Below are 60948 nucleotides of genomic sequence, written 5' to 3'. Positions count from 1 at the left end.
CAGTGTGTGTTACATAGGAGAGTAATGATGGCAGTGTGTGTTACATAGGAGTTTGCTGGCAGTGTATGTTACATAGGAGTTTGATGGCAGTGTGTGTTACATAGGAGTATGATGGCAGTGTGTGTTACATAGGAGTATGATGGCAGTATATGTTACATAGGAGAGTAATGATGGCAGTGTGTGTTACATAGGAGTTTGCTGGCAGTGTGTGTTACATAGGAGTTTGATGGCAGTGTGTGTTACATAGGAGTATGATGGCAGTGTGTGTTACATAGGAGAGTAATGATGGCAGTGTGTGTTACATAGGAGTTTGCTGGCAGTGTGTGTTACATAGGAGTTTGATGGCAGTGTGTGTTACATAGGAGTTTGCTGGCAGTGTGTGTTACATAGGAGAGTAATGATGGCAGTGTGTGTTACATAGGAGTTTGCTGGCAGTGTGTGTTACATAGGAGTATGATGGCAGTGTGTGTTACATAGGAGTTTGCTGGCAGTGTGTGTTACATAGTAGTTTGATGGCAGTGTGTGTTACATAGGAGTTTGATGGCAGTGTGTGTTACATAGGAGTATGATGGCAGTGTGTGTTACATAGGAGAGTAATGATGGCAGTGTGTGTTACATAGGAGTTTGCTGGCAGTGTGTGTTACATAGTAGTTTGATGGCAGTGTGTGTTACATAGGAGTTTGCTGGCAGTGTGTGTTACATAGGAGTTTGCTGGCAGTGTGTGTATGTGTTACTTAAGTATATGGGAGTATGATGGCAGTGCATGTTACATAGGAGTTTGCTGGCTTTGGTTTGGTTTGTTTTTATTTAACGTCCTATTAACAGCCAGGGTTATTTAAGGACGTGCCAGGTTTAGGAGGTGGAGGAAAGCCGGAGTACCCGGAGAAAAACCACCGGCCTACGGTCAGTACCTGGCAACTGCCCCACGTAGGTTTTGAACTCGCGACCCAGAGGTGGAGGGCTAGTGTTAAAGTGTCGGGACACCTTAACCACTCGGCCACCGCGGCCCCACGATGATGGCAGTGTATGTTACATAGGAGTTTGATGGCAGTGTGTGTTACATAGGAGTTTGCCGGCAGTGTGTGTTATATAGGAGTTTGCTGGCAGTGTGTGTGTGTGTTACATAGGAGTTTGCTGGCAGTGTATGTTACATAGGAGTTTGCTGGCAGTGTGTGTTATATAGGAGTTTGATGGCAGTGTGTGTTACATAGGAGTATGATGGCAGTGTGTGTTACATAGGAGTTTGATGGCAGTGTGTGTTACATAGGAGTTTGATGGCAGTGTGTGTTACATAGGAGTATGATGGCAGTGTGTGTTACATAGGAGTTTGCTGGCAGTGTATGTTACATAGGAGTATGATGGCAGTGTGTGTTACATAGGAGTTTGCTGGCAGTGTGTGTGTGTGTTACTTAAGTATATGGGAGTATGATGGCAGTGTGTGTTACATAGGAGTATGATGGCAGTGTGTGTTACACAGGAGTTCGGTGGCAGTGTGTGTTACATAGGAGTTTGATGGCAGTGTATGTTACATAGGAGTTTGCTGGCAGTGTGTTACACAGGAGTTCGGTGGCAGTGTATGTTACACAGGAGTATGATGGCAGTGTGTGTTAAATAGGAGTTTGATGGCAGTGTATAATACATAGAAGTATGACGGCAGTGTGTTTTACATAGGAGTATGATGGCAGTTTCTGTGTTACATAGGAGTATAATGGCAGTGTGTATGTCACATAGGAGTATGATGGCAGTGTGTGTTACATAGGAGTAGATCTATAATGGCAGTTTCTGTGTTACATAGGAGTATAATGGCAGTGTGTATGTCACATAGGAGTATGATGGCAGTGTGTATGTTACATAGGAGTATGATGACAGTGACAAAGTTTACTTATAACTGTTGTGAGGTAATACTATATCTTTTAGCTGTATAAATATTGATTAATGATAAATTGTATGATTAAACACCACGTTATGTATCTATTACATTAGTTCTAAGTTGTCCTGCTGCTTAGTCTCCTGTTCAGAGTCACTGTGTTGTTCAGCTTCCTGTCCACAATTAGATATGACCACTCGCTTCCGTGTCTGTCCTGATTCATTCCCCATAGATTCCATCTTTTTCAGGGTTTTGTAACCATCTATAAGTTGTCCAAACACAACATGTTTATCATCTAGCCTGCAATCAGATAAAGTCTGTATGTTAGAATAACAATTCAATTAATGTTCTTAGCAAACACACGCATACTACGATATATCAATACCTCCTGGTCTGGCAATAAAGCTAAATGGAAGTAATTCCAACTGTTAAGATTAAAAACAATTCACAAGTGACGGTTTAAGAGTGCTTCCGTTTTTCCATTTTTGGACTTTTAGATTGATGCTAGAAGTAAAGAAGAATCGATTTAGGCTAGAGAATGTCTATAAGACATGAATTGCGGACAATACAGCAATGTAACCTATGCTATCTTTTGCCCTTAACCTTATTTAACTGATCAATGACCTCCGAAATGAGACCAGGTGTAGAAATTCATGTTATGATATCAAAAGAAGACACCTAAAGAGGAAAACAAATTACCTAAAGACAGAGCAGTGAGGAAAGAAAGAAAGAGTTCAGATCAAGAGTGATACAACCAGGGGGCAGTAGATCTATTTTGGTCTCTTCAGTGTACGACAGGATGTAAGCTACTCGTCAAATGGCGAGAAAAAATATATGAATGCCGATCGTGGTAATGTGATCCACTGTCAAATCAATGTTGACCGGAGTAAATATGGTCCACTCGTCGTATTAATGTTGACCGGGGTAAATGTGGTCCACTCGTCATATTAATGTTGACCGGGGTAAATGTGGTCCACTCGTCATATTAATGTTGACCGGGGTAAATGTGGTCCAGTCGTCATATTAATGTTGACCGGGGTAATGTGATCCAGTCGTCATATTAATGTTGACCGGGGTAAATGTGATCCAGTCGCCATATTAATGTTGACCGGGGTAAATGTGATCCAGTCGTCATATTAATGTTGACCGGGGTAATTCGATCCACTCGTCATATTAATGTTGACCGGGGTAATGTGATCCACTCGTCATATTAATGTTGACCGTGGTAATGTGATCCACTCCTCATATTAATGTTGACCGGGGTAATTCGATCCAGTCATCATATTAATGTTGACCGGGGTAAATGTGATCCAGTCGTCATATTAATGTTGACCGTGGTAATGTGATCCACTCCTCATATTAATGTTGACCGGGGTAATTCGATCCAGTCGTCATATTAATGTTGACCGGGGTAAATGTGATCCAGTCGTCATATTAATGTTGACCGGGGTAAATGTGATCCAGTCGTCATATTAATGTTGACCGTGGTAATGTGATAAACTCGTCAAATTAATGTTGACCGTGGTAATGTGATAAACTCGTCAAATTAATGTTGACCTTGGCAAATGTGATCCACTCGTCAAATTAATGTTGACCTTGGCAAATGTGATCCACTCGTCAAATTAATGTTGACCTTGGCAAATGTGATCCACTCGTCAAATTAATGTTGACCGGTGTAATGTGATCCACTTTTCAAATGTACTACTGTATGTGCGCTATGGATAACACTGCGAGTAACAATGTCATACACAGTGAATGTATAGTTAATGTAATATATATGTGATATTCAGCCAAACATGGCTTACAAGACACTATATGTATGTACCATTGGGTTTTGACTGTGCAGATGAAAAACTGGGAACTGTTGGAGTTCTCTCCCGAATTAGCCATGGATAAAACACCTGTTGGATAGATCAAGAAAGAAAAGCAAATCAGCATTGTTTAAGAACGTTTCCGATACGAAATTTAAAATTCATAAACGCACACAAAGATAAAACTCTATATATAACTATGGCATATATCAATTATTGGCGAGGATACATAGTGATTATGATATCAATGTTTTATTTCTCAATAAACACGACAACTCAATGATATGCTATACACTGTAAGTACGGAAGCCTAGTTGGAACATTTTTAGTTTCCACTTTTTAATAATTATTTATTGACGGCAACTTTTTCTTTAAAGATAATAACGACAAAACGCGGTAAGGTTGTCCGGCAAATTGGACGGCTTAACTCTAACGAACATGCAAAATGAGTTCATTTAAAATGTTACTATGACTACGATACGAACAATAATCGACATATCTTGATATCAATCATCAACAATAACATTAATAATATAGTAAGTAATTATTGAAATTTGATACATTGATATTGATAATAACTATTAACAAATAATAACATATACGTAGTAGCGAGTAAGTCGTGAGTAAAATCTCCCTCCAGAGCTTCCGTTACGAAGAGTACCTGGACCAGTGTGTCTTATGTCGAAGTTTTCATCGTCAAACTTTCTTCCATAAATACTCATCCCTCCCGTTCCATTTCCTAGTACGAAGTCTCCTCCTTGACACATAAACTTCGGTATGATTCTATGAAAATGACTGCCTTTATAGGATAGTGTCTCCTCTTTTGTCTTGCCCTCTACGCCCAGTTCACCCGTGCACAATGCCCGGAAGTTTTCTTAAAGAATCATTTGACATATATGAGATAAGACGCATGATTGACATAAAGCCACAATATACGATAATGCATACAATGAAATATTTATATTATATTAGGTTATCTGAGGAATATCCAGGCCATCCTCGTGCCGATAAAACAGAGAGAAGCAGAATCAAATTGTCATTAAATGTGAAGCAAAGCATTACTTTTCTGGAGTTCTGAACTGAAATCGAAAATATATATACTGTATGCGAGACAATTCAACGGCCCACATATACTCATCTTCGCTAGTCATTACGGTTTATAAATTCGTATTCACATGATATTTACTGTGAACACGGCGTTATACTTTAGAGACTGTCATCACAGGGACATGAGAATTTGTTACAGTCTTCCTTAGTGTGTGTTATTTTTACCGAATTTTAATGTAGCCCCCCAAAACGTCTCAAAATGAGCTATACACACTAGGGAAGGTCCAAATACACGTAGACTGTAACACATTCTCTAGTCCCTGTGGTTGTTAAATTGACTACTGGCTCCGATGAAACTATAGGAAATCTTGACAAATACCAGGATATGTTACTGTGTATAGACGTATTTGCAATATCACATTATATCATTATAATTTTCAGACATTTACACGTAACTTAAAGAAGGGATGATAGGCATCTCAAGCTAAACTTACCTCCTTGCTATTCAACATTGACCAATGTCTTGTCACACTGTCGCCCAGGAAAACACTACTAAATTTCATTACAAAAGAGTTGGAAGAACGAGGACCAGTGGCCTCAATTTTGACCCCCCAGGTTTCGTTCAAGAGATGATGTTTGTGAGAACATGCAAGTCTATGAAGTTTTAGAAAAGAATGGATCATTAATGAAGTCGGTAGAGCGAGGAAGTCGAGTATCTATTAATAGTAAAAATGACATCATTTTAACCCCATGTGATTTAAACGCGAACTCGTACAATATATGATTATTGTGAGTAAGCGTATGAAGATTCAGGAATATTGGATTCTAAATAAGGTCGATAGAGCGATTGGTAACGTACGTACGAGCCTATCCTTATATACCCTCGATGAGTCCTCGCGAGGGGAAAATAATGGTGATCTGACATTAAGCATAAAAAACGCCAGAACACAGCTGGGTATTTCGGCGGACGCTTGCCATCTCGTGTACCTCGTAGGATGCGACTGAAAGTGGCTTCCTCCGGAAGCGGATTTTATTCCAGCCTTCTACTTTGAAGACACAGAAGAGAATTAAATTGATCTGCTGCATCCATTTAAACCACAAATCTCTTCAGAATAATTTCTCTCCTGTCTTTTCCTTACAATGTTCTTTGTTTTTTTGTCCTCGTATGACCCTGGCCGTTGCTGCCTCTGACTCCGTTCTGATATATATGACCCTGACCGTTGGTATCTCTAAACCCCGTCCTTATATGACCCTGACCGCTGGTGTCTGTAACCCACCCACCCCCTCTTCGGTTGGTGTATCTAACCCCGTCCTCATACGACCCTGACTGTTGATGTCTTCAATCCCCGTCTTCATATGTCCATGACCTTGGTGTCTCTAACACCCGTCCTCATATGACGGTAGTTGGTGGTATCTCCCTGACATCCGTCTCCATACGACCCTGACTATTGGTGTCTCTAACACCCGTCCTCATATGACCCTGACTATTGGTGTCTCTAATACCCGTCCTCATACGACCCTGACTATTGGTGTCTCTAATACCCGTCCTCATATGACCCTGACTATTGGTGTCTCTAACACCCGTCCTCATATGACCCTGACTATTGGTGTCTCTAATACCCGTCCTCATATGACCCTGACTATTGGTGTCTATAACACCCGTCCTTATATGACCCTGACTATTGGTGTCTCTAACACCCGTCCTCATATGACCCTGACTATTGGTGTCTCTAACACCCGTCCTTATATGACCCTGACTATTGGTGTCTCTAACACCCGTCCTCATATGACCCTGACTATTGGTGTCTCTAATACCCGTCCTCATACGACCCTGGCTATTGGTGTATCTAACACCCGTCCTCATACGACCCTGACTATTGGTGTCTCTAACACCCGTCTTCATACGACCCTGACCGTTGGCGTCGCTAACAACCGTCCTCATATGACCCTGACTATTGGTGTCTCTAACACCCGTCCTCATACGACCCTGACTATTGGTGTCTCTAACACCCGTCCTCATATGACCCTGACTATTGGTGTCTCTAACACCCGTCCTCATACGACCCTGACTATTGGTGTCTCTAACACCCGTCATCATATGACCCTGACTATTGGTGTCTCTAACACCTGTCCTCATACGACCCTGACTATTGGTGTCTCTAACACCCGTCCTCATATGACCCTGACTATTGGTGTCTCTAACACCCGTCCTCATACGACCCTGACTATTGGTGTCTCTAACACCCAACCTCATACGACCATGACTATTGGTGTCTCTAACACCCGTCCTCATATGACCCTGACCGTTGGCGTCGCTAACACCCGTCCTCATACGACCATGACCATTGGTGTCTCTAATACCCGTCCTCATATGACCCTGACTATTGGTGTCTCTAACACCCGTCCTCATATGACCCTGACTATTGGTGTCTAACACTCGTCCTCATATGACCCTGACTATTGGTTTCTCTAACACCCGTCCCCATACGACCCTGACCATTGGTGTATCTAATACTCGTCCTCATATGGCGCTGGTGGGTTGTATCTCCTTGAGTTATTCCCACATATGATAGGACCACTCGAGTTCGTCCCACACATTATATGATCACTCGATTTGTCCCCACAGATGATGTATCCACTCGATTTGTCCCTACAGATGATGTATCCACTCGATTTGTCCCCACAGATGGTATAACCACTCGATCTGTCCCCACAGATGGTATAACCACTCGATTTGTCCCCACAGATGGTATAACCACTCGATTTGTCCCCACAAATGATAGGACCACTCGAGTTCTTCCCATGGAAGTTCTTTCCATAGGACATTCATTCACATGTTAATATTTTAGGTCATGTTCTTTGAGGAGCCTGATGTCCTTTCAATTTTCAGTGATGTATGTGGACGGGTGTCAATGTAACGCAGATCAAAGAAAACAAAGAACGTCGTAAGGACAATGTAGACAGGCATGATAATAAAACCCAGTGAGGAATAAGAAAAGGTGTTACCGTTAGGGAGAGCAGATCTATTTTGGCGTTTTCCATGTCCACATTATACAAGACACGGACGAAAATCCCTGATTCCACAGGGTCCGTTGCCAAGATGTGTTGGTGGTATAAATAGCGAAAAGGAAGTTACCAGGTACACTGACCCGAAGAATCAAACTACACCTTTCATCTCTCTTATTAGACGTTTACTGTCAGCTGTGGAAATATATTATTTGATTGGGCTGAAGTTCCCCTCAACAACCATCGTATATTTATCTCTATTGTTTGTATGTAATAAATAAGCCAAACTGTTATGGGGGCTATGAAAAAGCATTGGATTAACTATCAGATTTGAAAAACCTTGAATTACTATCGGATTTGAAAAGCATTGGAATAGCTATCAGATTTGAAAAGCCTTGGATTAACTTTCAGATTTGAAAAGCATTGAACTAACTATCGGATTTGATAAGCACTGGATTAACTATCGGATTTGAAAGGCCTTGGATTTATTATCGGATTTGAAAAAACCTTGAATTAACTATCGGATTGGAAAAGCCTTGGATTAACTATCGGATTTGAAAAACCTTGAATTAACTATCGGATTGGAAAAGCCTTGGATTAACTATCGGATTTGAAAATCCTTGGATTAACTATCGTATTTGAAAAACATTGAATTAACTATCGGATTTGAAAAGCCTTGGATTAACTATCGGATTTGAAAAACCTTGAATTAACTATCGGATTTGAAAAGCCTTGAATTAACTATCGGATTTGAAAAGCCTTGGATTAACTATCGGATTTGAAAAACCTTGAATTAACTATCGGATTTGAAAAGCCTTGGATTAACTTTCGGATTTGAAAATCCTTGGATTAACTATCGGATTTGAAAAGCCTTGGATTAACTATCGGATTTGAAAAGCCTTAGATTAACTATCGGATTTGAAAAGCCTTGGATTAACTAACCTTAAATCCTGGCCGGTTGTCTTGAGAAATCAATGAATATGCGATTATACATGAACATGAACATGTGTGTGTTTTCATGATGCTAACGACTCGCTTACACATAGAAGCTATAAGTAATTGGTTTGCTACTTACCTGCAGTTAACGGTACTTTGTCAGCGAAAAGCTAAAATAAAAATAATTGTAATGAAAGATTTTCTCGGTATTTATAATTCCTTTGTTTGTATACCAAAAACAGTGTGGCAGGATTTAAAGACTTAATACAGATAACTTACCGTATCATTAACAATAACCATTATTTAGTCACTATTAACCATGAAAGGGATAGGCGTGTGCAGTGGAATGTTGTTACAAACGCTGTATGAAAGGGGAGATAATCAATATGTAAGTAACGATGAAATCAATACAATTGAAAGAATAAACATAGATGATACATTTGTAATTATAAAAGAAAGAAAAATGATAAATTATGGTTTCTTCAGTAAAAAACAACATTTTATTCAGTTTGCAGCGTAATTGATTGTCTTCATCTTTCTTTATTTGCAAATTTAACTGAAAACGTTGTCACTCTCGTCCTGAAATGTTCATTGTTGGATTTCCAAGAACCCCTTATAATATTTTTTTGTTGAAATGTCCATATTGTATTTAGACGGTTACTACAGTACAGTACTAAGCCGAAATCCACTTCATATGGAAATCCTTGTGTCCATTAGGATTGATAATGCATTATTATTGAGCGAAGATTCCTTGATATTCAAAAATACTCATACAGGTACAGGTACATTTTAAAGAAAACAAAGAAGAGGGCTGTGTAAAGGTAATTGCATGGTTTTCGAGAAATACTCTGGTCTAATAAGGCATGAGTGACAAGAAATCATGCAATATCTGACTCACTGCATTTTTCGCAACTCGAACAAAACAGAAAAAAGTGAGTATACATCATTTTCCCTACCCTACACTTTAGATGCATTAATATGTACCTATGTAGTTGAATACTAATCGGAACTTTATAAGTTTATTCTCTACAGTGCAGCCTGTATGATTCAGAAAGGATAGCAGTGTTTTTTGTTTCCATATGATGATAATGATTTGGGCAATTTTCTATTGGAAACATCACACAAACATTCTGATATGATACACAAACTCTTTACTTCGGAGACAATATCGGTAAAAACAAACCCAAAAGACAGGTTTGCTGCTCCTGTGTTAGAAGAGGACATACATTTTTTTTTTTTTTTTTTTTCATTTCAACATATTTTATTGTATAACATTTATACAAATGGGTTAGACAGCAGGCTTGGCCTATATAAGTCTTCCCCAATACAAACAGAACAATAGTAGAATTAAACTAAAACAATTGAAAGTGAAAAAGTATAAGAAATATGTATATAAATTAAGTCAATGGAGATGAAATGTCTATGGAGATGAATTTTTTTTATGAATATTGATTTTTATGGTCAAAGGGAGGTAATTATAAAAAGAACTAACAATTAGTGGAAAAGGGAGGTGATAAGGTTCTAGTAGTTCTCAGTTAATAGCTATTGCTTAGATACAGGATTGGCACCCACCCTTAAATCCAGCAGCACTTTAGATGTTCATGCATAAAATGTCTTACTCCTACTTCTGTAGCCATCCATCTTATTGCGCTAGATTCAGACTGAATGCCCCTGCATCCAAGCAAAGCTTTCATATGTTAGATATAACAAACTGTGTAATTATACATTTGAATAAAAAAGATTCTAGTTGAATATACTAGTTTTGAATTAAGTAAATCAATCAGAGATATTCAGGGATCAGCTGACTTTTGAAGCAGGTCGCAGGTTCACCACATTCTTATATCAAGAATATGAACAATATAGAATATATGTAAATACAGGTAAAATAATAATCAAAAACTAATTGAGTGAGTCTGGTTTTAGAAAATAACATTTGAAAAAGTATGGTTAATTTTGAGTTTAATCAAATCTCTTACTATCTTTAATGTATTTTTGAACGGCATTCAGAATGTTGATATTAATTTCATCAGTCAACAAGTAATTTCCGTGTGTTAATATTATAGTGGTTAGATGATGCTGGTTATTGATATTTTGTTTCAATTCTTGCCTTTGCTGTTCATATAAGCAGCATTCAAAAAAGTAATGGCATGAAGTTTCATCCCCTTGATTACATCTGCACAATGGTGAATCTATGAGATGATCATTAAAACGGTCAAAATTTAAATTACTTGCATTGTTTCTAAGTTGACATAATATAATATTTTCTTTTCTATTACCTTTATTTTTAAAAATGTCCGTTGTACGGATTAGACCCTGGTCTAAATTGACGGGAGTGATAAGTTTCTCAAAAACACCCAGGGATGGTGAATTTAGAATTTTAGTGTCAATGGAATTAAATTCACGAAGCATAGTTGGGAAAAAGCTGTTATAATAATTTTCTGATCTACATAGTGGCTGATTGAATAATGATGATGTACTGTGTCTTCATTGTCATTTAAGTATGAGTGACTATATCAATTAGGTATTGGGGTGCATTATTATGTAAGATATGGTACATTAGTATAAGTTTATGTTTTTTTCGACGACTTTCTAAAGTTTCCAATCCAAGTTCTCTGTATAATATATTATGTGGAGTTCCTTTCCTAAGTCCAGTGATAATACGTGTAGCTTCTAGCTGTATTGATTCTATCAATTGTTTACATGTATTATTGCAATTATCCCAAAGGACATACATTCTGTTCAGCAGCAGTCTAAAAATATCAAAAATAGCAATACTTTTGCAATTAATGTGTTTAAGACATGGGATGAGGCGTCAAATGCCAATCCCTCTGTATTGCGATTTTTTTAATGTGTCGCTTTGTTTATGAAGCTAGACGAGCTGATGGTAGCGAGGACCCCTCAAACACATTATATAACATCGTTGCTGCGATACAGCGATATTTTCGTCAAGTGTGTTTCCTTTTTTGATATGTTAAACATTGTATTCACTCGCCTAAGGAAATGAAGGATTTAACCTCAAAAGGAATCTTACGCCATACCGAAAGCTTACACTGGAGGATTAGAAACGAAGAAGACAGATATGTACTACCTTATGTATAGTTGAATGAATGAATGGATGAATTTACAGGAAATCGACTGCCAAAGGCCTAACTAATGTCATCTTTCCCATACCGATTCAGCAGGGAGAAAGACGTTCATATATCTTGAAAGAACATCCAAGACTATCCAGGTTTATGACACTTTTTAGGTCACCTGAGACAAAGTCTCAAGTGACCTATTCTAATCGCCTTTTGTCCGTCGTCGTGTGTCGTGCGTCGTGCGTCGTGCATCGTCCGTCTGTAAACAATTTACATTTTCAACTTCTTCTCCAAAACCACTGAACCAAATTCAATGAAATTTGGCAGGGAGCTTCTATGGCTAAAAGTCAACAAAAATTGTGAATTATATGGTCCCCATCCTCCAGGGGCCTGAGGGGCGGGGCCAAAAAGGGTCAAATTGACTAAAACTTCAAAAATCTTCTTCTCTACTCTCAGATAAGGTGGAATCAAACACTCTTCATAGATGGAAGGGTATTAAGGTGCTTTACCAAAATTGTGAATTTCATCACCCTGGGGGCTCATGTTTGCCCCTGTGGAGGGAGTAAACTATAGTTTATATAGGGAAATAACATTTTTGACTATTATTTGTTGGATTTCTATTGGAATTCACTCTAACTTGGTTCAAATTATCAGCATAGGATGACAGTTTGATGGTATGTACATGTTGGCCCTGGTTGACTCCCAGGGGCTGATGGGCGGGGCCAAAAGGGTCAAATTGATTGAAATTTCAAAAATCTTCTTCTCTACTCTCAGATTTGGTAGAATAAAATGCTATTCATAGATGGAAGGGTCTTAAGATGCTTCACCATAATTGTGAATTTCCTGGCCCTGGGGTCTCACGTTTGCCCCATGGGAGGGGATAAACTTTACTATAGTTATAGGGAAATCACATTTTTGACTATCATTTGTTTTATTTGTTTTGAAATTCATTCTAAATTTGTTAACACTATCATTTTGGGATGACTGCTTAATGGTATGCACATGTTGGCCCTGACTGATCCCTTAGACTGATGGGTCAGGCCAAAAAGTGTCAATTAAATTTACTGAAATATTTCAAATCTCAGGTGACCGTTAAGGCCCATGGGCCTCTTGTTTTAAAATGTTACACATATAACCTACCTCTCAACTTACTCCATCCCCGTTTATAGTGAGGATCAAACTTATGAATGAATTATTTTCTCATCATTTCACTGTGGTCTAACTAGTCGTCGTGTGGAACCAAAATGTATCGTATACCATTCATACCGTACAAATCCCAGAGATATTGTTGAAGTATTTGAGGAATACCTAAAGATATACCTCCATCAAAACCCCAATATCGACGTATTATTAATTCTATATAGGACCTGCGAGTACATGCCAATTAAGTTTGCTGACGCAAAAATCGACACAACAGGTAGAGGAATATCGTCAACCATTTAGGAAGGGTGTACTGCTGTGCCTAATACAATAACGGATATAAAGACCAAGAAAAAAACGACAAGAAGTGAGTATCGGAGTGATACTGTATAAAAGACCTCTCAGAAAAGTAGTGAGGACAGATTTAACTCATTCAGCAGACATGAATGAGAATACTCCAACATTGAATGATGATGACGATTTTGTTGTGTAAAAAGTGTTTTACTGAAAAAAGAGACAACGAAATAAAAATTGCAATGTAAACGATTGATAAGTCATTAAAATATTTTCTCAAGTGTATAATTGACTTAATGTTTATTATCTCCCCTTTCTATTACAGGCTACTGCACGCCATCCCCTTTCATGCTCATGTGATCATGATTATCCGTGAAAGGTGATTATGTCACAGCAATACTGTTAATCCTTAAAAAAGTAAAGCTTTTAAGTTATACATTTCATTGTGTTAATTAATTGAACTGAATTAATGGAATCTGGAGTATATTATCTTGGCCGTTGGTCACATAGCGTTCCATCATAGAACATGGCTCTGTACATGTCACGCTAGCCTTCGTCTTCGGCCAACGCCAGCCGAAGGGTCAAGGTTGTTATTTCAACTACTACAAAAATATTACTCTGTTTCTAATTGTATTTTCTAGTACTGCTTATATATCAGGTGATTGTATTTGTATTCTCTTTGTCTTGATATAGGGGCAGATTGCCTTGAAAATTTGACATTTTTTTCATTGTCCATACTGTTAGAGTTACTTGTTTTTCACTTGTCTATATGTAATCGTTTGTAATGTACTTGTGTCTTGATAAAGGGACAGATTGCCTCGAAAATTCGACAAATTACTTGTCTGCACTGTCGTTATTACTTTCTGACGAATGATCTATTTCTAGTAATACACATCCAGCGAAAATCTGTTTGTTATGATCCAGTACCTATATTGGGCCATACCGTCGTTATTACTTACTAGACCCTATATATAGTACATGTAGTATGAATATTTGAAAATACAAGTACGTATCTACCTGTACAGTACATATGCACTTTCCCAGAACAGAATATAATTAGTCTGCCATTCTTCTCAACTGTTTATATAATCCTTTGATCCTCAAAACGTGGGATAATGGAGAACAAACCTGATTTACGGGGAAATATTTTATAACCTTTACATGTCTCACCTCTTCATTGTTTTCTTTAAAATGCACCTGAACCTATATGAGTATTTCGCAATATCAACGAATCTTGACTCGATACTAAATACCACAGCCTGCCATTATCCATCCTAATGGCACAAGGATATCAAATTCAATATGCGGACTTTTCATTTGGCCATAAGTCAATGTCAGAAATGTCTCATGATCTTCTCGTAGTCGACAAAAATGGAGAAGGGGTTATGTTTAATAATCATGCATCAAAATTATGAAAATTTTGGCCATTTTTGAAACTGTTGATAAAAAAAATTTGGTTGAAAAGTGACCTTTGATCAAAGGATTCTTTTTGCACAAAACTGGCCTTTATTTTACAAACCAAAGCAACACTTGTGTACTCAAAAAGTATTTAATTAGTACATAAACAGTTTGCTGTCCAGGATGACGACCTATTAAATAGATCAAATCTAAGTACAAAGCCAAGCAAAGGCTGAATGGTGGGGAGATTGTATGTTTTAAAGACAGGCATTTGTTCTGGCGTTACTTGTACACTCAGCGTAGTTGTGGTATATCTAATGGAAAAATATGTCATTCTGGATATTTAAATCATGTCTTTGGTTTTCAGATTTTAGTTACATAAATGCTTCAAGTGTACAGATGTGTAGTTTGTTTTCGTGATTCATACTATTAGGGCCGGGTTTGTGCCACCAGAATGTCACTTTCCACATTTAAACTTATCTTTCCAACAATGCCCCAGATCCAGATGATGACTATTTAGAAACATTTTAAATGTTTTGTTCAATACGAAATACTGACCGAAAAAAGTTATACGTACCTCAAACCTGAGTCGCCCTTCATATACTTCATCAATTTCTATATCGAGAAATACTACTGGGTTTGATTCCGACATGATGGCTGTGTCGCGTGGTGTGCTGATCGGAAGCTAACGACAGTATACAATAACCTTCTCATCCTGCGGAAATACGAATGATACTTGTATACATTCCTAGTGTCGAGTATACGTATTATATAAACAGTATAAATATTGTTATAGATCACACAGTTTGGAGAGTTGTTTTATTTACATTACACCTAATACAGAGCAATCTAACGAAAATCCTGCCCGAATTAGCTACAATAAAGGACTGAAAAATGTTGCCATTGTACTATGAAATAAGGTTCAAAAGTTCGGCAGGTTAAAAGTCTTCCTGAACTTTGTTCGATACAAGACCGAAAATGATGGGCTTCTCGGCCGCCATTTTTCATATTCTACTTAGAAGTGATACGCCCTCGGTGATTGGTCAGACTAAGTCTAAGAACTGTAGAATATGAAAATGGCGGCCAAACAGACCATCTCCTGTGAACCGTGACTTCAACCTCGGATGACTTGCAAGATAATAACGTTGAACGTCCCACTTTAAGGTAGGATAACAGGTCTGTAAAGCCGTTTTTACTACTTACCATGCGGTGACCATTATCTAGAGCGGTACGGACAAGTAAATGCCTACCTAGCATTTTTTCAGGCAAAACTTGACATTCTTAATTCCCAATTGTGGTACTTCAGTACCAAGTATTTTGTATTGACAGATTGATAAATGTTTTTCTTTGAAACGGGCCATTTATGATCAAAATGTGATGGTATTAAGTGGAGAAAATGAACTTTTACAAAAATAGGGCAAATTTCACTTTCCGGCGAGTTTATTCCCTTGTCTAGGATATGTAGTCGTGGGACGATTAATACCCGGGAAAGGCTACTTTTTCATTAGACAAATTAATTTTTGTGACGTAGAACCGTGCCTTCCCCTTACGCCCATATCTGTTCCAGGGAACTGTCTGGCCATGAGAAGGAACCGGATGGACACCTGTCTCACAAGAGGTGGATAAAGGCCATCCCCATGCATCTCCAGCACGCAGACTGCGATCTAAGCAAGTGAATCAACCAAAATAGCTAACACTGGAATGAAAGCACGATGCCGCTACATAGTTTTACTAACAACGAACCTACTAGTGATCTTTCTATATGAATACCGGAATAGTTAATACGCAGTAATGAAACATGAGGAAAGGCTGTATTGTGGAATAAAGAGCTGTGATAATATCACGGGGAATTTTTTGCCTCCGGGGAATTTTCATGGTCAGTGATTCAAATACTGTCAGCGAGAAATGAATGATTCTAGCAAAGATGAATAAACAACTGCTTACCTCTGTGATTGGAGTGTAAGGTATGAATTATCTTCAGTGTTTTATCCAGCGTACCATCACAAGTCACATCTGAAACATTCCGGAGCAGGTAGTGTTCCGAAAACAACAGTATAAAAACTGGAGTTCTTTTTACACGAAGCGCAACAGTACAAAAATTGTGAAAAAGAATGAGAAATCGCTATTGAGCCAGCGAACAAAATGGAAACTGTATAGATCAGTGTTTTTAGTGTTACTGCTTTTTTATTGTTGCTTTATCAATTCTTTTTCAAGGCAAACAGTTGTTGTTTTTGCAACAGTGTAAGGGCCTGCTCGATGTTTCCGTCTCGTTTTCCATCCCTACGCCAGTGTCTGTATAATTCATTTTCCACGATGCTTGAGTTAAACACTACATCCAAGGCTTCTCCTAAGGGACCTATGATTTGGCTACATCTCTGTATGGTGGTATCGGTATACCTGCCTTTGGCATTAATACGCGCGAAAGTCTCTAAAGATGGACGACGGCAAAGTTACGGACAGCTTTAATGAGATAAAGCATGCATACGACGTCGACTTTGATCTGAAGGAATAGCAAATAGCATTAACTCTATCAGTTTTGAAAAAAACGTAATGTTATTGGCCTCCTTCCAACAGGATACGGGAAGACGTTATGTATGGTTCTACCGACGACGTTGAACATGGAGAAAATTCCTATAACTCATGTTATATCTCCGTTGACATCACTTATCGATGATCAGATATCCACATTGAGAAAATGGTATTTGAAGTGTGCCAAAATCGCACAATTTACAGAAATGGACAAGGAGACCATTTCAGGTAAATCTATTACTATTTATAGAGTTTTTTCTAATCACTTTAGTAACTAGTAGTTCAGTAATGTTATTTCTTTCCATTTTTATGATATTAATATTTCTCTAATCGTTCCTCCCTGCAATTATATTGTATTAAGAGTAAGTTTCATTATTTCAACTACTTATTGCAGACATTTTCAGAGGAGAATTCCATATTGTTTTCTCATCACCGGAATCCATTCTAAAACATAAATGGAGAAAGATATTTTAAACTGATATGTGGCAGTGTCGCTTGCATTTGATTGTCATTGATGAGGCCCACTGTATTTCGGAATGGGGGGAATACTTCCGAATTGAGTATAAAGATTTATATGAGCTTCGGCGTTTTTTCAATGTTCCTGTTATTGCCCTAACAGCGACATCTACGCAGAAAGTGAAAAATGACATCACGCAGAGACTACAGCTGACAGACAGTGATACAGATGTAGTATTCAAGACACCAGGCAGACCAAACATATACCTTTATTTCAAAATTACTTATAAACTACATGTTATCATATAAGGCTACATGTCCCCGTGGTCTTATTTATACGAACAATTTGACCAAGACAAATTCAAAGTCTACCTTAGTAATAGTTCATAGTGGATGCTGTGTATTTCAGAAACAACCGTGAATCCTTTGCGAAGCTGGGGAAACTGTTTATCTCTGCATCGAGGCTTGATTCAGCGTGAGTGTTTTGCTCATATTGAATGATCAAAACGGTCTAATGTTTATCTTTATTGTCAGAAAGACTCCCTAATAACATCCATCTTTATGCAATACGACGCACAACCCTATTATGTTTTTTAAAACAAAGGGAATAATCTGTTTACGCTACCGATTGTTCTTCCGAAGTCCGTAGCAAGTTCAGCTGAAAATAATACGGATTGCAAGGACAAAGAAATGAAATCGCGAAAAAATCGGCATTGCAGACTAAATCCTTCTGCGTACACCTTTGAACATTATCAAAATCTTACTATTAAGGCTTCACTAATGTGTTTATATGACAACTTAATTGATTGAAATATTTTGCAATAATAAATGATTGTGTGATTACTTTAAACTTGTTGTGGAGGACTTTGTAAAAATTTTATGCGCAATATGTAATGCCTTTTGCCCATCACTTGCCTCAAATTTTCCAATGACCTTGTCATTGCTGAGCGAATGATTGCACTATATTTTTTAAATACCCTAAATTGACTGCAAGCTAAAGATGAAAACGAAGGCTTGGCGAGGGAGGAAACGAGACAAATGGGAAAAGCTTGATAAGGCAAGATTGCTTGATTTCCCTAAAATGACGGAAACTGAGAGAAGAGATCTTTCAATGGAAATCTATCAGTTAAAACAAGCCATGTCGTATATTACAGAGCATTTGTCTGAGGATGGCCAGTATGACCTGATGGCATTCAGGGGAAAGCCCGACTTAATAAAGGTTTAGTTTTGTTCTCGACGTGTTGCTTGGAAGCTCTAAACCTGGATAGAATATTCTTCAGGATTGACTCAAAAATCAGGTTGGTATTGCCAGTGTAAAGTTGATGCAAGGGTAGGGGGACTGCTGTGTCCACGTTGCATCTGTTCCCTGGTACCTTTCCTATAAGCGTCATCAGCCTGGTATAGCACAACCAACTGCCTCAACAAGTTATCACACTTGCTTGGATGATGCGATGGTGATTTGGAATTGATCTGAGAGTGACAGTGAATGAACGACACTACCAGTTTGTCCCAACACGAACATACTTCAGAATTGGCGGAACAAGACATAACGTTTGTTTGTATTCTTTGTTTGAAACCCTTTTATTATATCGGTAGATACATTTTAACAGATACAACCATGCATTAAATTTATGATCTATTTCACAGCTCTAGCAGTTCTGATGATGACCAAAGCAGTTGTTGAACTTTTCTATATTCGCAAATGGTGGTTCCATAAAAGTAATCACCCCCAACTTACTCAATGATAGACTTTTCTTATACAAAACCATTTATTATAACATAATTTTTTTTATTTATTATCTTTTTAACAAAGGAGATTTTCTCCTTTTTAATTCCTAGTTTAAAGGTTAGGGGCCATTGATATCACCTGAACATACACTTATGTCTGAAAGACATGTTTTGCCTCTGACAATTAAGCCATTGCCAAAATGACCTAAATACATTGCACTGCATAATGTTGAAGGGTGATATAGGTATACCACAAGTTTAGTTTCGCCACTTTATTTTAATACTTTCAAAGTTATAGCCCAGAGAAGAAGAATTGAAAAAAGCAGCACTCATTTGATCTTTGACCTTGATGATCACAGTCAACTAACAGTAGTGCAATGCACATCGGCTTTAGGTGATACAAGTATGCTACTCGTTTCATCCAGATATCTTCCACGTTTTCGATGTTATGACCCGGACAAACATCACTAGAAGAACCAGAAATACCGAGAAGAATCACTTCTCTTCTCTTCTTCTTCAATCGCATGTAAAATTTCAACCCAGATGTATTCATTTAAGACACCATGCATTTCTGAAACCAATTGGAGTGCTGACCAGTGTGTGTATTTCATGTGTTTGTCAGTTTTTGTTAGCCATTATCAATTCGATCTTTCATTTTCATGCCCATTCTACCATCATTAAATGTTCTTTCATATAACTCAATCTCCAGATTATTCGACCTTTCCTTGAGGACTCCCCTCACACTAATTTGACCTCCGGCAAATCTAGAACATGTTCATGTTGACAGACGACAGCAAAAATAATAAGTGATAGTGAAAGCGGTCCGTGGTCAAAGGTCATAGGTTAACCATTCAGAATTGTTTGAGGTTAGAAACGACCAATCAGAGGCATTGAAAGTTGTTACACACCGCAGCTTGTAAACAAAAACAATAATACTCTGTAATGAAGTTTATAACGTGGCATATCCGTAGTGCTATAGGTCCTTGTATATAATCACTGTTATTATGCGAACGGTTGGTTGTGGAAAAAACACGTATTTTCAGCAAAAAATCAGTTATCGATCATGGCCTACCAATATTGAGTGCGAAATAACATCACTCCTAAACAATTTTAAAACTATTTTTCACATTTCACAACATAATAATACACGGGTTCCGTAAACACTGTCAGGTTTTACCGTGTTTTGTTGCTATATTGAGAATTAAACAAATCTTACCTCTCGGCTAATACCACTTCCCACGCTTGTTACACCGGGGAGAGCGTAATCAGCAGAGCCCGGTAGATATTTATCGTGAAGACTTACAGTTGAAGACACTGCCTGTACACATCTCCACGACTGAAAGGCAGTGCTGTGATAATCAATAGTGATCTCACTGAGTCAAACTGACTAGACTAATGATCGAAGATCATAATGAAGACGATTTTAAACGACATTTTGTAAACTCCAATCTGATTGTCTCATAAAGACACCAAATTGACTTGTTAATACGACGATCAAATCAGCGATTTCACATAAGGAGGTTGAAAGTGTTCAGGACAGGAAGTGTAATCGGTTCACCTAAACCAGACACAGTCCGAAAAATAACTACTTTATTTATTTCAAAAATACATAATTAACAATACATATATAATACATGCGAATACAGCATTGCTACAAGAATCAGACATCAGGCTAAGCCCATATAAGTCTTCTTCTTCAGGTTAAACCTGACAGACAGATGTTGCACCTCGTTTGATCCTAAGGTATTATTGTAAAGTATGAAAGTTAAATGTAAATACAAGAGTAAGGTGAGAGGAACCACATATGTCCTTCCAATGCATAAGGTATAATTTATCAAACAGACCAATGGCATTGCAAAAGTTCATAAAAATAGCATTGATCTTTCTGTCGGCCTATCAACAGTGACCTCCCTTCTTATTGTATAATCCATATTGGTTGTATGTAATATGTTTAAGTTTGTTTACCTGTTTTATGTAAGGATAGGACTGAGATAGGCCCTGCCTAATGTCCAATCCTATATTGAAATAACACCAGTCAATAAAATATGTCGAAATTGACAAAAAAGACTTGTATATCATAAAATAATCAATAAAATTTCACTCAAACATTCATTCACACATTCCTACTAATATGTTTTTACAATATACAAAACCAAAACTTGCTAGAGATGAAAATATATCTCTGTATATATACTATGTTTGCTACCAACATCATGTTACTGAGAGAAGATTTAATATATAAGTTAACATGATAAAGCATAACATTATTTAAATGATCAGATGCATTGAGGATACCGCATAATAAACAATAAAGATTTATATAACCTTATAAATTATAAAAGCATATAACATGGTGTCTTAAGTCGGAATATAGGGGACATTGAAAGAAAAAATCTAGGTGCACCACACGCACATAAAGCGTTATCGACCAGGTGATCTTTGAATCTATCACTTGTATAATTCCTAAGCTGACATGAAATGATGTTAAGTTTCCTCGATATATAATTGATGAAAATTGCAGATACAGTCAAATTAATAGTTGATGTTATACTACGTTTAAAAGAAGAAACTGAAAAAGAGTCTCTCACGGTACTACCAAGTGCTGATTACACAGAGTCATTTTTGAAGGAAAGAAACTTTTATATAGCTAGTAGTTCGTGTTTGTGGTATATTGAAGACTCTTTTATTTCTGAATGTATAGACATTGTTTATATTTTAAAATGGCTGTATGATATTGAAGAGATAAGTTGGAGTGAAATTAGTAATAATTTTAAACATTAGTATTAGTTTATGATTTTGTCATCTTGAGCTTAATGACTCTAGTTGTGTTTCGGTAAATAAAATGTGATGAGGAGTACCTCTTCGAAGACCCGTTATTATACGCCTAGCTTCAAGTTGGACAGATTCGAGAAGGTCAGATTCAGTGTAGGCACAGTTATCCCACATAACATCAGAGTATTCCAATACTGGTCGAATCAACTACTTTAACTAGAGTTAGCTGTGTGATAAATATTTGAGATATGTTCCACCCATGTACCTTTACTATTAAATGTTAGTCCTAAGTGATCGTGATATTCTTTTTGTACAATTCGATTATTGCTAAATAGAAGACGAGGATGAACAATATTCAACCTACGAGTGAAGTTCGTAGCTATTGTTTTATCAAAGATAAGAGATTTTGCTTTCTATCAGCTCATTCAGAAATTGAAGCTAAATCATCTTTAATCATTTTAGTAGGTATATGAAGGTCATAAGTATTGTGTACTATAATATAGAGAAAGGCAACCCTTTGTTTTCTGTCAGATAGGTAAGCTTTGAACCGATTATATAATCTACCTTTATTTGCATGTCTTTTTTTTATTTGTGTAAAAGACCTAAATGCTATACTCTATCAAAAGCTTTACTTATATCACCGAAAACAAAGCGCAAATCTTTACCTTGGTCTAAACTACTACTTATAGTATTATAAATATCAGCTAATTGATTAACTGAGTCAGTTGGTCGAAAACCTGACTGGTGTTCACCTAACATATTATGACTAGAAATATAATTATAAGTATTTAAAAAAATAACCCTTTCCAACATTTTAATAAAGATAGATGTTACTGCAATGGGCCTATAATTATTAAGGTCAATGGCTTCGCCTTTTACTTTATTGAGTGAAGTAACATTGGCAACTTTTAAAATATTTTGGATTTCTCCACTAGATAATACTTTATTGAACAACCGTTTGGGTGAATAAACGGAGGAAGGCGAAATGTGATTTACAATAAGTAGTAAGATACCATCAGGCCCAGCTGGTTTGGTTTTATTAAGAATATGCAATTGGCCAACAATATCTTGCTCAGTTATATTAATATCAGAAAGTTCAAAATCGGTCAGGGGAGGTAACTAAGGCAGGCAAGTGTCTAAGATATCAGAGGCAATGTTGGTAAAGAAGTAGTTCAATGCTTCGTCTTTATCTTGTGGATGAACAAGAATTTCATTGTTATTTTTCAGAGGAAAGGATTGAGTGCTGTTAAACGTGATTTTACCCAATGGCTATATGCCCCATTTCTTTGGATTAATGGATTAATCAACAAGAGAATTCTGTATTTTTTTTTTACATATAACTATTCCCTAGTTTGCCTACTCAGATCAATGGTGTCATTCCGAAAACTTCTTATCTTAGATAAAGAACTACATCAGACAACCCTAGACTGTGACGTAATCGGGTATAGCATCATAGAAAGAAACACAATAACAACAGTAGGAATCCTTAATGTCATACAATGTCAATGGATATTGCTTAAACCTCTTAATGGTAATTATCTATAAATTTTACAGTTCGTTTAGATATGAATAAAAAAAAGACCTATTCTTTTCCTTTGTGTGCCACATAATCAGATAGAAGCATACACTTGCGCATATCCCACATAAAATTGATTAATAGTGATAGAACATAAATTAACTCAGAACAATGTAGATCACATGTTATTACCGTTTAAATTTGTGCACAAAATAAGGTAGACTAGCAAACGCATTGTCACGAGATTCCGACACCTTTACCGGATATAACGTCCCTGTAGGTAGGACGTAAGAATTTTACCTGCTGTTCATACGTGTGATTCGTGAGGGGCGACTAGATGCTTTGGACTTTTATTTCCAACCATCTCCCCATAGCTAACATCCCCGTTGACCCTACTTTACTTATCTCTCCTCTGTGAGGAAGTCTGCCGGTTTGAGCCTGAAGTTGGTTCCGAGCTCCGAGCTCCGAGTTCCGTTTAAATAAAACGGACTAGGAATAAGTTCAAAGATTCGTTTAAGAAAAAGTCTATGGACTTTATCTCAAAATGAGACCCGAATCTGGAGAAGGAAAACTATATGAGTCAATTGGTGCATAGTTATTAATCAAGATAAACTTTACGGGCTTGGTCCCAGTTCCTAGTTCCATTTAAGATAAATGGAACTAGGAACCAGTTTTCAGGTCCGTTTAAGAAAAACGGAGCTAGGAACCAGTTCCGAGTTTCGTTTAAAAAAGCAGATCAGTTCCAAAACTCGGAACCAACTTCAGGGTCCCGTAGGTTTTGGTTCCAAGACGTTATACTGGAACTGACATAATATACTTCAGCCGGTCACAGTATACTGACACTCCATCTCGTCACAATATACCGGCTCTTCACCTGGACACATGCTAGCACTGCACCCAGTCACATTATACTGGCACCGCAATCCGGTCACATTATAATGACACTCTACCCGGTCACATCATACTGGTACCTAAATCGGTCACAGTATCATGCTGTCACTCCACCCGGTCAAAGTACCGGAACTCCATCCGGACAGACGGCCAGGGGATATAACCCATAACCTTCCTTTCAGGGTCGAACGGTCGGGGATACAACCTATAACCTTCCTCACAAGGACGAGCGACTGGCTAGGTGGCCGGCCAAGTGATATAATCTCGCTCTCGCGGTCGAACAGTCAGTCATGGGATATAACCAATACTCTTCCTCTTTTTCTTAAACGGTCAGTCAGGGGAGAAAAATCCATGCTCTTCCCTTCAGGGTCAAACGGTCGACAAGGGGATATAATCAATAACCGCCCTCTTGGGGTCAAATGGTCAGTCTGATTGAACCCATAACATTCCTCATAGGGTTGAACGGTCCAGGGATACAACCTAAAACCTTCCTCACATGGTCGAATGGTCAACTGAAGGTTGAAAGTAAAGCGGCAGAGCAAGGGAAAATTAGGAAGGAGGAATTGTTTAGAAAGAGGAGAAAATATTAAATCAGAATCGGAGTTTTTTTTCCCCCTCTTCTTTCAGAACTCTTTTTTCCAGATGCAAGGAAGAGGTGTCTCGATAGTATATCAGAGAGTTAAATCAACCAACTCAGATAACACGGCCGACATGACAAAATAGAACTATATGTAATGAGATTATCACGGGTATTCAAAGAGTGGTCAGTTAGTAGGGACCAACCAACCAATTGTTTTTCCATAGACTTTAGTGTTAACGTTTTGGAGTATATCATTAAAATTCTTGAATTCAATATGGCAATTATGGTTTATAACAAAAGTTTAGGGTATCATGTAACACGTAATTAAAAAAAAAGGTTGGGTCCTTTAGCTCAATTTTTTCCAGGGTAGCCATTTTGAAAATGGGTGAATTTCGAAGTAAAACTTCTCAAAAATCTGAAATGTTTACCTGTTAATTATGATGACCTGAACGTTTGGGAAAAAATTCAATCAGACTTACGAAATTTATGTCAACATTTCTTATGGACAATTACCTATCAGGCCACATATATATTTTGTTACTTCATAACATACTGGCCAATCAGTGGCTGCCAGACATTTTATCCCTGGCTCAACTTTCTATACACAGGGGATGTTTCAAAAATCTATTTATAATGGAATAAGCTCAACGTGTCAGTGCTGAGTATTCGGCAAATGAAGCTTAAAAAAAAAAAAAAATCACTCATTATGTCGAACGCCTTGAAGGGTATTATGAATAATTCCACCATAAAACAATATTTCTCCGAGATGAAAGCAACTAAGTAGTTATTGCACGGATATTGGATCGGAACCCTACAATGATTTTTTTTTTGTATGTTTTAAAATAGAAACCGGTCCTTTCATACTTAGTAAACCGGGTGAAACAAAACAAATCGTTTTTTATTGTTTCGGAAGGAGTGCAAACGTGATATTTGTAGTGTGGTGACAGATAAAACTAGTGTTTGCGCCATATGACACTATCCGCATATGGTATGTCCTCTCAAGGGCCATTTTTCTGTTCCATGAATAGATCACAAAAGAAATCACCGATTCCGCGAACGATACCATCCACTAGGATACATCAATCCCGTGACGTCCCCGAATCTACAGGGGGGAGATTGCTATAAAACCCATAAATGATCAATAATACAATTAATGGTATTGGTTATGTGATAGGCATACCTTGGAGAAAACACTGATCTGTTATTGGACACATTTACTATCCACTGGAACAGTGTTTTCTGATCGATAGGATACATTAGTGGCTGTAGGTATTAAGACCACGCTGGACTGATGCGTCCCTTTTGAGACTTATACGCTGTAGTTATGATGGATTACTGCCTCTTCTTTTCATATAGGGTCTCGATATAATCATTCGTACTGATGTCACCTCGTTATGTAAAATCCCGTATTATATGTACAGCGATTGATCTTCACATACAAATTGTTTAAATGACCAGGGACTGCTCGATAGGCTGGTAGATTACTGGAGATAGTTTAAAACTCTATGGAGCTTTGAACACGGCTCAGTTGGTAGCCTGCGTCCATTTTTGTTATATTTTCGCGCTATATAGTGTCCCGGCCCCAACGAAATTGTATCGCCAAATACAAACGCAACCCATCGAACTCTCTTAAAAATTTGTTTGAACCTTTCTGATATATAACTACACAATCATCGGGAAAGGTAATGTTGACTACATATAAGGTAATGTTGACTACACATAAGGTAATGGTTACACCTAAGTTAATGTTGACTACACATAAAGTAATGTTGACTACACATAAGGTAATGTTAACTACACATAAGGTAATGTTGACTACACATAAGGTAATGTTGACTACACATAAGGTAATGTTGACTACACATAAGGTAATGTTGACTACACATAAGGTAATGTTTACTACACATAAGGTAATGTTGACTACACATAAGGTAATGTTGACTACACATAAGGTAATGTTGACTACACATAAGGTAATGTTGACTACACATAAGGTAATGGTTACTACACATAAGGTAATGTTGACTACACATAAGGTAATGTTTACACAAGGTAATGTTTACACATAAGGTAATGTTTACACATAAGGTAATGTTGACTACACATAAGGTAATGTTTACACATAAGGTAATGTTGATTACACATAGGGTAATGTTTACACATAAGGTAATGTTGACTACACATAAGGTAATGTTGACTACACATAAGGTAATGTTTACACATAAGGTAATGTTGACTACACATAAGGTAATGTTGACTACACATAAGGTAATGTTTACACATAAGGTAATGTTGATTACACATAGGGTAATGTTTACACATAAGGTAATGTTGACTACACATAAGGTAATGTTGACTACACATAATGTAATGTTTACACAAGGTAATGTTTACACATAAGGTAATGTTGATTACACATCAGGTAATGTTGACTACACATAAGGTAATGTTGACTACACATAAGGTAATGTTAACTACACATAAGGTAATGTTGACTACACATAAGGTAATGTTAACTACACATACGGTAATGTTGACTACACATAAGGTTATGTTTACTACACATAAGGTAATGTTTACACCTAAGGTAATGTTGACTACACATAAGGTAATGTTGACTACACATACGGTAATGTTGACTACACATAAGGTAATGTTGACTACACATAAGGTAATGTTGACTACACATAAGGTAATGTTTACACATCAGGTAATGTTAACTACACATACGGTAATGTTGGCTACACTTAAGGTAATGTTGACTACACATAAGGTAATGTTTACTACATATAGGGTAATGTTGACTACATATAAAGTAATGTTTACACATAAGGTAATGTTGACTACACATCAGGTAATGTTACCTACACATAAGGTAATGTTGACTACACATAAGGTAATGTTTACACAAAAGGTAATGTTGACTACATATAAGGTAATGTTTACACAAAAGGTAATGTTGACTACACATAAGGTAATGTTGACTACACATAAGGTAATGTTTACACAAAAGGTAATGTTGACTACACATAAGGTAATGTTTACACAAAAGGTAATGTTGACTACACATAAGGTAATGTTGACTACACATAAGGTAATGTTGACTACATTAAGGTAATGTTTACACATAAGGTAATGTTTACACATCAGGTAATGTTGACTACACATAAGGTAATGTTGACACATAAGGTAATGTTGACTACACATACGGTAATGTTGACTACACATACGGTAATGTTTACTACACATAAGGTAATGTTGACTACACATAAGGTAATGTTGACTACACATAAGGTAATGTTGACTACATATAAGGTGATGTTGGTTAAACATAAGGTAATGTTTACTACACATAAGGTAATGTTTACTACACATAAGGTAATGGTTACTACACATAAGGTAATGTTTACTACACATAAAGTAATGTTGACTACACATAAGGTAATGTTTACTACACATGAGGTAATGTTGGTTACACATAAGGTAATGTTGACTACACATAAGGTAATGTTGACTACACATAAGGTAATGTTTACACAAGGTAATGTTAACTACATATAAGGTAATGTTGACTACATATAAGGTAATGTTTACACATAAGGTAATGTTTACTACACATAAGGTAATGTTTACACATAAGGTAATGTTGACTACATATAAGGTAATGTTTACTACACATAAGGTAATGTTGACTACACATAAGGTAATGTTTACACATAAGGTAATGTTGATTACACATAGGGTAATGTTTACACATAAGGTAATGTTGACTACACATAAGGTAATGTTGACTACACATAATGTAATGTTTACACAAGGTAATGTTTACACATAAGGTAATGTTGATTACACATCAGGTAATGTTGACTACACATAAGGTAATGTTGACTACACATAAGGTAATGTTAACTACACATAAGGTAATGTTGATTACACATCAGGTAATGTTGACTACACATAAGGTAATGTTGACTACACATAAGGTAATGTTGACTACACATAAGGTAACGTTGACTACACATAAGGTAAGGTTGACTACACATAAGGTAATGTTGACTACACATAAGGTAATGTTGACTACACATAAGGTAATGTTAACTACACATACGGTAATGTTGACTACAAATAAGGTTATGTTTACTACACATAAGGTAATGTTTACACCTAAGATAATGTTGACTACACATAAGGTAATGTTGACTACACATACGGTAATGTTGACTACACATAAGGTAATGTTGACTACACATAAGGTAATGTTGACTACACATAAGGTAATGTTTACACATAAGGTAATGTTAACTACACATACGGTAATGTTCGCTACACATAAGGTAATGTTTACTACACATAAGGTAATGTTGACTACACATAAGGTAATGTTGACTACACATAAGGTAATGTTTACACATAAGGTAATGTTAACTACACATACGGTAATGTTGGCTACACATAAGGTAATGTTTACTACACATAAGGTAATGTTGACTACATATAAGGTAATGTTCACTACACATAAGGTAATGTTGGCTACACATAAGGTAATGTTTACTACACTTAAGGTAATGTTGACTACACATAAGGTAATGTTTACACAAAAGGTAATGTTGACTACACATAAGGTAATGTTTACTACATATAAGGTAATGTTGACTACATATAAAGTAATGTTTACACATAAGGTAATGTTGACTACACATAAGGTAATGTTACCTACACATAAGGTAATGTTGACTACACATAAGGTAATGTTTACACAAAAGGTAATGTTGACTACATATAAGGTAATGTTTACACAAAAGGTAATGTTAACTACACATAAGGTAATGTTGACTACACATAAGGTAATGTTTACACAAAAGGTAATGTTGACTACACATAAGGTAATGTTTACACAAAAGGTAATGTTGACTTCACATAAGGTAATGTTGACTACACATAAGGTAATGTTGACTACATATAAGGTAATGTTTACACATAAGGTAATGTTTACACATAAGGTAATGTTGACTACACATAAGGTAATGTTGACACATAAGGTAATGTTGACTACACATACGGTAATGTTGACTACACATACGGTAATGTTTACTACACATAAGGTAATGTTGACTACACATAAGGTAATGTTGACTACACATAAGGTAATGTTGACTACATATAAGGTGATGTTGGTTAAACATAAGGTAATGTTTACTACACATAAGGTAATGTTTACTACACATAAGGTAATGGTTACTACACATAAGGTAATGTTTACTACACATAAAGTAATGTTGACTACACATAAGGTAATGTTTACTACACATGAGGTAATGTTGGTTACACATAAGGTAATGTTGACTACACATAAGGTAATGTTAACTACATATAAGGTAATGTTGACTACATATAAGGTAATGTTGACTACACATAAGGTAATGTTGACTACACATAAGGTAATGTTTACACATAAGGTAATGTTGACTACATATAAGGTAATGTTTACTACACATAAGGTAATGGTTACTACACATAAGGTAATGTTTACACAAAAGGTAATGTTGACTACACATAAGGTAATGTTTACTACACATGAGGTAATGTTGGTTACACATAAGGTAAAGTTGACGACACATAAGGTAATGTTGACTACACATAGGGTAATGTTGACTACATATAAGGTAATGTTGACCACACATAAGGTAATGTTGACACATAAAGTAATGTTTACTACATATCAGGTAATGTTGACTACAAATAAGGTAATGTTACCTACACATAAGGTAATGTTACCGACACATAAGGTAATGTTGACTACACATAAGGTAATGTTACCTATACATAAGGTAATGTTTACTACACATAAGGTAATGTTACCTACACATAAGGTAATGTTGACTACATATAAGGTAATGTTGACTACACATAAAGTAATGTTGACTACACATAAGGTAATGTTGACTACACATAAGGTAATGTTGACTACACATAAGGTAATGTTGACTACACATAAGGTAATGTTGACTACACATAAGGTAATGTTTACTACACATGAGGTAATGTTTACTACACATAAGGTAATGTTTACACATAAGGTAATGTTGACTACATATAAGGTAATGTTTACTACACATAAGGTAATGGTTACTACACATAAGGTAATGTTTACACATAAGGTAATGTTGACTACACATAAGGTAATGTTTACTACACATGAGGTAATGTTGGTTACACATAAGGTAATGTTGACTACATATAAGGTAATGTTGACTACACATAGGATAATGTTTACACCTAAGGTAATGTTGACTACACATCAGGTAATGTTTACTCATATGGTAATGTTGACTACACATAAGGTAATGTTGACTACACATAAGGTAATGTTGACTACACATAATGTAATGTTGACTACACATAAGGTAAGGTTGACTACACATAAGGTAATGTTGACTACACATAATGTTATGTTGACTACACATAAGGTAATGTTGACTACACATAAGGTAATGTTTACTACACATAAAGTAATGTTTACACATAAGGTAATGTTTACTACACATAAGGTAATGTTGACTACACATAAGGTAATGTTGACTACACATAAGGTAATGTTGACTACACATAAGGTAATGTTAACTACACATAAGGTAATGTTGACTACATATAAGGTAATGTTTACTACACATAAGGTAATGGTTACTACACATAAGGTAATGTTTACACATAAGGTAATGTTGACTACACATAAGGTAATGTTGACTACACATAAGGTAATGGTTACTACACATAAGGTAATGTTTACACATAAGGTAATGTTGACTACACATAAGGTAATGTTTACACATAAGGTAATGTTGGTTACACATAAGGTAATGTTTACTACACATAAGGTAATGTTGACTACACCTAAGGTAATGTTACCTACACATAAGGTAATGTTGACTACACATAAGGTAATGTTGACTACACATAAGGTAATGTTGACTACACATAAGGTAATGTTGACTACATATAAGGTAATGTTTACTACACATAAGGTAATGTTTACACATAAAGTAATGTTTACTACATATCAGGTAATGTTGACTACAAATAAGGTAATGTTACCTACACATAAGGTAATGTTACCGACACATAAGGTAATGTTGACTACACATAAGGTAATGTTACCTATACATAAGGTAATGTTTACTACACATAAGGTAATGTTACCTACACATAAGGTAATGTTGACTACAGATAAGGTAATGTTGACTACACATAAAGTAATGTTGACTACACATAAGGTAATGTTTACTACACATGAGGTAATGTTGGTTACACATAAGGTAAAGTTGACTACACATAAGGTAATGTTGACTACACATAGGGTAATGTTGACTACATATAAGGTAATGTTGACCACACATAAGGTAATGTTTACACATAAAGTAATGTTTACTACATATCAGGTAATGTTGACTACAAATAAGGTAATGTTACCTACACATAAGGTAATGTTACCGACACATAAGGTAATGTTGATTACACATCAGGTAATGTTGTCTACACATAAGGTAATGTTGACTACACATAAGGTAATGTTGACTACACATAAGGTAATGTTAACTACACATAAGGTAATGTTGACTACATATAAGGTAATGTTTACACATAAAGTAATGTTTACTACACATAAGGTAATGTTTACACTTAAGGTAATGTTACCTACACATAAGGTAATGTTACCTACACATAAGGTAATGTTACCTACACATAAGGTAATGTTGACTACACATAAGGTAATGTTGACTACACATAAGGTAATGTTGACTACACATAAGGTAATGGTTACACCTAAGTTAATGTTGACTACACATAAGGTAATGTTGACTACACATAAGGTAATGTTTACTACACATAAGGTAATGTTTACATATAAGGTAATGTTTACACATAAGGTAATGTTGACTACACATAAGGTAATGTTGACTACACATAAGGTAATGTTTACTACACATAGGGTAATGTTGACTACACATAAGGTAATGTTTACACCTAAGGTAATGTTGACTACACATAAGGTAATGTTTACACCTAAGGTAATGTTGACTACACATAAGGTAATGTTGACTACACATAAGGTAATGTTTACTACACATAAGGTAATGTTGACTACACATACGGTAATGTTTACTACACAAAAGGTAATGTTGACTACACATAAGGTAATGTTGACTACACATAAGGTAATGTTTACTACACATAAGGTGATGTTGGTTAAACATAAGGTAATGTTTACTACACATAAGGTAATGTTTACTACATATAAGGTAATGTTGCCTACATATAAGGTAATGTTTACACATAAGGTAATGTTTACACATAACGTAATGTTACCTACACATAAGGTAATGTTGACTACACATAAGGTAATGTTGACTACACATAAGGTAATGTTGACTACACATAAGGTAATGTTGACTACACATAAGGTAATGTTGACTACACATAAGGTAATGTTGACTACACATAAGGTTATGTTGACTACACATAAGGTAATGTTGACTACACATAAGGTAATGTTTACTACACATAAAGTAATGTTTACACATAAGGTAATGTTTACTACACATAAGGTAATGTTGACTACACATAAGGTAATGTTGACTACACATAAGGTAATGTTGACTACACATAAGGTAATGTTAACTACACATAAGGTAATGTTGACTACACATAAGGTAATGTTGACTACACATAAGGTAATGGTTACTACACATAAGGTAATGTTGACTACACATAAGGTAATGTTGACTACACATAAGGTAATGTTTACACATAAGGTAATGTTAACTACACATAAGGTAATGTTGACTACATATAAGGTAATGTTGACTACATATAAGGTAATGTTGACTACACATAAGGTAATGTTTACTACACATACGGTAATGTTTACACCTAAGGTAATATTGACTACCCGTAAGGTAATGTTGACTACACATAAGGTAACGTTTACTACACATAAGGTAATATTGACTACCCATAAGGTAATGTTGATTACACATAAGGTAATGTTGACTACACACAAGGTAATGTTGACTACACATAAGGTAATGTTTACACAAGGTAATGTTTACACATAAGGTAATGTTGACTACACATAAGGTTATGTTTACACAAGGTAATGTTTACACATAAGGTAATGTTGACTACACATAAGGTAATATTTACTACACATAAGGTAATGTTGACTACACATACGGTAATGTTTACACCTAAGGTAATGTTGACTACACATAAGGTAATGTTGACTACACATAAGGTAATGTTTACTACACATAAGGTAGTATTGATTACACATAAGGTAATGTTGACTACACATAAGGTAATGTTTACACAAGGTAATGTTAACTACATATAAGGTAATGTTGACTACACATAAGGTGATGTTGGTTAAACATAAGGTAATGTTGACTACACATAAGGTAATGTTTACACAAGGTAATGTTTATTACACATAAGGTAATGGTTACTACACATAAGGTAATGTTTACTACACATAAAGTAATGTTGACTACACATAAGGTAATGTTTACTACACATGAGGTAATGTTGACTACACATAAGGTAATGTTGACTACACATAAGGTAATGTTGACTACACATAAGGTAATGTTGACTACACATAAGGTAATGTTGGTTACACATAAGGTAATGTTTACTACACATAAGGTAATGTTGACTACACATAAGGTAATGTTTACTACACATAAGGTAATGTTGACTACACATAAGGTAATGTTGACTACACACAAGGTAATGTTGTCTACACATAAGGTAATTTTGAATAATCACAAGATAATGTTGAATACATAATACTAAAAGGTAATGTTGAACACAGAATACGGCTTCCAATTATTTTCAACAGAAAAAAAAACCCATTGTCAAATTCTGCAGGACCAAAATTTGTACCATACTTTGCAGTGACGTAGATCTAACTGTCTCTAATCCAGAAATCTTCGGCGAGCTCCTCCTAGACTGTGATCATCATTACCTTGGATTCTAACGAAAGGCAAGTCAGTTAACTAGAACTCTGCCCCAGAGAACGTAGCAATGCGATTCATTGGAGCCGTCTGAACCTTCTCAATATCTAAATATTGAAACAGATAACTCTCATGTTAACTCAGAATTAAAAAAAAAAAGCATCAACAATGTATGGAACTGACCCCTGTGAAGAGAACATTGCATACAAGAGATCTGTGGTATTCTTGATATTCATTGGAATTAGGTGTTGACGTTAATCAAGAGGGCCTAACCCATCCGACAACAATTACCAACGACAACTTACCTGAACTGACCTGAGCTGAGTGGCGTTGGTTCGTTTGAAGTCTAGTACTACACGATTTTTTTAAAATTATTACTCTTGAATTGGATATTGACTGATGATTCGGAGTTTGTATGAATATATATATATATATATATATATAATAAAATAAAAAGTCAAACACAGATCTGCCTAATATATATGTAATTGAACCTGAAAGTGAATGAAATATGAACCAGTATTTTCACTAGATACCTGTTTGTTTGATCTGGATTTAAGCTGACAGACAGAGCTACATCGGCAAAATCGCCAAACTTGTTTCGCGTTCACGGTCAGAGAACAAAATGTAAATGTAGTATATTGTTTTGAAGCTGTGCAGTCGAACAGACACGCCAGGCGCCATATTATATCAAGTGTGTCAAATATTTAGCTTCTTACGATAGCAACACTGATAAGTTCGATGAAGTTCTGAGTCACGTGATTGAATCAAATACATGTATCAGATTAATTTGGAGCCCCTCATTGACCACAGTTAAAGCTGAAGAAGGCAGCCAGGTGGTTGCCGAAAGGTACTCATGTAGCCATATACATATGTACCACATCAAGTGTGCCGATTGTCCAGTTTAATATGAAGGCGACTCGGAGAGAGCTTATCACGAGGGTCCTCAGCTGTGGAGGCTCACATGACGTCCCCACTCCTTTTCGACGTCTTTCATCAGTGTTCTTGACCAGGATCTACGCTGCTCCAGAGAGCGGTTAAAGATGACATACATCTTGCCAACCAAACTGCACTTAACCAGAATATGAACATGAGACGCCCACAGCTTATTCAAGTGATTCACTCTCACTACCTAGGGTTAATCCTGAGTCAAGTGACTGAATCCCACACTAGATTAGTCTAGAACTCTTACTGACCGCGGTTAAAGCTTAAGCATTTTTGATACTCTTTTATCGTAAAATAGTGCTTAATTGTATTTGCCCTCTAGTCGAGTTCACCTTTTATTAGGATTCTCTAAAGATATGTATCTCCATTGGTAGGATGATGCGACCAGATGTAGAGTCACACTACAATGTCAAGGCTACGCCGTTTTTGATTGACCCATCATATTGTTACGTTCCTAACTGGTTTTGTGCACGATAACACACTTTTATTTCAAATAATAATCCCCCAAGTAATTCCACTGTGCGGAGCACCAGAAACCACCAATATCGTGAAGGGTGTGCAAAACTGTAGCTTGCACAAATAGAAAACTGTTTTGTAGAAATACACGGCAACATAACAGACCTGTTGTATTTGGTATTCCTCCCCTTCCGGTGATAGGCGTCTAGAAGGAAACATCAAATACCATTTTCAAGGGGTTTTGTATGTCGTGGCGTGGGAACAGAACTCATTACCATCTTCATAGTAGCAGCCGCTCAATCAAGGCTTTAATTGAGGCAGTAATGGGAGACATCAGGCAGAATAAAGTTTATAAACGAGACGAAGATACAAAATGTATCATGGCCTACCTACAGGAGGTGACCAAGGGAATTTCATTATCTATTCTCTGTGAGTCATGTGTAAGAACAAGCTTGAATATATATGTTTACTTACAAAATTTCAATAAAATACAATAAAAAAATATCCAAACCAAGAACATTACCTCAAACAATTCATTATGAATTGCGTCGCTTTTATTTACACATGACTGAGACAAACTTATAAGATTGTGCAGCGGTAATAAAATGAGACGACGGAACTAATTTTCCGTTCAAACTGCGTATTACAGGATGTAAGTATAGAGAAGGAACAAAAGGGGCAGAAAAAGGATGGAAATGTCTGTCGCTAATGAAGGTCAAAAATAGAATTGCCAAGTAACTTGAAGCTTTGCTAGCTCGATAACCAATACTACAAAAGGTGTCTTATTAGTCATTGCGACTTACTAATCAGGATTGATTTTTATTTCTCTGTTAGGTGTTATAGACGTGACTTGGGTTTTAAACATATCTTGTCTGGGAGCACCCTTCACATAATGATACATGTTCATTGAATACGTGAGAAGAGTCCATATGAACCACCTGGATTAATTCCATAAACATATTTTTGGTTGCTTTAAGTTATCGAAAAAGCTTAGGCGATGTGCAGAAACACGTTAATTATCCATTGATTGTGGTGGCAATTAGCTGTCATTGGACTTGAACGTTTGAACATGAATACAATAACAGGGTAATTCAACATGGATGGTGTATCAATCTTCTGTCCAGGGGCATTAGAATGTGATTAAAAGCAAGCCCCTTGGAAAATAAGGGGGTTCTTTAACCTTTTCCTTATATTAACCTCTTTTCTCCCAGTAATTTCATCGGAACTGAAAAAAAAGTGTCATTTTGCTATAACATGATTTCCCACCCCTTTACGTCAATATGTTTTGCGATTGTTTTTTTTTTTTTTTTGTTTTTTTTTTAATTTTTGTTTAACGTCCTATTAACAGCCAGAGTCATTTAAGGACGTGCCAGGTTTTGGAGGTGGAGGAAAGCCGGAGTACCCGGAGAAAAACCACCAGTCTACGGTCAGTACCTGGCAACTGCCCCACGTAGCTTTCGAACTCGCAACCCAGAGGTGGAGGGCTAGTGATAAATTTAAAGTGTCGGGACACTTCTTTTTTTTATTTTTCAAAAGATTTTAATCATCAAATTGAAACGAACACCTGAGTCGGGACACCTTAACCGCTCGGCCACCGCGGCCCCATGTTTTGAGAAAACCCCATATCTATTTAGAAACTTACGAATATAACCATTGTAAATTTGATGGCAAAAAAGAAATTCAATTTATCAGCCAAGTTTCCATTGTAAGAAATTTGCTTTTGAATTACCGATATAATTTGCTGACATCAATTGAAACCTGTACTCAAAATAATGAAGTATAGGCTGGATATTAAAGCTGAAAGTAATGATACATAATACATACAAAAGAAAACAATAAAAATAATAGCATTTCAATTGTAGTGAATTTGAAATTAAGATGCATCTATTATTTTACGTTTGCAGTCATATACTTCACAGAATTATTCCATATCTGCTGTCCCCAGAGCGCGTCGTTGCATCCCCTTTTCCTACCTCTGCTTTGTTTCCCGTCGCTGGGACTTCTAGAAAGCCGTCTTCATATGAACCTTGCTGCTGCGAGCTCGTTTGAAGACTGACTATAAACTATTTTCGCTTAAGATTTTGCTCTTGCAATAGTTAAGGTAATATGAAAACGGCGTTGCGAATGATGATCCTTGGTGCTGCGAGTTCGTTTGAAGACTATAAACTTATTTTCGCTTAGGATTTTGCGCTTGCAATAGTTAAGGTCATATGAAGACGAAGTTTGCGAATGATGGACCACTGAACTACGTTATTATAGTGCTATCATACTGAAATTCAACTCGTGGACACAGACATGACATCATCCCTTCATGGTAAACCGACAACAGGCTAACCAGCCTTTCCAGATAAACGTACAGCAGAGTAGTGCCATGTTTGGGCCATGTTTAATTTCGGTCTGGAGACAAAGACAATCCTCTAATTAACGGAAACTAAGCGCTAAGACAGAAAATTGGAGTAACTGCGCAATTAGGCGATAGATAAGAAATCAGTACTTTGGAAACAGAGAGAAACTGGTCATGAATTGACAACTGGTATGAAGCAATAGAGCGGGTAGTGTGCTACCTCCTAGGATCGAACCTTCAGCATTCGTCTTGACGGTCTGCTGCTCTACCTATTGCTCTAAAGGGCAATAGGTAGCAGTGTACAGTAAAAATGCCAAATTCTGAAAAATATGGCACATGCTTTAGATATGTAAACATTGCCAGTTAACCTTACATATAACCTCTAATAAAGTATATATATTTGAAATCTGTACAACATTTGCAATTTTAATAGAGCTCTGAAGGATAAGTAAACTGATATTTTCTGTGATTTTTAGAGCTGTGAATACCATGGTAACAGCTTAAAAAATTCTCAAAAATTGCAAAATATTATGATATTTGACCCAAAATGGCACAATTCTCTACACAATTTTTTTTCTGAAACCTATTTAAAATTAAATATCTCTATCCCAAAGACAGAATTAATCTTGTTTGGACATATGTTGTAAATTAAGTTTTTCCGCTATCTTACCTTTTCTGTGGGCTTCCATTTTGCGCTGTAGGCGAAACTAAATTTCCTGTGTAAACACACGTTCGGAAAATCCGGATATTTAAAATCCGGAACCAATTTATTGATTTTTGTTTTAATAAATGTGAAGCCTGTTTGTACTACTTCATACTGGATATACCAATTATAGTGTACATTTATTTTTTCATTTTTTATACATATCATAATACAGGAGTTATTTGCTTAACAAAAAAATTGCCCATGGCCAGGCTGTCTTACTGTGGTGTGCTACCTTATACATCACTTTTGTTAATTCTAATTTTACTAAAAACCCCATGAATGTCTAGAATATGTTCCGACGAACAAAATGACATATCGGGTTACTGTGTATCTTTAATAGTCACCGAGTATTGCTGATTTCCCTGAGAGGTGTATTTTGACAACTTTTTCTCTCAATCCAGTAATAAGGGGAGGTAATTTTAAAGATGAAAACTCCCATAATTCTGTATATCTCTTGAATAAAGTTGTGTTTTGAGTTGAATGTGTTACTTTGAGTCTCTGTGCATGTAATCAAGCAAAAAATACTATACAACTATCAAATTTAGCCTTGTAACATGACGTCATAGTTACCATGACGTCATCAGTAACTATGACGTCATCAGATGGTATCTATGACGTCATAAATACTCAATGGTGTCATAATAAATAACCAAATTCCTTTCCAAACCTCAGCTTAGCAACACATGCAATATTCTAACTGATAAATCATGACATGACATCCAAGATTTCAAAATGTCATGCCTATGACATCACAGTCATCTGTTTCCACCCCGGTAATTCAGATATGTACCAATGATCATATGAAAGTGTCCGCTGATCCCATTTTATGCGGAAAATGCTATTTTTTCTGCTTTACCGAAGGAAGTGACAATAATTGACAATATTGTATCAACCGTACACTCCATCAATTGAAATTACATGCTTACCAATGTATAAATAAATTGAAAATAATGGTTTCACCAAATATTTCAAAAAATAACACTTACTGTAATAGTTTCCATGGATACGGGGTAATAAATCAGGTAAAACAAACCAGAATTCAGTCTATATGGTTTGTTAGATACCCAATAAGTTATTTTGGGTTTGTTATAAAACATAGAATATCTTTTCAATTTACACTGACTCATTAACATTATGCTTAATTAACCCACCCTTAAAATGGGTAAATATGCGAGTTACCTCCCTTGATTCCTCTAATATGACAAGCCTGATAATAAACAAGTTTTAAATTGTTTTTATGCATTTTTGAGCAATAATGAACTAAAATGAAGCTTAATCAAGCATAATTAAGCACAATTTCCAAAAAATAACATTTTTCAGCCCTTATAAGGTAGCAGTGTACAGTAAAAATGCCAAATTCTGAAAAATATGGCACATGCTTTAGATATGTAAACATTGCCAGTTAACCTTACATATAACCTCTAATAAAGTATATATATTTGAAATCTGTACAACATTTGCAATTTTAATAGAGCTCTGAAGGATAAGTAAACTGATATTTTCTGTGATTTTTAGAGCTGTGAATACCATGGTAACAGCTTAAAAAATTCTCAAAAATTGCAAAATATTATGATATTTGACCCAAAATGGCACAATTCTCTACACAATTTTTTTTCTGAAACCTATTTAAAATTAAATATCTCTATCCCAAAGACAGAATTAATCTTGTTTGGACATATGTTGTAAATTAAGTTTTTCCGCTATCTTACCTTTTCTGTGGGCTTCCATTTTGCGCTGTAGGCGAAACTAAATTTCCTGTGTAAACACACGTTCGGAAAATCCGGATATTTAAAATCCGGAACCAATTTATTGATTTTTGTTTTAATAAATGTGAAGCCTGTATGTACTACTTCATACTGGATATACCAATTATAGTGTACATTTATTTTTTCATTTTTTATACATATCATAATACAGGAGTTATTTGCTTAACAAAAAAATTGCCCATGGCCAGGCTGTCTTACTGTGGTGTGCTACCAATACCCTTAACACATCGCTGGAAGAGAACCGTATCACTTGTAACGATTTAAATTAAAAAGCTGCCACGTTTCTAACAGTTGTTAAGATGTCCCTTAGAAAGCAGGCAGTTCTGTTCTTAAGCCACTGCCTTGCAGGTAAAGAGTACTTGATGCCCGTATTACATGGTTCGTAACGAGAAATAACCCCTAAAGACAATAGTTGCTACTCCTGCTTAATGTTCAGCATACTGGGAGCGGGAAGACTAGTGCCATACAGGTTGACTTTGGCAGTGTGCTTCAGTGAAGTAAAACTGTAATGTTGGTAACAGTTTAACGCTATCACAAGTAGATAAACACAAACGTACCGCGGCCTCCCTAAATACACACACTTACCACACACAAGCATATCTTACTCGGGGAGACCATCCTTAAATGAGCATAGCTGTTGTTATGACGTTACACAACACAAACCAGACCATCCTCAGCCAACGAGTAGAAAAACGAATTTACATACACACATTGTGCTATCATTTCTTGTATATTGAGGGGGCAATGCAAAAATCCTATGTTCTTTTTTTATGAATGCAATCTTATATCGAATAAAACACTACCTGTTCCTTAACGCATATAGCATATTCCCAGGCAGCAGACGCCTACATAGTACTAAGACTGATATTACGATAAACAGCGACAAAGAAGAATGTGCTATACCATACAAGGCGATCATTATTACTCTTTTATGTGGTCAAGCCTTGCCAGAGAGTCTTGGATAACAATCAGCAATAATCTTTTTATGGTAGTATTTTGGATACCGCTCGGAACATTAAACTTTTTGATACATTATCGACTGAGTCGCAGTGGCTTAACGCTTTCCTTAAGGTTGTAAAACATGAGACAGTATGTATCAAGTTAGTGTTAGTATTATTTAAAAACAGCAGACACTCTAAGCCCTTACCATACCCAGCTTATTTGGTTTGCCGGAGCTAAACAGAGCGCAACGGTTTGCGGGAGTCGGTACTAGTACTGCAGTGCAACGGTATCATATCGCTATGAACGGTAGTAGTCCGGCATTAACAATGGCGAAAAATAGCAATGGCTGGCGACAGTATGAGTTTTGAACATACCAATAATTCTCTGCGGGGGTTACAACGGAAGTGCAACGGTATAACTCCGGTAAATCTTCATTAATGTCGGCAAAGCCCCGGTGGCGCTTCAAAAAGGATCGGATCTCCGGTGGCCCCAATGTGTACCAAATTGTATACGTTAGTTCTACGGATTTACTACGGTTCCTTAAAACGATATGATACCGTAGAACTGCCGATGTACTACTGTTCCTAGCAATATCCTGCCGTTGTACAACAGTCTGTTACTAGCGATGTGATACCGTAGTACTCTTGATGTACTGCTGTTCCTGACGATGCTGAAATATGATGAAATCGGGGTTAGGACCCTTCTTTTCAGTCCAAATTACCCAAAATATAAGGACAGTTGTATAACCACTGATGAGTCTATTGTAATATTTCCTTCATTCAAACCGTCATATTGAGAGGCCAAATATAATCAATACATGGCAAAATTTCACCATTTTGGATAGATCTTGATTTAAAGGTGACCTTACCAGTGCGTCGGACCATACTATCTAACAAACAAATTAATCCCCAATGTAAATCTCAACGTCAAGATAGGTACACAAGATTTACTAAGATTTCCCTCTTTTTTGCTGTCTGCTTTGTGACATGTTCTCTTCCATTTCCACAAATTATCATTACAATAACAAAGTAATTTGATGCAAGTGAGCTACCGTATATCGACGATGCGGTAATATAAGTTGTACAGCAGAAAATTTGTCTGCAAAACACCTGTCGATTGTTTTATAATTGTCATTCGACAAGAAACAGTGCTTATCAATGATACACTCCCACCAATGTCTTGGTGTCTGATTTGCAGTGCTGGTAGTGATGTGCCTCGCTCAACCCACATGAAGGTACGGCTACTTAATCAGTTTAAAAGCCTCAGTGACGCAGACACTGGTCTCGTGTTGATTTAATAAGGGGAACACTTATTAGAAATGACAGCTATGTCAATTAGGTAAATTCCTTGCTCTACCACTTAATAAATACGACCAGAGCAAGATACTTGTTTCTAGACGTTTTCATGTTGATGTCAGCAACATCTATATTAACCTGAAATAAACACTTAGACGAGTCGTGTCGATTTATTGTATATAGAGTGTCGGTGCGTACCAATGCATATTATCAATAATTTCACGAACAGAAACCTGTCAACTTTCAATCATGTAATTACATATCACATCCAAACCGGAAAGTTATGACTTTGTGTTCAACGTAATTTAATGGATTACATAAAAAATATCATATCTAGATCGCTAACAATTTAAGGTTTTACATCCTCGCGGCAACTAATGTAGTTCATAAAGCGTCCTTGGATGACAAGCTTCTGACTGACCTTTTTATAAAGCATTACACTGAAAAGTAAATCCAACATTACTCACCCACTAATCGTTTACTGTATACCTGTAGGCAAGGCGTAAGAATTGTCCCAATTTTATGATTCGCAAGAGGTGACGAGATCTGCCACACTTCCACTGTTCTCCCTAAAATCTTTTTTCAATAATGTCTTCAATAACATTATTGGCCTTAGAATTTGCTACTCGCCTATATGAGGGAACATACAGACCCCTGTTCTGGGAAAAGTTTTGTCCCCAGACCATGATATCTTAAAACCACTCAGATTAAAATTTAAGTGATGCACAATGATACAGAACTTCTGTATTCCAATACTTGTATAAATCGCCGACAGCGATGCCATGTCAATGTGTTTGCGACAGAACATATCAGAGACATGACACTTATTGGTTCGATTGAAAAAGAGCACGGCTTCAATGACCTAACTGATAACGTTGATACGTTAAACAATAAGAACCGACTAACCTACTTCTCTATAAGACCAGCAGACCAGACGCAATATATTCAATATAAGCATGAACAATTGTTCAAAGACCTACTTTATGTGCAATTAATAAACTCATAAAACGGGTTTGATGAAATCACCATTTAACAAACACGAGCATAACGAAGGGAGATTTATCCGTGGTGAGTTGAGGATACTTCAACATCATCAATCTATCGTACTTATAATTAGGCATGGTCTTTGAACATCATTAACACAGCCCTTGCACAGGAAAAAATTAAGCACAATGATTAATGGTTGTTGATTGAAAATTGCACGTGTGGATGAAAGGATTATTAACGATAGAATGACGTCCATGACCGTTGCGAATGATGGTCATTACGGATCCACTGCAAGTGATGCCTACACAATAGCGTTATTCTGGGGATTTTAAAGAAGTCGATCAGTTTAACATGCTTTCGATTGAAAATCGTATGATAGATCCATGTGCAACAAATAGAGATGTTCACATATTTCGGTTGGTTTTGGTCTTCATTTAAACAAAATCTTCTCAAAATCGGAGAGGCCTGTCTTTCTCTTTTTCTATGTTTTGGATTCCCGTCAGAACTTTCCTTTAGCACCTCGATTGTTCTAGACACATGTGCTCGTGTTTATGGCGAATGCGTGATTTGATAGGCAGTACCATAACTGTCAAAGTTTTACAATCAAATCAATTTTAATCTGAGCAAATTATTGTAAATATAACGGTATATCGTTACTATTTAGTTTTAGGAAAACATATTTGACCCTTTCCGTATGCCATTTTAATGCAATAACAGGAAATGTCCATAAATGATTTTTTTTAATGTCATAGATGTTAGTACATTTGTATGAAAACATTAAAGCATTAAAATAGATATACACATGTAATCTCTTTTCTGAATTTATCATGTGAACGTAACTGTCCGTTAAACGTTAAGTGAAATGTATGCTATGTTCCTGTTTGATAATCATGATCATCATAATGACAAGCAAGCACAAAATATAATAATATAAATGCTTAGGAAAGTCGTCCATGGCTAATATATTTATGTGTCTATACAAAACGGTGATAGATGAATTAATTGTTAAGTTTTTGCAATGAAATATATATGCTCAGGATGATTTCATTATTGTCATTAAGTCAACAACTATAAGCTTTTATAAAATGCAATATTCTTTGTCGTTTTTGTAATCATTATGAACTTTTTATCTATCAATATTTCAATGAGGAGTTTATACAAATTTTGCTCTCAGTTGAACTGACGTGTCAAATGTTATGTCAGTTCGGACAAAACTGAGTACTAGAAACCATACAAGTCTTTGTCTGTCTGATAACAACATATTGCGAATTATTTCAAGAAAGAATTAACGGCATATTTGTCTTTGCCAACCAGCTTTTTTATCGCAACAATCCAGAGAATTAATAAAGAATGCGAAAGTTGTACAAATCATCCTGGCTAGACGGCAACAACCGTTTGACAATTTTGATTTCACTACTAATCGGCGAAAACTCCATGAATATTAAGCGAGAGCATGTCATATTGAAAGAATTATTTTTGTCTTGATGCAAACAGCCCGAAGGGGAAAATAATGCATAATAAAATGTTATATAGTGAAAGAAAACATTTTACAGGACATATGAAAGAGTTGAATCGTTAAGGCAGCCATTTAGAGTACTTCACGACTGTTACGAATATTTGTAAAGGATTGTACTCTTTAAATTCTACCTATCCTCCCTTTGTGAACATCGACTAGTCTGTTATCAGTGTAGTAATAAGAGATGAACAAGACTGGGTATTCTGGTTGGACTACATAGACGAGGAACATGTCGGTACCAAAAATGATAAAACAAGTGACACTTGCGTACATGACAGTCATGTGGAAATTGTTTTTGTCCCTGCCAATCAAAGGAATCCTCAGCATAGATAACGTAAGCTACTCGTCTGCAAACGATAACGTCACTCACATTATTGTGATTACGCCAGGGAAGAGAATTCATAAACCTCCCACGGGGGGCCAATGTTAAACTAAAGGCTATCACTTAAAGCATTATCAAATTATCAAGAGGGGGGCATTAAGAAGAAGAAAAGCAAAGAAAGAAAAGATAAGCTATCTTACGAACCATGCCATGGGATGGTATATACAATACTAACGTCCTTGGACAGAGCAGCTGAGCGGTGAGAAGGGAGATACCTCAGATGCATTTACACGTTAAGATTGATCTCCAGAGAAAATTGCATTTAGGACATAAAACGTTATCACCGGAGAAAATTGAAATACTGTAAAATAAAAGAAAATATATCCTTTGAAATGTCGAATAAAAAGGCTGCCAAGGAATACGCATATATAAGATAAAACCTATTAAGTGTCCAAGAGATCAGTCAAAATCTTAGGCCTCAAGGTCGAAATACTGCGATAAACAAGGGTAATAACAGTTTGAATTGTTAAATTCAAATGCCGCTCAGGAAAACTTAACTGCATTTTGATAATTAAAAAGTCAACCGAGTTTCAAAGACATCGGTCAAAAGCTGAGTGGAAGAAGATCTTCAGGAAATGTCCCAGTTGTTTGCTGGGCCAAGAGGTCTCCCACAGGTTTCGATATAATTCAACCTTAACCTGAGACTGAAGCAAACGACATATTGTCGGGCTGGGTTATAAACGATTAGACTGACAGCGACCTACACATTATTATGGAAAACATGCGCATAGACTTATATCAATCTCGAAAATGAGACACGGGTAAAGATGTTTCAGAAGTATTTTGTAGGAAAAGGCGAGAGAAACGTTGAGCACTTACATTACTTATATTAGATTAGGCATGCCTATGAGCACTTGAATCAAAACCTTAACGATATATTTGACCACCTAACAATATATTTTACATTGAATCTAATTACTATGTATTTGCCTGTGAAACATAGAAGATTATCCAAGTGATAAAACTAGTATCAACATAATAGTTTTCAGTTAAAATGCAACATTTGCAGTAATATTTAAGATTTTGTCGGAACTACTTTTTCTGTTGCATGGATGCAGTAATACCAGACAGACTAAATTAAATATCTATAGCCAACTACACTGTTTACATAAAAAGTGGATGACATATTGTGTATTAGGAATTGATAAACACGAACTGGAGTTGACAAGCGTTGTTTATTATTTTCAATATATTTTCAATGTGGAACAATATTTCATAGCGTATTAATGTTTTGATATGCGCACTTATCCCGATCAACTGAATCGAACGGTCGATGTTTGGCTACTTCAAAAGTCTCATTCACAATGTAAAAAAGGCCTTATACAAAATGTAATAAAAACAAAATTGAATGGCTTGCTACGCACTCGTTAAAACATAAAAAAATCCAAACTCGTCCAATACATTTTATATGAAACAGGAAACCATTGAATCTATATATTGTGTAAAATACACGGTCTCCGACGTTCAAACGTTTTGGCGCCGCCATGTTTGCTTACAAATGCACGATTTTGGAGGGAAAAGATTGTAACAGCCGTGACTCACGAGCGTGTATTATTGACACGAGAGTGTATTACTGGCAAATAAAACACGGTTTTAAACCAATCAAAACTGGCGTTGCATAGCAAACGTGGTAGAATGTAATATAGCTTCTTGAGGAAGACGAGCTATCCTTGGAGTTTATCATCACAAGACACCTCTACCCGTCTCGCCATGCCCTGCTCTGTTTCAAGTGCTGACTGACTGCGACAGCGTTTTAATGTAAACACATCATATTTCTTCCATTCGAGCGTAGAAAGCAAATTTAAGAAAGGAACAGCACGTAGACATTAACATTTAGTAGCACACTGACGGGAGGGTGTTGTCATTGTAACTTTGCGCAAGCATCACACCAACGTTACACGCGCTTATTTATTACTAAACAACAAAGACTATTGACATGACGAAACAGTAATTAAAAATCGTTAAAACGAGGACAAACTAGGAGCAACCAATATCTTTTTATAGATACACTTGAAAAGGTATAATGAAAATCAGCCCAGGTGTCCAGAATGGTATATGTCTTCTGCTTTATCGACAACACCCGCCATGCGTACATGAGGAGAAGAAGGGAAAAACACCAATTCAAGGGAGAAGTGTCTTCTTGTACTATTGCCACATCGTAAGAAGCGAGTATTTTGCGATCTATATCTCTTTTTTAAATCTTTGTTTCTCCAAGGTCGTGATATACCTACCAATCATAAAAAAATCAGGGAAACATAAATGGCCAATTCCCAGTGGTATGCCTTGTATGTAGATTCATACAGCTTTTTCAGTAATAGGTTCACTACAAAATGATCTCTAAATGTCTGCCAGAAAAAAATTGACTTCAGATAGTATTAAGAAGTCGCTTTTATAACTGATAATGTTTTGGTATGCCAACGGTCCAAATCGTTATTAAAATTATTTACCACAAAGTGCCATTTGTTCGCTTGTCATGAAATAAAATCAATGGACAAATGTTTGCCGACACGAAACAAGATCTTGAGTGTGTAATGTATACCCTATTTAATTCTATAATCTAAATAAATCGTAACTGCCCACCCGGTGATTTCCGATACATATTGGAGTGAATCCATTTCAGTAATCGGCAGTTTGTCAACGGAACAGCTTTGTCATACATACCCAAACATACATCATACTAAAACTCATATTGAAACTTTATCTACATAATACTCATTTACATACATCATACTAAATTTTGTGTCATATGTTTAAGTTCCAATGGACGGAACAAACCAGGGAAAGTTTTGCAATATGGAAACTATATTGAAGACAGTGGTTAATTACTATACAACCAGTTCAAAAGTCGTCCTCCTGGAATGTCACTTTGACAATAGTATGACTCCTCATTCTGTCTTTTAGGGTGTCCATTGCATCTAGATTTGGGACCTGCCGTTTTCTGTTTTTTCTTACGTATTTTCCTTTCTAATGTTTCCATCGTTTTATTGTCTCATTTTTTACGTTCGTCCTGTGGTAAAGGTTATGGGTCTGTGCCTCTGAAAAAAAGACTGTCAAATTGGAAGTTTGTGCTTTCTTCTTTACGTTCAGATTTTAAGTTGGCTGTAAGGACTAGTTCGCCTGTTGCCGTGCAACATGTTGCTCTGGGAGTCCACGTGTGATATGTCAGTGTGATGACAAAACGAAACAGCAATCCTTCAGTGACCCCATCGTTCGTATACACCGTCCTTCAAGTATCTAAATTTATAGAATGTATAAATCATAATCAAATACACCAATTTGTCAAACAATTGCGCTCAGAAATATAGATACCTACAGCACCGTTGGTTTAAAACCTTCCCGTTATTGATTGAGCTTGAATACCTGTCTATGTAAACAACTGCTGGATTCTCTCGAGACAAGTGCTCTTGTTCTGTTCTTTGATTTCAGGGTATTGACATCGTGTCGAAATCAATAACGTACCTCCTTTTGAGTGTTACAACAAATACACCGGAAAGGTATTAATCCATGGATTACTTGATGAATAGCTGGTGTAATGACGCATCAGTTTAAGCTTATTGGTGGGGTGTGACGTCTGTCTATCTGTCCGGCGTCAACTTTTCCATTTAAACCACTTTTTTCATTAACAAAAATACTCAGGACAATGATATTGAGTTAGTTGCATGCTGTGATAAAGGGCTACCAATTTACTTCAAATGAAACAAATGGAACGAACTTTGCCTACTATCAGTTCACTACATTATTTTTTTGTATAAGAAATGTCTAATATGTCAGTAAGCCTTTAGCATGTTGAAATAAAGGGCAATCATACAACTGATTGACTATGACCTACTATCAAGGTCTCGATTGGTGTTTTTAATCCCACTAATTCACGAATCATCGATCGGAAAGAGATGCTGTAGAAAGCGAAAAGCGCAAAAGTGTTATTTCACCAAATCAAATACAAGCGATATAGAAATCTTACCGTATAATATTTCAAAGAAGGAACATTAACATGCCCTCGGGACTGCGTAAAGACATGGTACTTAATCATATACATAATAAAATATTTGACAAAAATTTTTTGATCAGCTCTATGAGAAAAGTGGTATAATGGTTTCATAGAATATGCTCTACTTGTAGCACATGAACCAACACAAGGCTTATGTTCACTTAGTTTCTTTGAAAGCAACAGTTCTGCCAGACTTTTTGTCCAGGTGTGGGAGAAGAGTTACTGGCGGACATTTCATGGTCCCATTGCACTTAGAAGTCCAATAATTGCATTCAGTGTGACTACACTAAAGACCGTCTGTCAGTGACCAAATCATTCTCGATTATCGTCCTTAAAACTGATTAGAGATCTTTGTGTGTTAGAAAAGTCGCCGTCATTTTGGGCCATTCTGGGGCCACTCACAATGATGAACATACTTTTTAGCAGAAAGGTAGTTTAAAGTCAGCCACATATACTGCATAGAATTTTTGGGATCAATGTTTAGAGAGCTGAACATGAAATTTTCATTGTTAAAATTCATTCAGTTTCAATATAAGAGTAAAATTGTTTGATCGTTCTTGATATAAAATACAGTCCGATCAAAACTACCGGTCGTATTGACCTTTATTATATTGATTAGAGACGAATCTATAGTCATTTAGGTGAATTTAAATCCAGAGAAAAGAAGAATATCGATAAATGTGTGACTGGACGTATCTCTAGAAAATGTAATGAAAAAATAACATCAAGGTTAAACATGCAGAGCTCATCCATCCACACCTCGGAATTGCATCCGTTATATCTTCACGCCTACAACAAGGTCAAAATTCCGATCGAGAGTGCCGAACGAAGCCCTTTCCACTATCAACAGACAATATATATCCCGAAATATTGAAACTCTTGGTATGCCATCGCTAGAATATCGTGACGAAATGACAGCTATACTGCAAGTAAACAATATTATGAATAAAGTGGTAAATCTGGACAAAAACAAATTTATTTCAGAATAATTTTATTGTTCAGATCTTAGTAAAAAGGGAATTATGAAACAAAGTCTATGAAAGCCCTCTCCTCACTGTCTTAACAGTATGCATACAATTTTACTATTGATCGAAATGCATTGAATGTTAAGTATCTTATTGTTAGACTATCAAACAAACATCCATGAAAGGAAAGGGAAAATTAATGTGATATTGCATATGTTATGTTAGACAAGTCAAACCAAAACTAATGAAAATAATCTGATCCATGTTTGTTATTGCTACACATAGTTAATATATTGGTTTAATGCATTTTATTACGAACGTCAAAAGTTAGTTATGTATTTCAGCTCCATCAAACAACTAATTCAAGGACAGACTAAACAGATTCTAGAAAAAATCATCCTAAAAAATCCATCCGTCTTTTCTTCAGACTCTCAAAAGCAGAGATCATACTCAGGAAGATACTGCCACTCCCTATATGCATAGCGTGAACTGAACTGAAATCTTATTGAAAAACAATCTCAATGTGAATGGCATGTATTTGCCATCAGTGTAGATTACCACTGGAAAGTCGCAGAAATGTATCCGACTTAATGTAACAACCATGATATACCAATGCAAGTTTGATTCATTATTCAAACGATACAAACACAGTGAATCAGGGGAAATAGCTATATTGCACATGTGTATTCGTAACACTTTTAAAATGATTCTACGCGTCTATTAGTACCGCAGACCAGTCGCGTGGACCAAGTAGGTAGATAATAAAAGTCACAATGTAATGAGTCCCCTCTCTGCCAAAATCTAAAGGGTCATGAAAGACGATTTCGAAGGTATTTTCATAAACTCGTCGAACTTTGTTCTTCCTTAATGCTTATACCCATTTTTTTCATAATGACATTGTGTCCGTTTAAGCTTGGATATGTTTTCTTCAACCATTTATCCAATAATTATTTTTATGGTAGAATCCTGTTGCTGCCTTGTATATAAGCAGGGTACGTTTAACAAATCCCCTCATTTCCCCTGCATGCACAACATTCAGACTATCTCCCTTCTCGAACAACTACACCTGTCAGCATTTTGCAACCATGAGCGTACCCCATAAATGTCTATCTATGTTTCATCTATATGAATTATTTTTCATCCTCGTCGCGGAAAGGCTCTCTTTCCTAACAAAATGTAACCGTTTATTCAAACAACATCAGCGCGTTCTATTAAAAGTTTTGTTTTTATGTTGGTAGCTCTTTCCGTAACGCACAAAAAATTTGCGTATTTTCGCCGAATTGCGCCTTCATCAAACTTGTTTAATTCAATACGTTTACTAACACCTCTTGAATAAGGCATATTAGGTTAACAATCAACAATCAACGTATGCGACACAGAAACCGTCGCAGTAAGAGAAACGACATTGCACGTGATAAAACACTAATATGATTATTTTTGAAAGAACTGTCATCGTTCGCTGTAGTCTCACTAAAGTGTCTGTATTAATCAAAGCATTACTATATTTGATGCGCTATGATGTAATATGTAAACAATGTCTTTTCGCATTTAACAAACTTCAAGTTTAAATTGATTGTGTACAGTACCTTATGACCGCAATGCACCAAAATAAAATAAAAGGCTAGCAAACATGTGCACAAATGGGTTTGCCGACATAGCATATCCCTTGAAAAATTATTCTGATTTGACTACTGAAAACTTGCGACAATGCTAATCACTGTATGGGGATCGTGATCTGAACTGTAAAGTTGCTGAGCCCCATATAATTGATTAATTAGTTTTGCCAAATGTATACTCATTATAGCTGTATATTCGGTCTGGTATATGACAGGGAGAGATGAACTAATCATATATCTTAAACATCAACATAGCAGGTCTTAATACATAAAAGTATGTAAAGTACACACAAATGAGGAAAAAATCATGCAGGATGTACAGAACAACAAAGTCAACTGTATTATCAAAGGGACAATTTATCAAAACATATCACATTTCAGTGTACTCCAACACGTCAGAGGTATAAATTTGTCAGCAGATTGTTTGTAGCTGAGTATATAATTCCACTCCAGCCCACCTGGTATCATACTACCATGTTTGATTAAAATATAAAGTAGTATATAGTATATAGTAGTTTCTAAGAGGAAATTAAAACAACATTTCTTCATGTATGTGACGACATTTTGGCTCTCCCAGCAAGTCCATAGGTCCCTGGATTGTCAGCAACTTGACAAGTTCAGAGCATGCTATCCATACAGTGATAAACATTGATGCCAAGTCATTGTGGAGTTGATTAATGGAAGTTTTCAGTAGGTTTTATAGTAGTTTGTATCAATTGGTCCAGATGCGAAACTAGGTTACTGTGACCTACTGCCGTATTTTTTTCCTGAAATCTAAAACCTGATACTTGCCTAGCAGAAACTGCCAGAAATATTATTTTCATTTAAATATTGAATTTGAATGAACTTAAACAATATTAAAAACATTTTCCCCTGCGACTTTTAATTGCCAAATTTTCTACGAGCCCGAAAACAATATAATTTGATTTAAAGTGTCTTCCTGCAGAATTCCAATTTGGCACCCCTCCTTCGCACCTCTTTTTTATCATTCTGGTTTTTGAGCTTGTCTCGTAACTGACTGTTCCAATCTTCCCTTTAGAATGTTTCTTTGAGCCTCCCCAGTTTTCGTTCGAACGACCATTGCAAAGCGCATTCTAATATGGCCTTTCTAGACCAAGGTTATTTTCCATCATTATTTTCCATATTCATTATGGTCTATTGTAGTCTTCAAAGTTTTGTTGTAGCGCTCACTACTGGATCATCTGAGACACCTGTGTCACTCATGATCCACACGCTTCCATTTGCTAACCGAAACACAGTTGCTCTAAATACTTTGTATCGACTCCTGGCTGGTTACAATTCATTGCTGTTTGAACCATTATAAATACGTTCTATCCTTAAGCGATCTTTGTTCGCTCGTTGGAAGTAAAATGTGACAAGGCGTGGCATTTCCGTGTGATTACATTAGAAAATCTTCTGTCATCAGTCCCAACATTCCTGAACACCTCTAAAATTGGCATTTCCTTTTATTAACAGGAGGATCAATTCCTCAACGACATTTATAAGTTGTAGGACCTTACATACAATTATAATGTCTGCTTGTAAAGAGTGAATTGATTGTAGTTCTAATAAGCTGTTCGATTGGTTTACATTATATTATTATTGTGATGTGAACTGGTCTGTAGTTTCCTGCAAGTAAAAAGAATATCCTTCTTCATTAGTTAATAGCGTTGATACCACACGAAACTCTCTTTTGGATGATTTGATTAGAAACGGAGTAATCACAATAAAAGTTTCCGCACTTCCTTTGTGGGAATTAACAATGTCAGGTACTTCATAATGATTAGCGCTTTTGGTCCTTTAACGATACTCGCATGTAATGTTATAATCTCAAGGTACTAGGTCAGTAAAAAAAAAATACTCTACATACTGTGTACAAACCATCACGTAGTACAGAGTGGGTTGTGATCAAAGCAAAGGTCACCTTTGTTTGGATATAACAAAACGACTTGCGACACCATAAAATAATATCAACCTTAACGTACATTCAACCTTTGATGATGTCGCCAATTAAACGCGTGTAGGTAGGCAGGGTTTTGTGGCGACAGCATAAAGACTTACTGTGTTCATTAATTACGACACAGAAGCACGGAAAGGTCAAAATGGTTCAAATTGATGTTACAAAATGTATCTAATACACATCGAAAGTGCTAAAAAAAAAAAAAATGAAAACCAAAGTGGTAAAGCAGGTACCTAAAATATTATAGCTTTTATATCTGTACTCCAATGATAGTCCCAAAAATTGTACGACATATGTTCAGAACGAAATCATACAAACATCAGTGCGACTGTATACTGCCGTTAAATGTGCCCTAACTGATGTTTTGTCATATTAAACTCTTTATCTCTGTGCAAATAATCTATTCTACGTTTCAGCCCACATTTTAACGACACGCTCAGTGAATAATGAATAGAGTGTATCGTCTTTCTTCATGAGGAGATTGTATGGCTGGTTGTTTGGTTGTTATATTTATCGACTGTGCCTGCTTGTGATTTGGCCGGGTTCTTTGCGTATAGTTTCACTGAAATGTTGTGTTGCAGGCATATGTTAATGGTACCTTGTGCTTAAACCTGAATGGGCAAATTGTTTTCATTGTGAATCCCTATCATTGCGTGTAATGACCTGAGTCGGAACCCAAAGCCCTCTTCATATAGGTGAACTCAAAGTTCAAATCGTAAAGCAAGCGTCAAGGAAGATCACGGTCAAGGGCAACCACGGTCAAGGGCAACCACGGACATCGAATACAATGGCAACCACGGTCAAGGGTTGTCACATTCAAAGGCGATCTCGGTCAATGGAGATCACGGTCATGGTCTACCACGGCCAAGAGGGACAACAGAAGGGGGTTCACGGTCAATGGAGACATCGGTCAAGGAGGTCATGACCAAGGGGACCACGATCAAGGGGGGCCACGGACATGGGAGACAATGGCAACCACTGTTAAGGGGAACCACGGTCAAGGACGATCTTGGGCAATGGAGATCACGGTCATAGTCGACCACGGTCAAGGGGGATGACGGTCAAGGGGGATGACAGTCAATGGATACCACGGTCAAAGGCGATCACTCAGGGGAGAGCATGGTCAACGGGATCACGATCAAGGGCGACCACGGTCAAGGGCGATCACGGTCAAGGGAGACCACGGTCAAAGGCGGCCACGTTCAAGGGAGAATACCGAATAGACGGCTTTGATAATAAGCGCGTGTACGTCAGGTATATGAGCTTGGTATCTTGTCATTACCATGACAATGCACAGAATTATACGTTAGGTATGTATAAATGTCAAACGGTTTAAATGGACTTTTTAAGCGACTTTATGGCACGAGTTAAAATAGTAGTAGGCTAGCAGGTTATATCTGAAAATATCCAAAATATGACATTTCGGTCTTATGCTTAGTACATGTTAGTATATCATAGCTGCACCACGAAAATAACTTAACGTAAGACATGTTTCTATACAATAATCATATATTTCGGCTTAAGGTCGATAACTTGATTTATCAACCCGAGAATAGATGAAACTGACCGAGAATGTATTGTTATTTTGGAAATGGACATTACAATACTGTGCATTCGAATGGGACATATACGTTGTGTTCGTCTTGACTTGTACTTCTCCAAGTCAATATTAGCTTTTATGCACGTTCTTTAGGTTAAGAATCCTTTTATTTGCTAACCATGATCCGCCTCAAACCTATCAGAAGAGAGGTAACATATCGAAACAACTCGATAGATATCAATGCATACCAAAGCCATGTAAAAACACGTGTATTACCTTACAAACTGATACATTCAAATCGTAAAGTCATCGACCCTATAAACTTTCATCGTCCATGCAGTCTACTGTTAAAGCCAATGCCGATATCTGCCCATTGATAATGCTATGACTATTCCTCAGCGACATGTTGTGTTACCAATATGTAAAATTCTCCGAAAAGCGCCAACAATGTAAGCCTGTTGAATGGCTGTTTATAAAGCGTGAATAATTTGGCGATCACGATCACAATAATAAACGACATGTTTTCAGACATTGGAATGTTTAGTTCGATTAATAACGACATGTTTTCAGGGATTGGAATGCTGAGTTCGATCAACAATTCATCAGTTCCTGTCACCTCCTTCGTTCACAACAGATACAACTAATGCAATGTGTCCTCTCCAAAAGATTGGACTTTGTTTTTGAAAAATGGTTTTGTCAGTTGCTGAGATTTATTATGTCTGCTAAAATATTAATGGCGGAACTGCATGAGATTTACCAAGGTAAAAACCGCACGAGACTTCTAACTGAAATCATTGTGTAGTCTAACAACAGACGTGTGTATACGCCCCAGTGTCATTAATTGTCATACAATATGAAGTGCGAAATCATGCAATTCAATGGTGTAAATTTTACTTAAAATTTAAACGGAGTCTTTTCACAGCGAATGAAGTACGGATATTTTATTGTGTGATGTACAGATATATATATATATATATATATATATATAATGGCGCCATATAACATCCTCACGTGAACACGAGAATATTGATTTGTGCTAAAAATTGTCTACTTTGATGTATTCATTGCTTTTTCTTTACATTGCTAAGCATTCATATGATAATGTATGTCATTAACATCAAAGTCCACGGACATATTTTTCTTGGTTTTCTGCCCTCATTTTAATATTCCAACTGACTGCCCTTTTTTACTGTGTCTTGTTTCTTCTGGTAATATCTTTTTGACTCGGACTGCTTAGAACTCCTTGCAAACAGACAATCCCCAGCCGAATATTTGTTCACTATCCATTTCTTGTCATTAAATCCAAAACACTTTACTTCGAATCACAAATTGGTGTAGATAAAAGATAGCTTTTGGTATCGAGGGGTACCGTGTACTTAGATAACAAACATTGTGAGCGATATCGCCGTTTGATCAAGACATTTTTTAAACAATTATAATGTTATTTTTTTTCTTATCAGTACATTTCGATAGGTGATAATTAAGACTAGTCTTTTGTCTGTAAAGTAAGGAATACGTGATATCAGCGTACACAGGCAAAGATGTCATCGAACTAGTAGTTAGCTCTCATCATTTTGACGTAATGCCACAAACGACCAATTTGGACCAGTTAGTTTATGCCGTGGCTTGTTGTTCGTCGTTATTTTTTTCTTTAAACGACTTCTTCTCAAGAACTTCTAATTGGATTTTGACAAAACATGATTTGAAGCATCTTTGGCAGAAGGCGGTCCAAAGTTGTCAAAACATGTACACCGACTTTCAGGGGCGGGGCAAAGCGGTATTTTTTTCTTTTTCTTTTTCTTATACTGATCCTTGGGTAAAGGGTCACAACATGTAATATGTAGCAGTTCCAACCAAACAATCGTATTCACTTTTGTTGGTCGTTGAGGGAATACATTCACGCTAAATGGCTGGTTCTAGGTGGCTACAGCCATGGAGCATTAATATGTGGACTGAAACTAATATGTCTGCTTACTCAGCCCAGTTGCGGCATACTGACTCTGATATTAGATTTACACACGTGTGAGGATGTATCCACCTACCCCTTTGTGACACATCATTCTGTCCAACTCTTCAATACGAATTGCAGCCTTTATTTTTGAAACACTTGATTTGTTAGGATTATCAGCAATATTCGTCCATGCAAGCACTAAAACGCACCTGAATCTTAAAAATTCGGAATTCAATGAAAAGGGTTTACTTTATGGACCACGTATGCTATTAGTGTACAGCTCATAATGGGGTTATCATGTAGAAATCACGCTATGTCACATAATCTTCCAAACCATCGTGGATTCCAAATGTTCTCCTCATCCGATTAAATCTGATTTACATTGATATCCGACCCATACCGATTCAGTCTAGCATTTCGTATAGGACTAAAATTACCTGTAGATCTGACGGAAGGAAGCTTTCTCCCTTAATCTTAATGGCTGTAACGGTACCTCGATACAACCATACACCTTTAATGGAAATATCGATAATGTAAAGTGTATTTAGAATTTCCTTTATGTATGCTAATTTTCTCTCAGTAGATAGCATATCACATTGAGTTGAATAATGTTCCCTTAGTAATTGAAATAACTAAAGGTTAAAGGAAAACAAAAAACGCCAAATTTAAAGGTCTAATAAAAATAAATTCTTGATCGGTCCAATGCCTACGTCTTTCTGTTTTCATTTTTAATGTTCACTGTTTGTGTGGAAAATACTTGTCGATGTTGTAGTTTAACCACACGTAAAGCAAACGCGTTTTTCCTGATATCCAATGTTGTGCAAACTGTAGCCTCATGTTCCTTGTCTTCGGAACTTGTCACTCCACATTTGAAGAAATTCCGCTGATGTATCAACGCAAATATTGTACCTTATTTCAAATACCTCTACACGTGGTACCACTGACTCTTCTGAAAATCAGTGTTGGTAACGCATGCCTTTACTTTTTTTTTTTCTCTGCGATACTCTAACACTTTATGCCTACATGAACACGACATTTCCTTCACTCAAGGTAACGGCTAAGTTGACCACCATTGTACAGCCTCAGTCATATTAATGTGTTCAATTTACATTTACATTTATTGTACAATAACGGAAAATTATAGCTTGAATATTTATTGAGGAAATGAAAAATTCATCTTACTAGTGCGAGCATTGATAGTGTTTTAAACGTATATACTAATGAGTAATAAAGTAATTTCTCTCGCCATTTTGCCCGCATATATATACCCATTTTGGTTTTTGGGGATGAAATCAAAAGTCACAATGATCATTTAAAAATAAAATTTGTTATAAATTTATTATTTAAGAAATAATCGAAAAGACTTTTCTTAGAAAGAACAAGTTGATTCTGCTACGAGTTCGTTTAAAACCAATTATTTACTTACTGTAAAAGGATTAGAATATCGTATACCTGGCCACAATGCTATAAATGCATTTGTAAACATGACTTTATATTACTTGGAGATGACAGCACTAAATGGCACTTTTAACATAGCACTGGCGGGCCCTATGATACACGGGTATCGCCCTATCACGTATCACTTCGAATATTCTGAGTATATAAAGGTAAAAAAAAACCGACAAAGGAAACCTATAGGAAACCTATATCAAAAGTTTATCTGGAGACACTGTATATTAATTATATATATATGATATACTAATGGCACTAATACAATATTTCACAACTTTCCAGCCTCAGAATTAGTTCCGATGTATTAATTGTTACTGTGTATAACCTTAACACGCACAAACGTTCGTGATCTCTAGGTAACTTAATTCTTTACGTATTTTCTGTCTTATGCCATCACGTATTTCATTTTCTTCATAGAAAGTAGAAATAAAAACTCATCGCGATAAACATCCAGTTCTGTCTAGACCATCACACCAGATATACCAGTGTTCCTTACATAAGGTATGAGATAATATCTAATAATTCGATCGGGATGAGCAGAATTGGAATCCTTTATTTCTAAATCGTTCCTACCCACTAGATTTCTAATGCCTTAGTTGGCAGTCATATGTTTATTATTATAGATTATCAATTAAATTAAGCATCAGACAAATATTCGGAATTACGTCTAAGTTTCGTTTTGACAGTATGTTTTTACTTCACGTTTAAAATAATACGATATCAATTTTCACATTAATGCCTATCAGTTTATAATTACACGTAGTAGATATGGGCGTCGTCGATGGATTACTGAACGTTAATGGATCATACCAAGTATTTAGTGTTGTTTAATGACCTGTGTTTCTTATCTTTATGTATTTACTTGAATTGTTCTGATACGATATGGCTGTATATACACATTTTGAATGTATGGCGTGCAGATGTTTACAACGATTTGACCATGAAAGATCGATATTCAATTTTCCAGCAGATTAATTCAGAAGCATTCGATTGATATGCGAAAAAGATGGCTGATTAATTAACTTTGATTTATTACCATTTAAAAAGTAATATCCTAACGAAACAAATTTAGGATG

General features: G+C 36.3%; 1 pseudogene; it reads right to left on the bottom strand.

Annotated features, from left to right (window-relative positions):
- Positions 1 to 1226: 1226 nt before the first annotated feature.
- Positions 1227 to 15228, bottom strand: LOC117336332 (annotated as a pseudogene).
- Between the last annotated feature and the right edge of the window lie 45720 nt (positions 15229 to 60948).

The sequence above is a fragment of the Pecten maximus genome, chromosome 1, assembly GCF_902652985.1.
Source record: "Pecten maximus chromosome 1, xPecMax1.1, whole genome shotgun sequence".
In the NCBI taxonomy this organism is placed as follows: Eukaryota; Metazoa; Mollusca; class Bivalvia; order Pectinida; family Pectinidae; genus Pecten; species Pecten maximus.
The sequence above is the reverse complement of the archived record's forward strand: the minus strand, read 5'-3'. Positions and strand labels throughout refer to the sequence as shown.